This window comes from Mauremys reevesii, linkage group 13 (assembly GCF_016161935.1).
Source record: "Mauremys reevesii isolate NIE-2019 linkage group 13, ASM1616193v1, whole genome shotgun sequence".
Lineage (NCBI taxonomy): Eukaryota > Metazoa > Chordata > Testudines > Geoemydidae > Mauremys > Mauremys reevesii.
In genome coordinates, this window is record NC_052635.1 from 15,895,041 (window position 1) to 15,951,703 (window position 56,663).

Sequence of the window (56,663 nt, forward strand, 5' to 3'; positions counted from 1 at the left end):
CTGGGCCTATGGGGATTCCTCCTTTTTCAGCTTGTATGGGAGATGACTAAGGGGAGATATGATAGGAGTCTATAAAATCATGACTAGTGTAGAGAAAGTGAATAAAGAAGTGTTATTTACTCCTTCTCTTAACAATGGAATACGGGTTAACCAAATGAAATTAATAGGCAGCAGATTTAGAACAAACAAAAGAAAGTATTTTTTCACACAACGCACAGTCAGTCTGTGGACCTCTTTGCCAGAGGATGTTGTGAAAGCCAGGACTCTAACAGGGTTCAAAAAATAACTAGATAAGTTCATGGAGGATAGGTCCATCAATGGCTGTTAGCCAGGATGGGCAGAGATGGTGTCCCTAGCTTCTGTTTGCCATAAACTGGGAATAGGTGATTTGCTGATTACTTGTTCTGTTCATTCCCCCTGGGGCACCTTGCATTGCCCACTGTCAGAAGACAGGATATGGGGCTAGGTGGACCTTTGGTCTGACACAGTGTGTTCTTATGTACCCGTGCGCTGTTTCCATGGGGGCCCCACTGATTACTCCTCAGACGGGTCTTTAAATCGAGATTTATGAGCTGCCTGCTCACATGGATAGAATTTTGCAGAGGGGGAATATAGGGGGAAATTACTGGCCACAGCATCAGTGATTGTGAGCAGTTAACATCAGTGGATGCTGCCCTGCGCACTAGTGCAGGAGACTCACATGTTTCCTCCAGGGCAAGCAGGAACTGCTGACATTTGGATGGATAGATTTTCGGAGCAAAAACTGACTGCTACTCTTTTTGTACAGCACCTATCAGGGCAGAGCTCCCATCATGGTTGGTGCCTAGGCACTGATTAATAACAATCAAATAATAAATAATAGGCAGGGACTTTTTTTTTAATTCTGTGTTTGTGCAGTGTTTAGCAAAATGCAGTCCTAGGCCTTTACTAGGGCGAGAGAAACCTAGTGGGAATGACGATAGGACCCATGGTTTGGGCACTCACCGGGCATGTGGGAAACCTAGGTCCTGCTCCAATGACTAGTTAATTGGTGGAAAAGCTTCAAGGGAAGAGATTGTGAAAGTCAAACCCTCAAACATAGCCTGCTGGTCAGGAACCTCTTCTGGGATATGGAAGACTCAGGTCCAGTCCCTTGTTCCAAACCAGGAAGAGCAGGGATTTTAAAACAAGTCTCCCATGTGCCAGATGAGTGCTCTACCCAGTGGCCTATAAGCCAATGGAAGGGTCTTTCTCTTTCAGTTTTTTTCCTGAGAAAGAGCTGATATAATATGAATAGGTTACCTACCTCCATGAAAGGGCTGCCAGCTGCACATTCTGAATGGAGTTAGGTGACCAACTCCCTTGGACCACAACGGCTTAGACTATAGTCCATTCCTCGGCATTTCCTATTGGCTAGTTTTACAGCTCCTCACTCCATGCGCTAGACTCTGAGAGTCCCATTTTTAGGTGCCTAACACTCCACATGCCTAGCTGAGGGTTCCCCATTGGGTGGCAGGGCACCTAAAACATGGGCATTGAAATTCTCAGTGTTTCCATGACTAAGGGCCAGAGTTTTAATGGTATTTAGGTGCCTAGTGGGATTTTCCAAAGCTTCTAGGTGCCCAACCCCAATTGTGGGGGTAGCCCAATGTGCCCATGGTGCTATATCCCTGGTGCTATCAGTGCTGAAGTTTGATCAGTGTTGCATGGCATCTCATGACAGTGGCAAGCACTGTCCCACCATCTCAAAGAAGGGCGAGACTGGCACCATTGCTTGGTTCAAACCCAAGGAGACTCTCCATCTTTTCAGGTCTAAACCCAACTGATCGAAGATGATCAAACCCACCCCCCAAGGCAGACAGAGCCCAGTGTGATTTTGGAAGGTTGAGTTCTTCATCTCTTGTTGCTAATGGCTGTTCACGTTGCCTGGCAACACAACAGTAGAAATTATTTAGGTATATAATAGACTGCCCTGTAGCACATTGGCAACTGTGCTAAGATGATGGCAGATAATTTCTTGGCAGGTAAGTTAGACAGTTGTTAGTATTGGTGGCATTAAAAAAAAAGAAAAGAATTATCTCTTTGTTTCTTGCATGCATAACTCGACATCTAGGCTTGTATGGATTAGCATTTTATTGGTAAATGTTGATTGCACCGAACACATACAAGACAACAAAAAAAATTTCCATTGATAATAATCAGAATTTACACATAGACAAAGTAAGGAAAATGCTACTTGACAACTTATTAGAGTTTCATTTAAGGATATTTACATTGTATATTTTGACATGTCATGTTGACAATTTGTGTTTGAACAATTATAAAACTTTAACTTTTTATATCTCAGTGTCTACTGTCATTATATAATTATTGTCTGACCCTCTCTGTTGCCCACCCATAATTTCCTGCAACTGTGAAAATTTAAATAGATAAAAATTGAAAAAAAAAAAGCTTAAGACCCATAATTTTGCATAATTGTGAAAAATTAAATTGATAAATGTTGAAAAAATGCTTCAAAATAAACACTAATATTTCTGACAAAATTATATATAAAAATCTAATTCTGCCAAGCCTACATATGAAGGTTTATATTTTCAAAGATGCTAAAGAGGTCTGTGCACCAAATTTTCATTAATTTGGAAATTTCATCCAAATTGTAACATTAACATCTGAATTTCTTTCAAATCCTTTCATTATCAATGCTTTGAACTTGATAAAAGCCAATGAATCTTCTGTTTTCTGTGTGCAGTAGATTTATGTTTATATATGTCCATGTATTTCCATAAGTGGGCCAGATCCTCAGCTGGTGTAAATCAGTGTAACTTGTTTGGCTTTAGCTCCAGTTTGCATTAGCTAAGCTTCTGGCCCAGAATATTAATTGGTGTTTTATTTTGTATATGCATAGAAGTGTGTATGTGTGTTTCCATATATAATTATTATTAGAGTCAGTCAAATATTTTCTACTGAAATATTTTTTCAACACAAAATGGATCTTGGCCAAAAATGGAAATTTGTATTGGTTCCATAAATATGCAGGCTCTGTGTGCAAATCTTGATCATACAAATACACACAAGAGTCTCATATAACTATGGACATACAAATATAGTAACACACGTTAACATCTGGCCATGCAACTCACAGTCCCATTATAAAAAATAATGATTCATGTGGGTGAGGAAATTATTTTCTCCCTGTCAGAAATTCCAATATATTTTTTTTTCATTTTCATATAACTTTTTTATTTTTGTTTTAATTAAAAACTGATGTCTTTTTAAAAAAATGAAAAAAATGTTAATTTTCAGGTGCCAAAACCCCCCAAATAAAATGAAATTTAAAAAAATGGTTGCAAGTTTTCTGTTGTTTGGCAAAACCCTAAAAGCTTTCAATTATAACTATGTCTTATGTTTCAAAGTGACTCAGGGCAGGATTTCCAAAGGTATTTAGGCACCTAAAGATACAAATAGTTGCCTAGTGGGATTTTCCAAAGCAACTTTCTTTGAAATAAGTGGGAGTTAGGTGCCTAAATACCTTTAAAAAGTTGCCCTAAATCCCTGTTGAAAATGAGTCTTAAGCGCTTAAATCACTTAGGTGTTTTCACACTGAGCAGTGTAATGTTTACATACTTTTACAATTCTTGGTGTGAGAGATTAGGTGACTAGGATAGCCACTGGCACATCCCAAGAATATCAAAGTTTTCTGTACTTCCAGAACAGCATAAGCCCGCCCCCTCTGGTGTCACCTCACATGCATGTTGGCAGGGGTGGAGCAGTGCGCTCTGCAAAATGGCACCTACCTTGATGATACTGGACAAAATCATGTCTGGCACCAGACCAAGATAAAACCCTTCCCAAGACAGGACTGTCTGGCATAAACAGAACAAATGGCCTGCTGATAAGTGAGTGACATATCCAAAGTAACACAGTGACTGGTAGGCCCAGAACTAGAGGCCAGACATTTACGAGTGAGGTATTGACACTGTATATTAATCCTAGTTCTTATATTGTAAATTATATTGCTGAGTTTGTTCAATTTTCCTAGATACAACACATAAAAAAACCTGAATGGGAGAAAATCAAACATCCATTGCGGAATTCATCCTCCTGGGATTTGGGGATCTCCCTCAACTGAAGACCCTTCTCTTCCTGCTGTTTCTAATTATCTACATTGTGACAATGGCTGGGAACATCCTTATTGTTGTGCTAATTGTGACTGATCAGCATCTTCATACCCCCATGTACTTCTTCCTGGGGAACTTGTCCTGCTTGGAGACCTGCTACACCTCCACCATCCTTCCCAGGGTGCTGGCCAGTCTCCTGACTGGGGACAGAACCATTTCTGTTAGAGATTGCATTGTACAATTTTATATTTTTGGTTCTCTGGCAGCCACAGAATGTTGTCTCTTATCTGTGATGTCCTATGATCGGTATTTAGCAATATGCAAACCACTGCATTATGCAGCCCTTACAAACGGCAGGTTCTGCACCAAACTAGTGGCTGGGTCTTGGATAGGTGGATTTATGTCTGTGGCCATCATAATATTTATGATTTCACAATTAACATTCTGTGGTCCCAATGAAATTGACCATTTCTTTTGTGATTTAAGCCCAATAATAAAGCTGTCCTGCAGTGACATCTGCGTGTTGGAAGTTACAGCTGTCATTTTTTCCTCAATGTTCACGCTGCCACCATTTGCGTTAACCCTGGCATCCTACGTTCACATCATCTCCACAATCCTGCAAATCCCATCCACCATGGGGAGGCAAAAGGCCTTTTCCACCTGCTCCTCCCACCTCATTGTGGTGACAATTTTCTATGGAACTCTAGTCATCGTCTACATGCTACCAAAAAACAAGACGCTGAGAAGCCTCAACAAGATGTTCTCTGTCTTCTACACAGTGCTGACTCCAATCGTTAATCCCCTCATCTACAGTCTGAGGAACAAAGAGGTGAAGGAGGCCCTGAGGAAAGCTCACAGTAAATTGCTGTCTTCACCACAAGTATTTACAAAATCGAAGGTGATGTTTCTAGGTTAAAATGGAGTGAGGGAGGCGGATGTGTATGAGAACTGCACATAGCAACAAGGGCACCAGGGGCTGGTACTTTCAGAATCAGAAAGCAAAGTCTGTGTTGCCTTTCGGTATGACTAGCGCTGGTCAGAACATTTCCAAGGAATTTTGTGTGTGTCTCATGGTTATGAAAATTACTTGAGTAGGGGGATGCCCAGGGCCCAGTCCCTGTTCCGTCAGATTCTGAGTAATCTGGGATGAAAAATTCTGCTTTGGATCAGACAGAGCAGGGACATTAACCTATATCTTCCAGGCCAATGTCCACAGACAGTCCTGAGATGGGTAGATCACCCTCAGTAGACACTCAGATCACTGTGTTTCTGTCTCCGTGAAATCAGCTGAGTGGCAGGGGCTCACTGAATGACCAATATCCCTTAGTGGGATTAGTCATGTCAGTAAAATTGTGATGCCACGCCACCACACTATGTGTTCTGGCTGTGTCAGATAAGGGTCCTTTAAAAATACCAGGCTGTGTATCTGCCACACGTGTTTAGATAGATAGATAGATAGATAGATAGATAGATAGATAGATAGATAGATAGATAGATAGATAGATAGATGTGTGTCTATGGAGAGAGAGAGAGAGATAAGGTCCCTTCCATGGATAGCAGTGTGTCCTCCAGTGAAACTGGGAGATTTCTATCCTGCTCAAAGTGCCAGGAGACTGGATTTTATTCTCAACTCTGCCTCTGATCTGCTGTTCCATGTCTGTTTCCCCTCCCTCGCTTTGTCTGTCTTTTCCATTTAGACTGTAAACTTTGTGGACTGTCTTTCACTCTCTGTTATCATTATTGTCACCCCTCCATGGTGCTAGATGGGGAAAACACAACCACATTGGGTCAATGAGGTCACAGTCTCAGCTGGGGAGCTCTATGTGCTCACGCAACAAAAACAATAAATAATAGTAACCACCATCAAACTGTCATGGGTGCGCAATGGAACATTGCCCAGTGTTATTCTGGTGGAGTGGAGAAATGGTGTATGAAGGGTGAAATAAAGTAACTGTTCTCTGTCAGGTTGACTCTGGAAGGAACTTTTTTCAAATATTTGAAAATTAAGGGAGGAAATGGGTAGAGTGCAGGTGACTGGGCAGAGTGCAGGTGATGTGGTCAAACATTCTCTTTTCCCATGGTTTTGCAATTTGTATGTCAATATCATTTACACAAATGTGCACACATGCAAGCCAATGCATCTCCTCTCTCTACTGTCGTTTTACCTTCTTTACCGTGCCCTGCCTGAAATTCATTGTAACCACTATGGAGCAGGGATCTTTGCAGCTGTACTGCAAGGCAGCTAGCACATCATGAAACCCTGTAAAACAAGTAAAACAAATACAATAATAATTATTATTATGAATAGATACATATTATGGTCAGTGGCAAAACAATATTCTTTCTGCTGCCCAGTGAGTAAGAGTCAATCCCAACCTAGATAAATGAGAAGACAAGCTCTGAGTGACTATACTCATCCATGATTTGCCTTGAGACTGTCAAAAGAGATGCTAAGTACCTTGTGTAGTATCAGTAGGATGATTGAAATTCATTAGTTAAGTATATAGCAGTATGGATAGCCTGACTCATTTTCTGTAAACTCAGGTCTACACTCAAAACTTCACATGGTCTAGTAATGTTGCTAAGGAGTGTGATTATCTAGGACACATCTATGCTGACAAAAATACATGATTATATTGACATATCAGCTTCTGCTGATCCAGTTTATTTCATTTGGGGGAACAAAGCACATTTTGGTTGGTGTAAGCTGTCTCTACACTATTCTGGCAAAGCTATCCTGGCAAATCATTTCCAAAGGGATCTAAGCTCCCTTTATTCTGCTCTGAATGTGTAAAGTGAGTATAATCATAGTTGCATTCAGTGCCAAAGAGTTGTAAAGTGGCCTTAATGTAAATGAAAATCAGGCCCTAAATATTTACCTGTTGCATGTTAATGTTTTTATATGTGGATACATTGCATTTTTATCCTAACTTTGTGTGTCTCCATTAAAAACCTCAGCCATTATTTTTTTTATATTGTCAGTGCTCCATTGTGCTAGATTCTGTGCAAACTCAAAAGTAGCTTGTATGTTTAAAAGTGATTTTTCCCCTAACCCCTCCCATATTTCTCTAGGCCACACCTCCCTCTTTTCTCATTGGCAAACTTTTGTTGGCCTTTTCCTCTACCTATATAGTTTGTTTCCTGTGTTGTGAGGCGGCAAGATAGGCCAGGCTACGGAGGAGTCCATGATGTGTATTAGAGGCATGTTTCATTATGTATCTACACTCTTGAGTACAGCCAGTCAGAAAACTGTTTCTTTATGTACAATTTCAATAAAAATGAAAATAAAAAGTAGTTGTCAAAACTTTTGGTTGAATGTTTGAAAAATGAAAATGTTCAAGTGTTCAATAAAACTTCTGGAAATCAAAAGTTTAATCTGAAATATGCTAAAATCTGATTTTTAATTTTATTTCCTGTTGACATTTTATTTTTTCAAGAATACAGACACTTTGCATGAAAATATTTTAGTCAAAAATAAATTCCATCCACAAAGAATTTGTATGGAATTTTTTTGACAAGCCCTTCTCTTGAGTACACAGGTGCCAGCTTTCCAATGTGCTGGGGGGTGCTCACTGCTCAACCCCTGGCTCTGCCACAGACATTGACTTCTAGAAGGATTTGGGGGCTGCCATCTGTGGCTGTCAGGGAGAGCACAGGTTGAGAAGCTGTTTCCAGGTGATGGCTGAATGGAGGCGGAGTAGTGTGTGGCTGGTAAAGAGGAGCAATCCTGTTATTGAGTGTGATACACAGGGAAGGACAAGGGGTGCTGAAGAAACAATAGAACTGCAACCAGATCCCACCCAGGGATCATGCTTTTCCTGCCTACCAGAGTGTACAGAGCGGTTCAAACTATTCATGCACTGTGGATGGCCGATCGTAGCACAGGAAGGGCTGGGAGATGAAGGCAGAAAGAAGACAGCATTCAGGAGGAGGAAGAGAGAGAGGAAAAATCTGCCTCCTCTCCCACATGCAGGAAGACTGAGGGAGAGCCTGAAATGTTGAAGAAAAGAAGTAATAGATAAGAGGCAATGATGGACTAACTCCATCAAAGCCATTGGAGATACAGCAGGAATGATAGTCTCCCTAGAGTGAAATGAGGCTGATGGAGGGTCACCTATAACCATGATCCCCCAGGCTGGTTGCCCTTTGACAACATCTGGATTCTGATGCTGTATCAGCATGTATACATCACGTAGCAGCTACACAGCTCCATTCTACAGCACAGTCACTGCAAAGCACAATCATGTGCCTCTCTGCTGCTTTCTTGGATGACCAGTTGATTCCTCCTCATCTCTTCCAGGTCCACAGATTGAAGCTCTCTGTTCTAAATCCCATCCCTGTATCAAATGGAGCAGAAAATGTTGCGTCGTTCTGGAAGATTGACCTCTCTGCCATTTATTACTTGGTTGCCAGGCAACATCAGAGCAGAGTCTATTTGGGGACAATTCCCACATGGTCAACAAAATATATAAAGGTGATTGCAACACAGCACACAGGGAATCATATTGTGAAAGTGATACTCTGTGCCAGTGCAGGTACATCACATTGAAATATTGAGGAAGAAGAGACCTCTTTTTGGTGTCATCCTCCTCTCATTTAGCCCGGTTTTATAGCTGTCCATGTCTATTGACTTCAGTTCAGTTATTCCTGATTTATACTGGGCTAAGTGAAAGCAGAATTGCTTCCTAATTGACTCCTTAAAATGCTTAAATCTTCATTTTATTTTAAAGGTTAACTAACCTACTGTAATGCACTTTTAAATGTGCACATATTTCATTTATTTATTTTTATTGGTTCCTCCCCTCAAAACAAACTAATAGAATAATAATAATAATAATAAAAAAACAGAAACCACAGAAACCACAGAAAAGTAAAGGAATTGGATGTGAAGGGAAAGAAAGGAGGAAGGGGAGAGGGAAGGAAAAGGAGAGTAACATCTAGTTTCTATTTACTAGGGATTAATAAAAGTTTTTTTTTGCAAGTTAGAGCTAATCGTTTCAAATGTGTCTTATGCCTTTCCTTTTCTAAACATTACCTGCTCTAGGTGCAGTCACATGAGTGTAATTTGTACACTCGTGTGTTAAAAAGCCCCCAAGTGACTGAGAAGTTAAGAACTGGGAAGTAGCTGACGAATGTCAATGATAACTGAATCTGGTGCTATTCTAAATAGAAAGAGCTATCACCTATTCTTGGAACAGTTTCCATCATTTCATATGGACTCAGTAGACATTCTGGGCTTCAGATCATGTCTGTGGTTATTGTGCATGCTGGTTGAGTTGTTTGAGTGCTTGTTGTTGATTTGTATGTGGGTTGTGTAGTAAGTGTTGATTTGAGCGGGTGGAATATGAGGGGTCTGTGCTGCAGTGAGGATTCTATGTGTGTTCGGGTTTATTGTGTGTGCTTATTGCACTGTTTTGTGAATGGTTGTGTTGATTTGTGTGGTGGTTGTGTTGTGCTGGGAGATTTGGGTTGATTTGTGTGGGTGTTGGCTGTGGAGAAGGGCAATGCGTGCTCATGGCTATTCTGTGTTGTGGTTCTGTTGTTGTGTGGGTAGTTGTGTTAATTTGTTAGCCTTCTCAATTTCATCTGTGATTAACTCTTTTTCCATGATAAATGAGGGACCTACGCTTTCCTTCATCTTTCTTTTCTCCTAATGTACTTCTAATTCATTGTCATCTTGCCTCTTATATCTCTTGCTAGTGAAACTCATTTTGTCCCGCAGCCTTCCGATTCTGTGGTGTTCTTTTGTACTCATTCTTTGCTATTTGTCCATGTTTCCACCTTTTGTAGGGCTCTTTTTTTTTCTTGATTTTCAGGCTAAATACACTTCAGGATGACAGATAGAGTCACAATCCTGAAATCTTATGATATAGTCTGCAATTTCAACCAAGCCAGTCATGACCAACATTTGGAATCTCAACCTACCTGCCCTACTTTTGCCACTGAAAAAAATCTTTCTCTTTGACAATTAGATGAATAAGTCCCATTGAAACACTTTCAGCATTTCAAAAATATCAACTCCTTCATTCTGGATAAAGTCAAAATTCCAAGCAGTGTAAATTTCCTTCTAGGTGGTTCCATTTCTTGCATTTCAGCTTCCCACTGTCTGTGAGTCATTCTCCTGCACACACTGGGAAATTACTAGATTCCCCTGACTAGAGCATCCACACCTGAATAAGAATGTGAAGATGTGTGTAACCATTCCTAAATGTTTATTTGAAAGTTGAAATGTTGGTTTCTAGTTGTGTGTGTGATTTTGTAGGAGCTGAGTTCATGAATAGGAGATGAGCACTAATGGTTTGCCAGATTACATCTGTACTTACATTGAATAGATGAAGAACAACTTTCCACATTTTCACATATATTAGGTTATTACATCATGTTACCAAATTTCAACCCTATCTGTGCTTTCTGGTATCAGTAATGGAGTTTCAAAAAAAGTGAGAGTGAAATAACAAACCCATGACAGTTGTGCTTGTAGCAGCAAATCTTTCATGGTCATCAGAAGCCTTGTGTCTAACAGGTGACTTTAGAAATCAGCAAGCCCTTTCTATGCTTTGGAATATTGACTATCCCTACGGGTTTCTTTATTGGGGTAATTCCAAATCTAAATCATGGTGAAAAGCTACACACAACTGTAACATCCGGGCCTGTTTCCCCTCTCTGAAAGGACATAAGAAAGTAGTCATTGGATCCATTCTCTGAATCCTATGTGCTGCTGAGCCCTCTAGATCTGGATAGTGACTCGTCACTGTTCCTACAGGTGGAGCTCTCAATACTCATATTGCTCACCAGAGATGAACCATTCAGTTTCTCTGTTTTCTGGGCATAGATTACCCATGACCTCTGGCATGTTTTCTGCTACAAAAGAGATAATCTCTTCCAGAAAGATGGTTACAATTAGAAATAACATTCATAAAACCAAATGGAATTAACTGGACAAAAATGTATTTCCCCAACTGGTGAAGAGGCCTATCTAGCTATGCATGGCTGATAAATGCAAAGTAATGGACATTGGAAAACATAATTCCAACTATACATATAAAATGATGGGGTAGAAATTATCTGTTACCACTCAAGAAAGATACCTTGGGTTAATTGTGGATAATTCCTTGACAACATACACTCAATGTGCAGTGGCAATCAAAAAAACAAACATAATGTTGGGAATTATTAAGAAAGGGATAGATAATAAGTCAGAAAAATATTATATTGCCTCTATATAATCCCATGGGATGCCCACAGCTTGAATACTGCAAGCAGATGTGGTCAGGGCCAGCGCTTCCACTAGGTGAACCTAGGTAGTCAGCTAGGGCAGCAGAATTTGGGGGGTGGCATTTTGCCACTCTCAGCGGAAATTCGGCAGCAGGGGGTCCTTCCGCTCCGGATCTTCAGTGGAAATTCGGTGGCGGGTCCTGGAGTGAGTGAAGAACCCGCTGCCAAAGTTCCCCAAAGACACGAGCGGAAGGACCCCCACCGCTGAATGCTCAAGAGGAGGAGCGCTGCCGCCTAGAGCGGCAAAAACACTGGCGCTGCTACTGCATGTGGTCGCCCCATCTCAGAAAAGATATATTGGAATTGGAAAAGGGTCAGAAAAAGGCAACAAAAATGATTAGGGGTATGGAACAGCTTCCTTATGAGGAGATATTAATAAGACTGGAACTTTTCAGCTTGGAAAAGAGACGGCTAAGGGGGGATATGACTGAGGTCTGTAAAATCATGAATGGTGTGGAGAAAGTAAATAAGGAAGTGTAATTTACTCCTCATAACAGAAGAACAAGGGGTCCCCAAATGAAATTAATAGGCAGCAGATTTAAAATAAACAAAAGGAATTATTTATTTCACACATCACAGTCAACCTGTGGAACTCTGTAACAGGGGATGTTGTGAAGGACAACATCCCTATCACAGGGTTAAAAAAAGAGCTAGATACATTCATGTAGGACAGATCCATCAATGGCTATTAGCCAGGATGGGCAGGGATGGTGTCCCTAGCCTCTGTTTGTCAGAAACTGGGAATGGACAGCAGGGGATGGATCACTTGATGATTACCTGTTCTGTTCATTCTCTCTGGGGCACCTGGCATTGGCCCCTGTTGGAAGACAGGATACTGGGTTAGAGGGACCTTTGGTCTGACCCAGTATGGCCGTTCTTACATTCTTATGTTCTTATGGTATGTTCTTTAATATGGTATTTCAAGGGCAGATTTTCAAAGGCACTGAAGGCCCTATCTGCAGGTTTGGATGCATAGATAGTTTTCAAAATTTGGCCTTGGGCATATTTGAAATTTTTATCCATAAGTGATAGGCACTGAACAGATCTCAAAAAGGATTGTGTGTATCCTTGCAGAGAAATAAACATGCTATCTGATTACCTTTAGGAGAGATTTGGGAGATATATCTCTGTAATATGAATGAGAAAAGAAAATGTCTAAAATATGTATTGGTAACAAATGATTGATGTCATTTCTGCAAAAACTGAGCAGCAAATAGCAATGTTTGATGTGACTGTGATCTGTGTTTGGTTTCTCTTCGAAGATTGCATTGGTCTCATTACAGTATGATAATACTTAAAAAGTTATACAGTACTTATTAACATAGATATTAAAGAACGTTGCCAAGTGCATTAAGTATTTTTGTTTCAATTTTACACAAGAGCATGTGAGCATATGCAGAGACTACTTGTTTCCTAAATCTCAAGTCACATTAAGAAAATGGAAAGTGGTGTTACACTGAAGGAAACAGAAGCACAGAGTCAGAAAGTGACAAACCCAGGGGCAGTGAGTGGAGAGGCTGGAATGAAACCCAGGTCTATTCCACTACTGCACTCTGTAGTGGAAACATGGGTAAATGAGGTATGAGCCCAGCAACAATGCTTCTTCTAGAATTTTCTTATGAAGTTAATGGAATGATATTTAATTCCCTTAGTCTCCAATGATAATCTCAGACACTGTGGCTAAAGTAATACACAAGCATGTTCAAGAAGCAAAAGGTGAGATGTGTTCTACCATAGAGATTCCAGACATTAGCAATGTTTCCCATATGAATTAACATAGGTTCTTTTAAAAAAATTTACCTAGAATGCATCCTCCATACAGAGTTTTGAGTCAACCATTGGGATGGCAATCAGCAGGGGGAAGCTGAAATTAAAATGTTGATTGTTTTGAAATGGAATTTAGATGATCAATTGCAGAATTTGTTTTATTTCCCCTAGATGAAACCCACAGAAAACAAATTTCATGGAAATCAAACAACCATTGCAGAATTCATCCTTCTGGGATTTGGAGTTCTCCCTGGACTGTATGGTATTCTCTTCCTGATGTTCTTAGTGATCTACCTTGCAATGGTGGCTGGGAATATTCTCATCATTGTGATAGTTGTGACTGATCAGCTCCTTCTCACCCCCATGTACTTCTTCCTAGGGAACTTGGCCTGCTTGGAGATCTGCTACACTTCAGCCATCCTGCCCATCATGCTGGACAGTCTCTTGACTGGGGGCAGAACCATTTTTGTTTCCATCTGCATTACACAATTATAAAAGTGAATTATAAAAGACAGTATGGTCTCGCATATCTCTGATGTCCTATGATCGTTATTTAGGATATGCAAACCTCTGCATTATGCAGCACTAATGAATGGCAAGTTCTGCTTCCAGTTAATTGTTGGGTCATGGATAGGTGGTTTTATATCTGTTGCCATCTTAATATTTATGTAGTCAAATTTAACATGCTGTGGCCCCAATGAAATTGATCATTTCTTTTGTAATTTAAGCTCAATAATGAAAATGTCCTGCAGTGACACTCATTGGCTGGAGATTTCAGCTGTCATACATGCATCCATATTCACATTTCCTCCATTTATATTGACTCTGGTATCTTATGTTCACATCGTCGAACGCCATCCTGAGAATCTCGTCCAGCGCTGGCAGACAAAAGGCCTTTTCCACCTGCTCCTCTCATCTCATAGTGGTGACAATTTCCTATGCAACCCTCATCATTGTGTATCTGCTATCAGATTCTGTCCAGGGACCTGGACAAAGTGTGCTCTGTTTTCTATGGAGTCTATGGAGTCCTGACCCCTTTGTAAAAGCAGCAAAGAGTCCTGTGGCACCTTATAGACTAACAGACATATTGGAGCATGAGCTTTTGTGGATGAATACCCACTTCGTCGGATGCGAAAGCTCATGTTCCAATACGTCTGGGTTTTTTTTGTCATTTACAGGAATACCTGCATTTCAAGCTACTAATATATATTTCATGGACAATCATAGATATATGAACCTGCAAACTCTGGCTCATGTGTGTAGCCCTAATTCATGTTACTGTGCCAGTGGAACTCAAGACTAGCAGGATCAGGGCTTCCTGTGTCCAAGGGCAGATCCTGGCAGTTTTCTACTTTGGCTATGTGATATATGTTGGAAAAACATTAGTATACGAAATCTTAAGACATGCATTGCACCTCCATTCCCACTCCCATCTCTGAAGCATACAGTGTATCCTCCTTGAACGTATAGTACTTATTCTTGGTGGTCACTTGGTGTCCAGACTCCAGCATGCCATTAAAAATCCTGCCCAGCCTCGCCCGCTCTCCTCTGCCCTCCCTGTGGGAGCAGGGAGCAGAAGCATAGCCGTGCACATGGGGTGGGCAAATGGCCCCACTCTCCGGGCACGGCAAGCCGCGGGGTCCGTGCTTCGGGGCTGGAGCGGCGGCCGAGCGCAGCAAGCTGCCGGCCCCTCCCCTGGAGTCCTGCCGCCGCATGCAGCGCTCTGAGGGGTCGGGGCTGCGCGCTCCCGCGGGGCAGCGTTTGGCTCTGCAGGGAAGCAGACACGCTCCCTGCTCAACTGGAGCCATGTCGCCACCGCGCACAGCGCTCTGAGGGCCGGGGCTGTGCTCTCCGGCGGGGCACCGTGTCTGGCTCTGGGTGGAGCCTCAAGGTAAAGGGCCCAAGTCTGGGGTTGGATAAGGGTGGGGGCAGTCAGGGGACAGGGAGCAGGGTGGGTTGGAGTGGGGGGGGGATCCCAGGGGGGGTTAGGGGCGGGGGTCTCTGGAGGGGGCAGTCAGGGAGCAGGGGGGGTTGGATAGGGCATGGGAGTCCTGGGGTTTGTGAGGGGACAGGGGGTGGATAGGGGTCAGGGCAGTCAGGGGACCAGAAGCAAGGAGGGTCATGGGGGGGCAGTTAGGGTGGGGGTCTCTGGAGGGGTGGTAAGGGGACAAGGAGCTGGGGTTTGTATGAGTTAGGAGTTCTGGGGGTCCTGTCAGGAGGCAGGAGTGTGGAGAGGGGTTGGCGCAGGCAGGGAGTCAGGGGGGTTTGATGGGTCGGGAGTTCTAGGGGTCCTGTCAGGGGGCAGGGAGTGGTTGGATAGGCATGGGAGTCCCGGGGATCTGGCTCGGGGCGGGGGTGTGGATAAGGGTTGGGGCAGTCAGGGGACAGGTAGGGGGTAGGGTCCAGTCAGGGGACAAGGAACAGGGAGGCTTAGATAGGGGGTGGGGTCCTGGGGGGCAGTTGGGGGCAGGGGTCCCAGGACAGGGTAGTCAGGGGACAAGGAGCAGCGGGGTTGGGAGTTCTTAGGGGGGCAGTCACCCAGCCCTCTCCCCTGAGCCCTGACCCCCACGCATACAGCACACTCTCTGCTCTGAGCCCGGCACGCCCCTCAGGCCCCTGCCCTGAGCCCTGTACTTCCGTCATACACACCCAGCCCTCTGCTTCACTCCTTCATCCCCCCCCAACCCTAGCCCTGACACTGGCACCCCCACCCTTACCCAGCCTCCAGCCCTCTGGGTCCCGGCCCCACACAGCCTGCTGCTGGTCTTGGGTTCTGGTTGACGGACCCTTGCCAGCTGGGGTCCCGGCCACAGGTCTCGCTCAGCCCGCTGCCGGCCTAGGTGAACAGAACCCCCAGACCAGCAGTGGGCTGAGCGGGCTGGCAGCGTAAGATCAACATTTAAATTTCATTTTAAATGAAGCTTCTTAAACATTTTGAAAACCTTGTTTATTTTACAATAAAACACTAGTTTAGTTATATAATGTATAGACTTATAGAGAGACACCTTCTAAAAAACATTAAAATGTATTACCGGCACCCACAACCATAAATTAGAGTGAATAAATGAAGACTCGGCACACTGCTTCTGAAAGGTTGCTGACCCCTGGGTTAGGGCATGGAATCAAAATTCAATTGTCTGTGAATCCTTGGGCCTCATTGTGACTCATCCTTGGGCCTCATTGTGACTCAGTTGCTCAATTAACTTCACCAGAAGTTTGCCCTAGTAAGAATTCAGTGAGTCCCTCTTTATGTGGCATGTGCCTTTCCAAGGATTCAGGGGTTGCCATATGTGGCTGTCATGAAGAGCTCATATTAGAGAGATTCTTTCCAGGCTGTGGTAACATTAAGGAAGAGTGATGGAGTGATGGATTGATGGTAAAGAAAAACAATCCCTGTTATTGAATGTGATAGATGGGAAAGTTCAGGGAGTGCTGAAGAAACACAACAGCTCCACCCAGATCCCACCCAGGATCTTGTTCTTCCACATGGCCACAGTGCACAAAATGGTTTAAATTCATTCATTTGTTATGGTAGGGGCATTGCCTGGAAGGACTTGGAGATGAAGAGGGAAAGAGGATACTCAGCATTTAGAAGGAAGAAGAGAGAGAAGAAACATCTGCCTTCTCTTCCACATGCAGGAAGGGTGAGGGAGAGCCTGAAATGTTGAAGGAAAGAAATAATAGGAAAGAAGAAATGAAGGTCTAAATCCATCCAAGACATTGGAGATACAGGAGGAATGAGTGTGCTCCCAAAAGGGAAATAAGAATGATGGAGGGTCTCATAATCATGATGCCCTAGGCTGACTTCCCTTTGTCAACATTTGCACTCTGATGCTGCATTGCCATGTCCACATCACATTACAGCACAGTCACTGCAATGTAATGCCTTAGGAGCCACAATCATATCAGCCTTCTCTGCTGCTTTGTCTGATAACCAGTCAGCTTGGTCTCAGCTTTTCCAGCCCCCACAGATTGAAGCTGTCCATTCTAAACCCATCGCTCTATCGGACGTAGGAGAAAAACTTGTGTTCTTCAGGAAGGCTGACCTCTTCGCTCTTTGTTAATAAGGGTGGCTCAGGTTGCCTGGCAACACCACAGTAGATTATCTTTGGGAAAAATTCCCTTGTGGCCACCAAAGTATGTAAAGGTGATTGCAACATGGCACATGGGGAATGGTGCTGTGAAAGTGATAATCTGTGTCTGTGCAGGAGCATTAGGCAGGAATTTATATAGGGACATTAAACAACAGAAGAAGAAGACGACGACGACACCTCTCTTTTGGTATCATTCTCCTCTCACTTACCCCAGTTTTCTAGCAGTGCATCTCTCTTCAGTGCAGTTATTCCTGATTCCAGAGGTAAGTGAGAGAGCAATTGTTTCCCAATTAACTCCTTAAAATGCTTAAATCTTCATTTTATTTTTCATGTTAACCCAGTTATTTTGATGAACTTTTAAGTGAGCACATTTTTCTATATTTATTGATTTATTTATATTTTATTTATTTCCAACACAAAATAAAGTTACTGGGAAAATGGAAAGAAGAGAAAAAAGAACAAAAAACTAAAGGATTTGGATGGGAGGGAAAAAGAGGGAGGCAGGCGGACACGGAAGGGAAAGGAGAGTGACAGGTCAGTTTCCAACCATTAGTGATTTAAAAGTTAGAGCTATTTCTTCCAAATTTGTCTAAGGACATTCTTCTTCCAAATTTACCTGCTCTTTAGTTGCACTCTCAGCCAGGTCACTGTGCCAGGCTTCTATCCCTGGAAGCAATCGGCTTAGCCTTTCCCTAGAAGCTTAAAACCTCTGCTGTCACATAAGAGTAATTTGGAATCTGATGTTTGTTAAAAAATCCCCAAATCGCCGAGAACTTAAAAACTGTCCAACAATAGACTGTGAATCCCAGGGATCATGGAACCTGAGGACTTGTTAAACAGACAGAGCTCTCAACCATTCTTGCAGCTATTTCCATCATGAGATACAGACTCAATAGACAGTATAATGTTCAGGGCAATGTTTGGGGTTATTGTGTGTAATGGTTCAGTTTTGTATTTGGTTGTGTTGATTTCTGTATTGATTGTGTTGTACTGGGACATTTGGGCTGGTTTTTTGTGTGATAAATAAGGGATTATGTATGATTGGGTATGCTGGTTGAGTTGCAGTGTGAGTGGTTGTGATGATTTCTGTGGGGGTTCTGTTGTGCTGGAAGATTTTAGTTGATCTGGGTGGGTGTGTGCTGCAGTGAGAGGCTGTGTGTGTTTGTGGTTATTGTGTGACATAGTTGTTTTATTGTGAGAGTTGTTGTGTTGATTTGTCAGCCTTCTTGATGTCATCTACTTTCCACCTTCCCAGCTAATGTACTTATATTTACTCTTATGGGTTTTATGCCTATTGCTAAATGTAGCTCATTTTGTGCCTTAGTCTTTCTGATTTTCTTCCTATGTGCTTGTGGTTTTCTTCAGTAGTCGTCTTCAGCTATTTGTCCATGTTTCCACCATTTACAGGAATCCTTTGGTTTCTCTGGCTTAATATGCTTCAGAATGACACAGAGTCACCATCCTGGAATCTTATTATTGAGATTTTCACCAAGTCAGTCACGGGCAATGTTTGGAATTTCAACCAAACTGCCTCATTTTCCTCATTGAAATTTATCTCTGTGGCTATATGATGAATATGGCCCATTGAAATACCTTTCAGCATTTCAGAATCTTCAGCTTCTGCATTCTGCATTCGGTCAAAATTCTGAGATTGGTTTATTATCTTCTTGGTGGTCCCAGGTTCTGCATTTCATATTCCCACTGTATGTGAGTCATGCTCTGGCACCCACCTTTGAAAATAATACCAATAAATGTTAGTTATTGGACAGCTCTCAAAAAGAGAGTTGTGGATGCTTGTGAGAAATGAACATGCTATCTGATTACCCTTTAGTGAAGATCTGGAGAACTGGGAGAAGGGTCAGAATTTGGGGGGGGAGCATGGGCTGTTATAGCAGGGATAAGGGAGAGACAGGACAGAACTGGGTTGGGGGATCAAATCAGTATCTTAGATAACTGTATACTAATGCAAGAAGTAGGGGGAATAAGCAGGAATAACACAAAATGCTAGTAAATAAATACAACTATGATATAGTTGGCATCACAGAGACTTGGTGGAATAATACGCATGACTGGAATACTGGTATAAAAGGGTAGAGCTTGCTCAGGATGGGTAGGCAGGGCAAAAAAGGGAGGACATGTTTCCTTATATATTAGAATGTATACACTTGGACTGAGGTTGAGATGGACATAGGAGACAGACTAGTCAAAAGTCTCTGCATAAGGATAAAAAAGGGTAACAAGCAAGTGTGATGCCACGGTAGGGGTTTACTACAGATAACCTAATCAGAAAGACGAGGTGCATGAGGCTTTTTTTAAACAGCTAACAAAATCATCCAACGCACAGGACTTAGTGGTGATGGGGGACTTCAACTACTCAGACATCTGTTGGGAAAATAACACAGCAGGGTCCAGATTATCCAACAAGCTCTCGGAATGTATTGGAGGAACGGGTTGAGAATTTGAAAGTGGAAGGCAGCTTGGGTGAAAGTGATCATGAAATGGTAGAATTCATGATTCTAAGGACTGGTAGAGGGAGAGCAGCAAAATAAAGACAATGGATTTCAAGAAGGCAGACTTTAGCAAACTCAAAGAGTTGGTCGGTAAGAGCCCGTGGAAAGTCTAAGGGGAAAAAACAAATGAAGACAGCAGTTTTTCAAAGAAACATCATTAAGTGTACAAAAGCAAACTATCCCTCTGCGTAGGAAAGATACCACCCTGGCTTAACAAGGAGATCTTCAATGATCTAAACATTAAAAAGAGTCCAACAAAAAGTGGAAACTAGGTCAAAATACAAAGGATGAATATAAACAAATAATACAAGTAGGGACAAAATTAGAACGGCCAAGGCACTTAACAAGATCAAACTAGCTAGAGACATAAAGGGTAACAAGAAAACATTCTACAAATACATAAGAAGCAAGAGAAAGGTGAAGGACAAGGTTGGCCCTTTAATTAATGGGGGGGGGACAATAATAGAAAATGTGGAAATGGCAGAGGTGTTTAATGACTTTTTTGCGTACATTGATGACATCTTCATCATCTGGACCCATGGGAAGGAGTCTCTGAAAAAATTCCACCATGATTTCAACAGCTTCCACCCCTCCATCAACCTCAGCCTGGACCTATCTACACAGGAGGTCCACTTCCTAGACACCACGGTGCAAATAAGTGGTGGTTACATTAACACCACCCTATACCGAAATCCTACCGACCGCTATGCCTACCTTCATGCCTCCAGCTTCCATCCCGGGCACACCACAAGATCCATTGTCTACAGCCAAGCACTGGGGTACAACCGTATCTGCTCTAACCCCGCAGACAGAGACCAACACCTAGAAAATCTCCACCAAGCATTCTCAAGACTACAGTACCCACACGAGGAAATAAGGAAACAGATCAACAGAGCCAGATGTGTACCCAGAAGCCTCCTACTGCAAGACAAACCCAAGAAAGAAACCAACAGGACTCCACTGGCCATCACATACAGTCCCCAGCTCAAACCCCTCCAACGCATCATCAGGGATCTACAACCCATCCTGGACAATGATCCCACACTTTCACAGGCCTTGGGTTGCAGGCCAGTCCTCGCCCACAGACAACCTGCCAACCTGAAGCATATTCTCACCAGCAACTGCACACCGCACCATAGTAACTCTAGCTCAGGAACCAACCCATGCAACAAACCTCGATGCCAACTCTGCCCACATATCTACACCAGCAACACCATCACAGGACCTAACCAGATCAGCCACACCATCACCGGTTCATTCACCTGCACGTCCACCAATGTAATATATGCCATCATATGCCCGCAATGACCCTCTGCTATGTACATCGGCCAAACTGGACAGTCTCTAAGGAAAAGGATAAATGGACACAAATCAGACATTAGGAATGGCAATATACAAAAACCTGTAGGAGAACACTTCAACCTCCCTGGCCACACAATAGCAGATTTTAAGGTGGACATCCTACAGCAAAAAAACTTTAGGACCAGACTTCAAAGAGAAACTGCTGAGCTCCAGTTCATCTGCAAATTTAACACCATCAGCTCAGGACTAAACAAAGACTGTGAATGGCTTGCCAATTACAGAACCAGTTTCTCCTCCCTTGGTTTTCACACCTCAGCTGCTGGAACAGGGCCTCATCCTCCCTGATTGATCTAACCTCGTTATCTCTAGCTTGCTTCTTGCTTGCTTATATATACACCTGCCCCTGGAAATTTCCACTGCTTGCATCCGAAGAAGTGGGTATTCACCCACGAAAGCTCATGCTGCAAAACGTCTGTTAGTCTATAAGGTGCCACAGGATTCTTTGCTGCTTCTACAGAACCAGACTAACACGGCTACCCCTCTGATACTAGAATACTCAAGGAGTTCATGGGGGAGATATCTGAGCCATTAGCGATTACCTTTGAAAAGTCATGGAAGACGGGAGAGATGACAATGGCAAATATAGTGCCAATGTATGAAAAGGGAAATAAGGACAAGCTGGGGAATGACAGAGCAGTCAGTTTCATTTCTGTACTGGGAAAGATAATGGAGCAAATAATTAACTAATCTATTTGCAAACATCTAGAAGATAATAAGATAAGTAACAGTAGCATGCATTTGTCAAGAACAAATTGTGTCAAACCAACTTGCAAGTTTTCTTTGACAGGATAACAAGCCTTTTGGATGTGGGTCAGCAGCAGATGTGGTATATCTTGACTTTAGTAAGGCTTTTGATACTGTCTCGCATGACCTTCTCATAAACAACCTAGGGAAATGCTATCTAGATGAAGCTACTATAAGGTGGGTGCATAACTGGTTGGAAAACCATTCCCATAGAGTAGTTATCAGTGGTTCACAGTCATGCTGAAGGGCATAATGATTGGGATCCCACAGGGTTCAGTTCTGGGTCCAGATCTGATCAATATCTTCATCAATGATTTAGATAATGGCATAGAGAGGACACTTATAAAGTTTGTGAACAATACCAAGTGAGAGGGGTTGCAAGTGCTTTGGAGGATAGGATTATAATTCCAAATGATGTAGACAAACTGGAGAAATGGTCTGAAGTCAATAGGATTAAATACAACAAGGACAAATGCAAAGTACTCCACTTAGGAAGGAACAATCAGTTGCACACGTACTAAATGGGAAATGACTCCCTAGAAAAAAGTACTACAGAAAGGGTTATAAAATTATTGTGGACAACAAGCTAAATATGAGTTAACAGTGTAACACTGTTGCAAAAAAAGCGAACATAATTCTTGGCTGTATTACCAGGAGTGTTGTAAACAAGACATGAGAAGGAATTCTTCCTCTCCACTCCATGCTGATTAGCGCTCAACTGGAGTATTGTGTCCAGTTCTGGGTTACACATTTCAGGAAAGATTGGACAAATTGGAGAAAGTCCAGAGAAAAGCAACAAAAATGATTAAAGGTCTAGAAAATGTGATGTATCAGGCAAGACTGAAAAAAAGGTGTAGTCTGGAAAAGGGAAGACAGAGAGGTAACATGATAACAGTTTTCAAGTACATAAAAGGTTATTACAAGGAGGAGGGAAAAAATTAGTTCTTCTTAGCCTCTGAGGATAGGACAGGAAGCAATGGGCTTAAATTGCAGCAAGGGAGGTTTAGGTTGGACATTAGAAAAAACTTCCTGTCTGGGTAGTTAAGCACTGGAATAAATTGCCTAGGGAGGTTGTGGAATCTCCATCTTTGGAGATTTTTAAGAGCAAGTTAGAAAAACACCTGTCAGTGATGGTCTAGATAATGCTTAGTTCTGCCGTGAGTGCAGGGGACTGGACTAGATGACCTCTTTAGGTCCCTTTCAGTCTATGATTCTATGATTTGACACAGAGAGATCTCTAAATTTCAACAATAAGAAAATGGTAAGTGATACCATCATCAACTAATGAACAGTGCCACAGAGAAAGGAAGTGTAAGCCCAAGGTCAGGGAAAGAAAGAGCCAGGAATAAAACCAGGTTTCTGCAATCAAATTTGACTCTACACTCCACTGGAATCTGGTGGACTCTGCAGTTGAAATATGGGTAAAACAGGGATGAGAGCAGCAACAGTATTTATCTGAGGTTTTTAGATGAAGAGAATGGAATCACATAGAATTCCTTCAATCTACAATGATAATCTCAGCGACGGTGGCTAACGTAACACAGACATGTTCAGGAAGTGAAGGTGAGATGTGTTAAACCAGGCCTGCACAACTCGTAAAGCGGCGAGGGCCACATTCCTCCAAAGAAAACAGCTGAGGGCCGAAACCTCCCGGCCCCGCGGAAACACCCGCCCCAGGGCCGCCCAGCCCTGTGGAAACAAACCCTCCTTCCCCAGCGCCGCCCCACCAAAACAGCTGTGGGCCAAAAAGGAAGGTTGGGGGTGGGGAGATGATACTTGATTTTGAATCAACCAGGGGCTCCCAGCTGAAGAGGTGGCTGGGAGCCCTCAGGGGCAAATTAAAGGGCCCAGGGCTCCGGCGGCTGGGGGAACCCGGCAGGGTCGGCTCTAGGTTTTTTGCTGCCCCAAGCAAAAAAAATTTGGCTGCCCCCCCTTCCCAGCCCTGGGCTCCCCCCTGTACCCTCCTGCTGCCCCAGTCCTGGGCTCTCCCCCCACCCACACACACCCCCTGCCACCCCAGCAATGAGCTTCCCCCTTTCCTCCCCACCAGTGTCCTCCCTCCACCCTGCTGCTGCCCCAGCCCTGGACTCCCCCACAACCAGTGGCCCCACCACCACCTGCTGCTGCCCCAGCCCTGGGTCACTGGTAACTCGCTCCCAGGGCAGGTCATTCAGCAGGAATTTTGGATGTGCACAAAACACAGACAGGACTGGTTCCCATATGGTTACAGAGCTGTAGTAAAGTGGAACAATTTTCAGCTTGTGTGATTGGAGGATATCTGGATGCATATTATAAGACTGTTCTCCATAAATGAGGAAAAGTTGAGGTGCCTTTATTATTCTTTTGTTCCACTGTTTCTTTCTATGGGGAATTTGCTAATGCAATATCACTGTCTTCCTTTCAAACAAACAAAAAGGTAATGGCTGTTGAAAATAGCAATTCCAGTCCTAATAAGCATTTCTTGCTCAATTTTATCCTACTTTTTCTACAGCAAGTTACAGTGGATCAGTATATTCGATTTGGGAGAAATGAAGTAAAAGCTGCCCAAACTGAGCTTGAGCACTCCTGAATTTTGAGGTGTTCAAATCTGGAAGGCAGGTGCTGGGGAGGGAGCTGTGGGCTCCAGGGAGGAGCATGGCAGCAACTGTCTGGAGCTGCACGGAGCCAGACATGCTGGTCTGAGTGGCACGGTAAGTGGGCTGGGGGTTGGAGAAGGGGTAAGAGGTTCCGGGGGACAGTCAAGGGACAGAGAGCAGGGGTGGTTGGATGGGGCAGAGGTTCAGGGGGGCAGTCAGGGGAAAGGCAGCAATTAGATAGGCATGGGAGTCCCAGGGGTTTATCAGGGGACAGGTAGGGGTGGGGTCCTGGGGAGGAAGTTGGGGGGGTCTCAGGAGGGGGCAGTTGGGGACAAGGAGAAAGGAGGCTTAGATAGGGGCTGGGGTCCCAAGGGGCAGTTAGGGGCAGGGGTCTCAGGAAGGGGTAATCGGGGGACAAGGAGCAGCGGCAGTTAGATCGGGGGGGTGGTCCTGGGGGGCAGTTAGGGGCAGGTGTCCCGGAAAGGGGAAATCAGGGGACAAGGACCATTGGTGCTTAGATAGGGGGTGGAGGTCCTGGGGGGCAGTTGGGGCAGGGGTCCGGGGAGGGGGCAATCAGCGGCTGTGGGCTGGGATTCAAAGGGCTCTGGGCTGCCGGCAGTCACAGGGATCCCTGAGCCCTTTAAATCCCAGCCGCGGCTGGGAATCTCTGCGGGCAGCCCAGAGCCCTCTGATTCCCAGCCGCGGCTGAGATTTAAAGGGCTCTGGGCTCCCTGGCCCTGCGGGCAGCCCAGAGCCCTTTGATTCCCTGCTGTGGCAGGGATTCAAAGGGCTCTGGGCTGCCCGCAGAGCGCCGTGTGCGGGGGATTTAGAATCCCCCGGCGGGCCGCACAGTGAGGCTCCGCAGGCCGCATGTTGTGCAGGCCTGTGTTAAACTATAGAGATACTAGACAGCAGAAACATTTCCAATGACAATTAACATAAGCCCTTTTGAAATTTTACCCAGCATGCCTCCGCTATCTGGAGTCTTGACTCAACCACTCGGATGGCAACCAGCAGAGAGAAGCCATAATGGAAATGTGACTGTTTTGCAATGGAAACTAGACTTTGAATGGCAGAATTTGTTTTCTTTCCCCTAGATGGAACCCACAGAAAACAAACAGGGAAATCAAACAACTGTGACAGAATTCATCCTCCTGGGATTCGGGGATCTTCCTCAACTGCAGATTTTTCTCTTCCTGCTGTTCCTAGTGATCTACATCGCGACTATGGCCGGGAACATCCTCATCGTTGTGCTAGTTGTGGCTGAACAACACCTGCACACCCCCATGTACTTCTTCCTGGGGAACTTGTCCTGCTTGGAGACCAGCTACACCTCCACGATGCTGCCCAGGGTGCTTGCCGGGCTCCTGACTGGGGACAGAACCATTTCTGTTACTGGCTGTATCGTACAATTATATTTCTTTTGTTCTCTGGCAGGCACAGAATGTTGTCTCTTATCTGTGATGTCTTATGATCGGTATTTAGCGATATGCAAACCACTGCATTATACAGCACTAATGAATGGCAGGTTATGCCTCCAGCTTGCGGTCGGGTCATGGATAGGTGGATTTGCGTCTGTTGCCTTCTTAATATCTATGTCACAAATAACATTTTGTGGCCCCAACGAAATTGACCATTTCTTTTGTGATTTTAATCCAATAATAAAACTGTCCTGCAGTGATACTCACTGGTTGGAGGTTTCGGCTGTCATACATTCCTGCATATTCACATTTCCTCCATTTCTGTTGACCCTGGCATCTTATGTTCACATCATCACCACCATTATAAGAAACCCATCCCCCACTGGCAGGCAAAAGGCCTTTTCCACCTGCTCCTCCCACCTCATTGTGGTGACAATTTTCTATGTAACTCTCATCATTGTGTATCTGCTATCGGACTCTGATGCACTGAGAGACTTGAACAAAGTGTGCTCTGTTTTCTATGGAGTCCTGACCCCTTTGGTTAACCCCCTCATCTACAGCCTGAGAAACAAGGAGGTAAACAAAGCCTTGAGAAAAGCTCTCCTTAGATTTTTTGTCTTTTAAATGAATACAGGGATTCAGACATGATAGATAGGTAGCTAGACGGATAGATAGTATCTATCTACCTAATATACATCTACCTTATATGTTAAGTGTTATGAAATTTGCAGGTGACACCAGAATGAAAACATTTGAGTGCACCTAGGAAGGCAGCTTTACAACTCTGAGTGATTGGAGCTTGTCCCCTTGTTAATCTGGGCCACTTTCAACTAGCTACTTAATGACTCTTCATTGGTCCCTCCCTCAAAACAAACTAATAGAAGAATTAAAAAAAACACCCAGAAACCACAGAAAAGTAACAGAATTGGATCGGGAGGGAAAGAAGAGAGGAAGAGGGACAGGGAAGGAAAAGGAGAGTAACATCTCGTTTCTATCCACTAGGGATTAATCAAAGTTTTTTGCAAGTTTCAGCTAATCATTTCAAATTTGTCTAATGCCCTTCCTTTTCTAAATGTTACCTGCCCTTTAGCTGCCCTGTCAGCCAGGTCGCTTCTTTCCCTGGAGGCAACCTGCTGACTTCTTGCCTAGTTGCTGTCACACAAGTGTAATTTGTAAACTTGTGTGTTAAAAAGCCCCCAAATTACTGATAAGTTAAGAACTGGGCAATTGCTGACTGTGAATGTCAATGATAATTGAATCTGGCGCTATTCTAAATAGAAAGAGCTATCAGCTATTCCTGGAACTGTTTCCATCATTTTGTGTGGACTCAGTAGACCTTCTGGGCTTCTGAACCAAGTTTGCAGTTATTGTGCATGCTGGTTGAGTTGTCTGAGTGCTTGTTGTTGATTTGTGTGTGGGTTGTGTTGTACTGGAACATATGTGTTGATTTGTGTGTATGGCATATGAGGGTTTTGTGCTGCAGAGAGTATTCTATGTGTGTTTAGGTTTATTGTGTGTGCTCTTTGCACTGTTTTGCCGTTGTGTTGATTTATGTGGTGGTTCTGTTGTTCTGGGAGATTTGGGTTGATTTGTGTGGGTGTTGGCTGTGGAGAAGGGCTATGCGCACTTGTGGCTATTGTGTGTGGTGGTTCTGTTGTTGTGTGGCTAGTTGTGTTAATTTGTCAGCCTTCTTGATTTCTTCTTGCCTCTGATATCTCTTGCTAGTGAAACTCATTTTGTCCTATAGTCTTTCTGATTTTGTTCTGACATGCTTGTGTTGTTCTTTTGTACGCATCCTTAGCTATTTGTCCATGTTTCCACCTTTTGTAGGACTCCTCTTTTTTTTTTTTTTCAGGCTGAACACACTTCTGGAATCTTACAGTCTGCAATTTCAACCAAGTCAGTCATGACCAACCTACCTGCCCTACTTTTGCCATTGAGAAAAATCCGTCTCTTTGACAATTAGGTGAATAAATCCCATTGAAACACTTTCAGCATTTCAAAAACATCAACTCCTTCATTCTGGATGAAATCAAAATTCCAAACAGTCTAAATTTCCTTCTAGGTGGCCCCATTTCTTGCATTTCAGGTTCCCACTGTCTGTGAGTCATTCTCCTGCACCCACTGGGAAATTACTAGCTTCCCCTGACTAGAGCATCCACACCTCAATAAGAGTGTGTCTGTCTGTGAAGATGTGTGTGACCATTCCCAAATATTTATTTGAAAGTTGAAATGTTGGGTTCTAGTTGTGTGTGAGATTTTGTAGGAGCTGAGTTCAGGAATAGGGCATGAATACATCTGTACATTGAATAGATGAAGAACATCTTTCCACATTTTCACATATATTAGGTTATTACATCATGTTACCAAATTTCAACCCTATCTGTGCTTTCTGGTATCAGTAATGGAGTTTCAAAAAAGTGAGGATGAAATAACAAACCATGACAGTTGTGCTTGTAGCAGCTAATCTCTCATCAGAAGCCTTGTGTCTAATAGGTGACTTTAGAAATCAGCAAGCCCTTTCTATGCTTTGGAATATTGAATATCCTTATGGGATTCTTTACTGGCGTAATTCCAAATATTAATCATGGTGGAAATCTACACACAACTGTAACACCCTGGTCTGTTTCCCCTCTCTGAAAGGACACTAAACAGTAGTCATTGGATCCATTCTCTGAATCGTATGTGCTGCTGAGCCCTCTAGATGTGTATAGTATCAGAGGGGTAGCCATGTTAGTCTGAGTCCTGTGGCAATTTATAGACTAACAGATGTTTTGGAGCATAAGCTTTTGTGGGTGAATACTCACTTCATCAGATGCATGTCATAGATCTGGATAGTGACTGGTCATTGTTCCTAGAGGTGGAGCTCTCAGTCAAATTGCTCACCAGAGATGAGCCATTCAGTGCCTCTGCTTTCTGGGCATAGATTTCCCATGACCTCTGGCATATTTCCTGCTACAAAAGAGAATCTCTTCCAAAAAGATGGTTACAATTAGAAATAACATTCATAAAACCAAATGGAATTAACAACTGGACAACAATGTATTTCCCAAACTGCTGAAGAAGGCCTCTTTGTAGTTATCCATGATTGATAACTGCTATCAGTGTTGATAAATGCAAAGTAATGTACGTTTTAAAACATACTCCTAATTATACATATAAAATAATGGGGTCTAAATTAGCTATTACCACTCAAGAAAGAGATCTTGGAGTCATTGTGGATAATTCTCTGAAAACATCCACTCAATATGCAGCGGCAGTCAAAAAAGCTAACAAAAGGTTGGTAATCATTAAGAAAGGGATAAATAATAAGCAGAACATATCATATTGCCACTATATAAATCCATGGTATGCCGACATCTTGAATACTGCGAGCAGATGTGGGTTCCCTACATTAAAAATGTATATTAGAAATGGAAAAGATTCAGAAAAGGGCCCCAAAATGGTTTGGTTTATGGAATAGCTTCTTTATGAGGAGAGATTAATAAGACTGGGACTTTTCAGCTTAGAAAAGAGAAGACTAAGTGAGGCTTTGATTGAGGTCTATAAAATCATGATAGGTGTGGAGAAAGTTAATGAGGAAATGTTACTTACTCCTTCCCATAACACAAGAATTAAGGGTCACCAAATTAAATTAATAGGCAGCAGGTTTAAAATAAACAAAATGAAGTATTTCTTCACACATCACACAGTCAACCTGTGGAACTCTTTGCCGGAGAATGTTGAGACTATCACAGGGTTCAAAAAAGAACATAAAATTCATGGAGGGTAGGTCCATCAATGGCTATTAGCCAGGATAGGCAGGGATGGTGTCCCTAGCCCCTGTTTGCTAGAAACTTGGAACAAGCAAACAAGGGATGGATCACTTGATGATTACCTGTTAGGTTCACTCCCTCTGGGACACCTGGTATTGGCCACTGTTGGAAGACAGGATACTGGGTTAGAGGGACCTTTGGTCTGACCCAGTATGGATGTTTTTATTTTCTTATGGTATGTTCTTTAATATGGTATCTGAAGGGCAGATTTTCAAACGCACCGAGGGCCCTATCTGCAGGTTTAGATGCATGGATAATTTTCAAAATTTGGCTTTGGGCATATTTCAATATATTATCCTTAAGTGTTAGGCACTGAACACATCTCAAAAGGAGTTGTGTGTATCCTTGCAGAGAAATAAACATGCTATCTGATTACCTTTAGGAGAGATTTGGGAGATATATCTCTGTAATATGAATGAGAAAAGAAAATATCTAAAATATATATTGGTAAACAAACGACTGATGCTATTTCTGCAGAAACTGAGCAGGAAATAGAAAAGTTTGATGTGACTGGGATCTATGTTTGGTTTCTCTTCGAAGATTGCATTGGTCTCATTACAGTATGATAATACTTAAAAAGTTATATAGCAGTTATTAACATAGATATTAAAGAACTTTGCCAAGTGGATTCAGTATTATTGTCTCCATTTTACACAAGAGAACATGAGCATATGCAGAGACTACTTGTTTCCTAAACCTCAAATCACATTAAGAAAATGGAAAGCAGTGTTACACTAAAAGAAACATAAGCACAGAGACAGAAAGTGACAAGCCCAGGGGCAGGGAGTGGAGAGCCAGGAATGAAACCCAGGTTTCTGGAATCAAAATCTAGGGTCCACTCCAACTGATTCTGCTGCGCTCTGTAATGAAAACACGGGCAAATGAGGTGTGAGCCCAGCAACTACGTTTCTTCTAGCATTTTCTTATGAAGTTAATGGAATGGTATTTCATTCCCTTAGTCTCCAGTGATAATCACAGACATTGTGGCTAAAGTAATACACAAGCATGTTCAGAAAGCAAAAGGTGAGATGTGTTCAGCCATAGAGATTCCAGACAGTAGCAATGTTTCTGATATGAATTAAGATAGGGTCTTTTCAAAAATTGTACCTAGAATGCATCCACCATACAGAGTTTTGAGTCAACCATTTGGATGGCAATCAGCAGGGGGAAGCCAAAATTGAAATGTTGTTTGTTTTGAAATGGAAGTTAGATGGTCACTGGCTGGAGGTTTCAGCCATCATACATTCCAGCATATTCACATTTCCTCCATTTCTGTTTACCCTGGCATCTTATGAATAACACTGATGGGGGCTGAGATATCAGTGAGAACTCTTGCCACAGCTGTCTATTTACCATCCCTTATTCAGTCATTTCATGTAACAGAACTGAAATATTTAAATTAGCAGGATATGAAGACCGGGGATTGGTTGATTTACCTCTGATATCACCAGGGTCTTAGTATAAAATGACCTGAGCTACTGACCTGGCCATGAGTAAAATTTATTCTTAATCTGGTGATTTGACAGAATTCTGCTTAACATAGAGCTTCATTACAACCTAATATCTTCAAATGTAATTTACACCAATATTTTAAATGAGTTAACATTAAGGAAAGTGTGAAGAATATGTTTTATTCCAGTTTTAAGATCATTCAGGACAAAGCTAGTGATGACAAATGTTACATTTCTGAAGGATCTCATTTTACTTATTTTATTCTCATGAACTAATTAAAATATTTACTTTCAAATTCATCTACTCTCAGAGGAGAGTAATCCAAATTCAGGGAGGATGGAAAGGTTTCTTCAGACATGAGTGTGGGAGTGAGGGTTCACTGAATGTCAAAGGATATGGCTCGGTGTCCTAATTTTCTTCCAAAATGAGTCAGATGGTCACAGGTAGGCAACACTCAGACTGGACACTTGGATTCAGGAAGTGCTGATTCTGTTAAGTATGGATCTATCTATCTATCTATCTATCTATCTATCTATCTATCTATCTATCTTAAATAGTGTATGGCACCACATTCACAAAACTGTCTGAAGTCTCACTGATCCACGAAAGGGGAGAGATGGGAGCCAGCCTGGCTGCAGCATGCATGGACATTCCAATTGCCCTAAGCCATGGGACAATTTTCAAGAGATGAAGGATGTCAAACCGTTGATATAAATGATTTTACATTAAGTAAGAACATAGGCTCAAAATTCAATCATCTGTGAATCCTTGGGCCTCATTGTGACTCAGGTGTCTTCCTCAATTAACTTCACTGGATGTTTGCCTCAGTAAGAATTCAGTCAGTTCCTCAATGTGTGGCACTGACTTTTCTAAGGATTTGGGGATTGTCACATGTGGCTGTCATGGAGAGAACGTATTGGAGATGCTCTTTTCAGGCTGTGGTAGAATGAAGGAAGAGTGATGGATGGATGGGTGGCAAAGAGGAGCAATCCCTATTATCGAATGTGATAGATGGGAAAGTTCAGGGTGTGTTGAAGAAAAAGAACAGCTCCACCCAGATCCTGCCCAGGGCCCTATTTGTCCTGATGGCCACAGTGTGCAACACTGTTTGAAATATTCATGCATTGAGGTAGAAGGATTCCATCTCAGTAAGGCATGGGAAATGAAGAGAGAACAAAGACACTCATTTAGGGGGAGGAAGAGAGAGAGGAAAAAATTCTCTTTTATCCTGCAGGCAGGAAGAGTGAGGGAGAGGCTGAAACGTTGAAGGAAAGAAGGAATAGGAAAGAGGTAATGAAGGTCTAACTCCATCAAAGACATGGAAGATACAGGAGGAATGATTGTGCTCCCACAGGTGAAATTAAGGTGATGATTTATGTGGGTGGTAAATAAGGGATTTGTGTTCCAGTTAGGGGCTATGTATGGTTGTGTTTATTGGGTGTACTGTTTGAACAGTGTGAGTGGTTGTAATGATTTGTGTGAAGGTTGTGATGTTTTGGCAGGTTTCGTCTGATCTGTGTGGGTGAGTGCTGCAGTGAGAGATTGTGTTTGTGGTTATTGTGAGATATAGTTGTTTTATTGTGAGGGTCCCAACTATGGGAGAGTTTCTCTCTGCTCCACTTTGGTGTTCTCTTTCCCCAAGACTTTTGTCCTCCTCAACTGTAGAGCAGCTATTAGACTGGGAGTGGAATGGCTCTACTGTGCCCAGAAGAGTCTTATTTATGTACCTATCTATCTCCCTTAGTTCCTGCAGTTCAGCCACTCTGATCTCCAGAACCCATACTTGGTCTCTGAGAGTCATAAGCTCCTTATACCTGTAAGAGTGTTGGGACTCACCACCACAGTGCCTCCTGCTGGTCATCCTTGGGAATTAGCTCAGTCTAGTGGAGCCCCCTCTCTTGGTGGTGTCCCGCCTGTTGTTTTGCCCTTGGTTGGCATCTGAGCCCGCGTCGCTTCCCACTCAGCGCCCTCTTCGAGTCACTGCCCTCTGGCAGTGCCCCTTAGTCCATCCTCACCTCCTTGGGGGTGGGGTCAATCAGCTGTCTCTGCACCCTGGCCAATGTGGCCAGCTGCACCCCCCAAGTCAAACCCCTCTTGGCAGGGGTTGGTGCAGCTCTAGACAGCCGCTCCCATCAACCAGGTGTAAGGCAAGGGAGGGGGACCCAGGCCCGCCCACTACTCTGGGTGCCAACCCAGGGACTTTCTAGTGGCAGCCATCCTGCTCTCCTTCTCTCCTTCTGTCTGTCCCCATCTCTGAGCCACTTCCCCTTCAGCCCCTCACACTGGCTAGGTCCTTCTCCTCAGGGCCTGCAGCCTGGCAGACACCGGGCTGGAGTTCCCTTCTGCTCCCCGGGGTCTGCCCAGCACTGCGCTGTCCCAGGTGGTAGTCTCCCAGATCTGGAGACAGATCTTCCCCTCTCACAAGCCTGGGACAGACTGCCTGCTCCCTTCCTGGGCAGCCTTTTTATAAGGCTGATCCTGGCCCTGATATAATCAGAACAAACTGAGAAACTCACAGACAACAAACTCACCACTTTAGATTAACAAATGTCTCTGTGGGTTTCTTTGTTGGTCCAGTTTCAAATATTGGTCAAACCTATTTTCAAACATAACATCCTGGACCAGTTCCCTTCTCAAAACAGATACTGGATTGTTATGATTGGATCGCACCTCTAAATCCCTCCTGCTGATGAGGCACTTGGATATGGGTAATGGACAGTCAATGTTCCTAGACATGGATATCTCCACACTCCCACTGTTTCGCTGGTGTGAGACATTCAGTCTTGATGACTCCTGATAGCATTTTCACTGCTATTGAGGCAAGGCTTCTGCAGGACCCATTCCATATTTCCTACTACAAAAGAGTTGATCCCATCTGGAATGACGGTTCCAATTAGAAATGACATTTATAAAATCAAAATGGAAATATAAAACAGACAAAGACATGTTCCCCAAACTATCACAGCAACCTTAGCCCAGGAAGGAATGGCAGACCTCCTGAATCTGATTATCAATCCTATCATCTTTCACACGGTATCTCAGAGCCAAATGTTCAAAGGGACTGAAGGTTCTTTCTGCAGATGTAGATGCATGGAATTTTTTTTTTAAAAGTTGGCCTTGGGTACTTTGGAAAATATTACCCATAAAGGTTAGGCATTGAATAGCTCTCAGAAAGAAGATTCCAAATCCTTGCCAATAAAGAAACCTAATCTCTGATTCCCATTAGGAGACATTCAAGAAATATCTCTCTGTAATATGGAGTGGAGGGAAAGGAAATGTCTAAAAAAAGAGTTGTGTGTAGTTAAACAAAAAATTGATGCCATTTCTGCTGAGATTCAGGTGGAAATATGACATTAGGGCATGTTTACACTTCATAGAGTGTATTGAAATTTATCCAGAGTCTCATAACAGTATGTTAACACTAAGAACTTATATGACACTCATTTACATAAATATTAAATGCTGTACAGTGTCTTCACAATCATATCTCTGTTTTACACAAGAGCATGTGAGCACATATAGACAGTTCTTGTTTCCTAAATTTCAAGTCTCATTAAGAAAACAGGAAGTGGTATGATCATCATTGATTACATGAGGGAGGGAAGAGAGGCACAGTGAGAGGAAGTGATAAACCCAAGATCAGGGAGAGGATGAGCCGGGTATAAAACCTACCTCTCTGGAATCAAATTCTAGCATCCACTCCATTAGAATATGGTGGACTCTGCCATGTAAATATGGTTTTAAAAATGTATCAGCCCAGCAGTAGGATTTTTCTGAGTTTTCCTTATGAAACCAATGGACATTTTTTAAAACATTTACCCCAAAGGCCTCCACCATCTGGAGTCTTGACTCTATCATTGGGATGGCTGCCAGCAGGGAGAAGCCAGTATTGAAGATATGACTGTTTTATAATGCACATTAGATTCTCAATTGCATAATTTCTTTTGTTTTCCTTAGATGAAGCTGATGACAAACATACACAAGGGAAATCAAATTACCATCACAGAATTCATCCTTCTGGGATTTGGGGATCTCGCTCAACTTCCTATTCTTCTCTTCCTGCTGTTTCTCATGATCGCGACCATGACCAGGAACATCCTAATTCTTGCGCTAGTTGTGACTGATCAGTTCCTTCACACCCCTGTGTATTTCTTCCTGGGGAACTTGTCCTGCCTGGAGACCTGCTACACCTCCACCATCCTACCCAAGATGCTGGCCAGTCTCCTGAATGGAGACAGAACCATTTCTATCACTGGATGAATCACTCAATTATATGTCTTTGGTTCTCTGGCAGGCACAGAATGTTTTCTCCTATCAGCAATGTCTTATGAAAGGTATTTAGTGATATGCAAACCTCTGCATTACGCAGCACTTAAGAATGGCAGGTTGTGCCTCCAGCTAGTGGCTGGGTTGTGGACAGGTGGATTTATGTCTGTTTCCATCTTTATATTTATGTTGTCACAATTAATGTTCCGTCAGCCCAATGAAATTGACCATTTCTATTGTGATTTTCATCCTGTAATAAAACTCTCCTGCTCTGACATCCACATGGTAGAAGTTGCTGATTTCATATCTTTCTCCATATTCACCCCGCCTCCATTTCTATAGACATTGACATTCTATGTTTGTATCATCTCCACCATCGTGAGAATCCCATCCACCACTGGGAGACAAAAGGCTTTTTCCACCTGCTCCTCTCACCTCATTGTGGTGACAATTTTCTGTGGGACATTGATCCTGGTGTATCTGCTATTGGACTCTGATGCACTGAGGGACCTGAAAAAAGTGTTCTCTGTCTTTTATGGCCTGACCCATTTGTCGACCCCCGTCATCTGCAGCCTGAGAAACAAGGAGGTAAAGGAAGATTTGAGAAAACCTCTCCTTAGATCTTTTGTGTTTTACAAGAATTGAAATTTTAAGCTTATATATATGAGACAATCATGGGGACATGATCTTGCAAATTCTGACTCACATGAGTAGCCCATACTCACCTTTGTGTGCCTGCTGAACTCGTGACTGTCAGAATCAGAACTTCCTTTATCCAAGTGTCAAGTCTGTGTGTTGCTTACCTGTGGGCATCTGACTTATTTTGGAGGAAAATTAGAAGAGTGAGCTGTACACTTAGACTTTTACTGCACCCTCACACCCACACTCAAGTCTGAAGAACACTGTACATCCTCCTTGAATTGGGATTATTCTCCTTTGAGTGTGAATGAATTTGCAAGTAAATATTTTAATGAGTTCATGAGAATAAAATAATTAAGAAATTTAGCATTTGTCATCTATAGTTTTGTCCCAAGTGATCTTAAAACTGGACTAAAACATACTCTTCACACTTTCTTTAATGTTAGAACTCATTTAAAATATTTGTGTAGGTTACATTTGAAAACATTATGTGGTAATGAAACTCTAGGTTAAGAAGAATGTTGTCAAATAACCAGATTAGGAATACATTTTACTCATGGTCAGGTTAGTAGTTCAGGTTACTTTCTACTGGGACCCTGGTGACATCAGGCGTAAATCAACCAATCTCCAGTTGTCATCTCCTGCTCATTTGAATGTTTCAATTCTATTACGTGAAATGACTGCACAAAGAAGGTAGATAAACCGATGTGCCAAGAGTTCTCATTGATATCGCCGCACCCATCAGTGTTATTTAATTTTCCATGGCCACAAGCTACCTTCATCACAGGGTTGGTGAGACTCTGCTACTCTATTTCAGGATCAGCCAAGGAAAAGATTTCTGAGTCAGAAAGAAGCAGTTTCCTCCTCTGGGCTCTCCCTTGCTCCCTGGCAGGAGTTATTTTCTTCTGGCAGGTCATGGCACTGGAAACTAAAATTGTACTGCCAAAATTGTCTATTTCTGTCTTTTCAGTTTGGTGTCATCTCCAAATTTTTTAACAATGATTATATAAGATGCATGTGTATGGTCCAAGAAAGATATTATATGAAATATAAGTATTATATTAATTCCATAATAACCAGTAACAAAAACTCTGGCCGATAAACTGACTTATAGCGTCTGTACATGTAAATTAGGGCAGGCTGCTATACATACTTGGTCCAGATCAAGAGATGGAGAAATGATTTTCTGTATGTAAATGGTGTATATTTACACCATGGAAACACATTCACAAAGCTGTCTGATGTCTTACTAATCCCCCAAAGAGGAGAGATGAAAGCCAGCATGCTTGGAGCATGCATGAAAATTCCAATTGTCCTCTGCTACGAGAAAAGTTTCTAGAGCTGAGGGATGTCAAACCTGTGCTATAAATCTTTTTATATTGAGTTTGAGGAAGTGTGGGTTAGGACATAGGATTAAAATTTAATTGTCTGTGTATTCTTGGACCTCCTTGTGACTCGTGTGTGTTGTTCAATTAACTTCACCAGATGTTTGCCTCAGTAAGAATTCAGTGAGTCCCTCAATGTGTGGCACTGACTTTTCCAAGGATTTGGGGGTTGCCACATGGCTGCCATGGAGAGCATGTATTACAGAGGCTTTTTCCAGGCTGTGATAGAAATAAGGAGTGATGACTGATAGGCGCAATCCCTATCATTGGATGTGATAGATGGAAAAGTTCAGGGTGTGCTGAAGAAACAGAACAGCTCTACCCATATCCCATGCAGGGTCCTGTTCTTCTTGATGGCCACAATGTACCACATGCTTTGAACTATTCATGCATTTTGGTAGGAGGATCACACTCCAGGAAGGGCTCAGAGATGAAGAGGGAATGAAGATACTCAGCATTCAGAAGGAGGAACAGAGAGAGTAAACAGTTGCCTTCTCTCCTGCCTGGAGAAAGAGTGAGGGAGATACTGAAATGTTGAAAGGAAAGAAGGAATAGGAAAGAGGTAATGAAGATCTAACTCCGTCAAAGACACTGGAGATACAGAAGGAATGAATGTGCTCCCAAAGATGAAATAAGACTGATGGAGGGTCACCTATAACTATGATGCCCAGGCTGGCTCCCCTTTTACAACATCTGCACTCTGATGCTTCATCAGCATGTCCACATCAGATTACTGCACTAGGGCACCACTCTACAGCACAGTAACTGCAAAGCAATGCCTTAGGAACCACTGTGATGGGTTGGATCACAGAACCCCCCCTTGGGAATGGCCAACTACTGTGCCAAGACTACTTCTGACCCTGCTTTCTCTGCCAGCTTGGGACTCCAGCACCCTGTCTTGCTGAGTCAGACAAGCCCGTCTGCTCCAGCACAGACCCAGGGTCTGAACCACATGCCCCCAAAGCTTCAGACTTAACCTGAAAGCAGCTTACAGAAGTGTTCTTGTTTTTAACACACAGATGCCCAACTCCCAGTGGGGTCTAAACCTCAAATAAATCTGTTTTACCATGTATAAAGCTTATACAGGGTAAATTTATAAATTATTCGCTCTCTATAGCACTGATTGAGAGATATGCACAGCTGTTTGCTCCCTCCCCCAGGTATTAATACATACTCTGGGTTAATTAATAAGTAAAAAGTGATTTTATTAAACACATAAAGTGGGATTTAAGTGGTTCCAAGTAGTAACAGACAGAACAAAGTGAATTACCAAGTAAAATAAAATAAAACATGCAAAACTAAGTCTAATACTGTAATGAAACCGAATACTGATAAAATCACACCCTCAGAGATATTTCAATAAGTTTCTTTCACAGACTGGATGCCTTCCTAGTCTGGGCACAATCCTTTCCCCTGGTACAGCCCTTGTTCTAGGTCAGGTGGTAGCTAGGGGATTCGTCATGATGGATCTTCTTCCCTCTTTGTTCCGTTCCACCCACTTATATAACTTTTGCATAAGGCGGGAATCCTTTGTCCCTCCCTGGGATCCCACCCCTCCTTCTAAATGGAAAAACAGCAGGTTAAAGATGGATTCTAGTTCATGATCACATGTCACTGTAAGACTTCACTACCCCTTGCCAGCATACACATAAACAGGAAGACTTACCAGTAAAACAGAGCCATCTACAGACAAGTCTCCTGACTAATAGGAGCCATCAACATTCCAAACCAGCATTAATGGCCCACACTTTGCATAACTACAATAGGCCCATAGAGTTAGGTTTCATGTTTCTAGTTTCAGATACAAGAGTGGTACATTTATACAAATAGAATGATCACACTCAGTAGATTATAAGCTTTGTAATGATACTTTACAAGAGACCTTTTGCATGAAGCATATTCCATTTACATTATATTCACACTCATTAGCATATTTTAATAAAATCGTATAGAATGTGTCACAGCCACTATCATATTGGGGCTCTCTGCTGTTTTGTCTGATAACCAGTCAACTCAGTCTCAGCTTTTCTAACCTCCACAGATTGAAGCTGTCCATTCTAAACCCATCCCTCTATTGGATGGAGGAGAAAACTCTGTATTGTTCCAGAAGACTGACCTCTTCACAGTTTGTTACTAAAGGTGTATCAGGTTGCCTGGCAACACCACTCTAGATTCTCTTTGGGAACAATTCCCATGTGGTCTCCAAAACACATAAACACAGGAAATGGTGCTGTGAAAGTGATAATTTGTATCTCTGCAGGTGCATTATGCAGGAATTTATATAAGGACATTAAACAACAGAAGAAGAAGAAGAAGAAGACACCTCTTTTTTGGTGTCATTCTCTTCTCACTTACCCCAGTTTTCGAGCAGTGCATCTCTCTTGGATTAAGTTCAGTTATTCCTGATTTATACTGGGGTGAGTGAGAGACGAATTATTTCTCAATTAATTCCTTAAAATGCTTAAATCTTCATTTTATTTTCCATGTTAACTAAGTTATTGTAATTCACTTTTAATTGTGCACATTTCTCTATTTATATTTTATTGATGTTCCCCTCAAAACAAAAGTTTAGGGGAAATAGAAAGATGAAAAAAAAGAAGAGAAGAAAGGTAAAGGATCTGGATGGGAGAGAAGCAGAGGGGGGAAAGTGGGCAAGGATGGGAATGGAAAGTGTCATCTCAGTTTCCATCCATTACTGATTAATCAAAGACTTTATTAAGTTAGAGCTAATTGTTCAAAATTGGTGTGAGATCTTTCTTCTTCTAAATGTTACCTGCTCTTTAGATGCCCTGTCAGCCAGGTTGCTCTGGCAGGGTTCTATCTCTAGAGGCAATCGGTTTAGTCCTTCACTAGAAACTGAAAAGCTCTGCTGTGAGACAAGGGTAATTTGTGCATATGGGTGTGTGCGCCTCTGTGTGTGCATGTGTCACTATTCCAAAGTCTTTGTCTGAATTCTGAAATGTTGGGTTCTAGCTCTATGCTTGATTTTTTTATGGTGCTGGGTTCATGAATAGGAGCTGGGCATTAACTGTGTGCCACATTATGTCTGTACTCATGTTGAATCAATGAAGAACATTTCCACCTATACTAAGTTTTTACATCATGTTACCAAATTTCACCCCTGTCTGTGCTTTCTGGCATCAGCAAGGTGGTTACAAAAATGGTGAGGTTCACATAACAAACCACGACAGCTGTACTCTTAGCAGTAAATCTCTCCTGGTTATCAGAAGGGTTGTGTCTTGTAGGTGATTTTAGAAATCAGCAGATCTTTTGATGGGTCTGTTCTCATCCTTAAGAACATTACAATGGCCATACTGTATCAGACCAATGGTCTATCTAGTCAAGTGACCTTTTTTCCAACAGTGGCAAGTGGCAGAACTTTCAGAGGAAATGAACAGAAAAGAGAAATCAACAAATGATCCACCCACTGTTGCCCATTTCCAGCTTCTGGCAAACAGAGGCTAGGGACACCATCCCTTCCCATCCTGGCAAATAGCCATTGATGGAGCTCCATTAAAATATCTAATTCTTTTTTGAACCCTGTTATTATAGAATCATAGAATCATAGAAGATTAGTGCTGGAAAAGACCTCAGGAGGTCATCTAGTCCAACCCCCTGCTCAAAGCAGGACCAAAACCAACTAAATCATCCCAGCCAGGGCTTTGTCAAGCTGGGCCTTAAAAACCTCTAAGTGCCTGAGGGGCGTTAGAGACTCTTGCCAGTGTCCCTCCCATCGCTAATTCCCTAGTGACAGACGGCATGACCTAGGACTGCCAGTGAGGCAGTAGCTCCCCACCGCCCCCTAGCAGCTCGGTGGGCCAACTGACACAGGTCACAGGGGGATAGAAAGCTGGCTACATCAGCGGGCTCAATGGGTAATGATCAATGGCTCCATGTTTAGCTGGCAGCCGGTATCAAGCGGAGTGCCCCAAGCGTTGGTCCTTGGGCCGGTTTTGTTCAATATATTCATTAATGATAAAGAGGATCGTGTGGACTGCACGCTCAGCAAGTTTGCAGATGACACTAAACTGGGAGGAGTGGTAGATATGCATGAGTCAACAGTGTGCCCTTGTTGCCATGAAGGCTAGCGGCATCTTGGACTGTATAAATAGGGATACTGCCAGCAGATTGAGGGACAAGATTATTCCCCTCTATTCGGCATTGGTGAGGCCTCATCTGGAGTACTGTGTCCAGTTTTGGGCCTCACACTTCAAGAAAGATGTGGAAAAATTGGAACTAGTCCAGTGGAGGGCAACAAAAATGATTAGGGGGCTGGAGCACATGACTTATGAGGAGAGGCTGAGGGAACTGGGATTATTTAGTCTGCAGAAGAGATGGATGAGGAGGGATTTGATAGCTGCTTTCAACTACCTGAAAGGGGGTTCCAAAGAGGTTGGATCTAGACTGTTCTCAGTGGTAGCAGATGACAGAACAAGGAGTAATGGTCTCAAGTTGCAATGGGGGAGGTTTAGGCTGGATATTAGGAAAAACTTTTTCACTAGGAGGGTGGTGAAGCACTGGAAAGGGTTACTTAGGCAGGTGAGGTCCCTTCCAACCCTGATATTCTATGACTCTATGATGCCTGTTAATTTCCATGAGTAACTCCTGGTTCTTATGTTAAGTGAAAGAATATATAAGACTTCCTTATTTACTTTCTCCACACCATTCATGATTTTTCTAGACCTCTATCATATCCTCCCTTAGTGCTCTCTTTTCAAGCTGAAAAGTCCTTTTTAATCTCTCCTTATATGGAAACTATTTCTAATCATTTTGGTTTCCCTTCACTTTTTCTTTCCCAATTCTAAAATATCTTTTTTGAAATGGGGTGAGCAGAATTGCATTCAGTATTCAAGATATGGCATGCCATGGATTTATATAGAGGCAATATCGTATTTTCTGTCTTAGTATCCACCCCTTTCTTAATGATTCCAAACATTCTTTACTCTTTTTTGATTGCAGCTGCACATTGAGTGGATGTTTTCAGAGAACTATCCACAATGACTCCAAGATCTCTTTCTTGAGTGGTAACATGTAATTTAGTCCCCATCATTGGTATGTATAGTTGGGATTATATTTTCCAGTGTGTATTGTTTTGCATTTATCAACATTCAATTTCATATGCCCTTTTGGTGCCCAGTCACCCAGTTTTGTGAGGTCCTTTTGTAACTCTTCGCAGTCTGCTTTGGACCTATCTTGAATAATTTTGTATCATCTGCAAATTTTGCCACCTTAATTTTTACCCCTTTTTCCAGATCATTTATGAGTATGTTAAACAGCCCTGGCCCCAGTAGAGACCCCAGGGGACATCACTATTTACCTCTCTCCATTCTGAAAACTGACCATTTATTCTTACCTTTTTTTCCCTATCTTTTAACCAGTTAGTGATGTATGAGAGGACCTTCCTGTTTGTCCCAGGGCTGCTTACTTTGCTTAAGATCCTTTGGTGAGAGAACTTGTCAAAGGCTTTCTGAAAGTCTAAGTACACTAAATCCACCGGATCACCCTTGTTCACATGCTTGTTGACCTCCACAAAGAATTCTAATAGATCGGTGAGACATGATGTCCCTTTAAAAAAGCCATATTGACTCTTCCCCAACAAATCATGTTCATATATATGTCTGACAATTCTCTTTACCATAATTTCAACCTATTTCCCTGGTTCTGAAGTTTGGTTTACCAGCCTGTAATTGCCAGTATCTCTTCTGGAGCCTTTTTTTTTTTAAATAAGTGTCAGATTATCTATTCTCAGTCATCTGGTGCAGGAGCTGATTTAAATGATACCACACAGAGTCATTTTGTAATATCATATTGGAATTCCTTCCAAACTCTTGGATTAATATAATCTGGTCCTGTTGATTTACTAGTGTTTAATGTATCAATATCCAAAACCTCCCCTATTGACACCCCAATCTGTGACAGTTCCTCAGATTTCTCACCTAAAAAGAATGGCTTATGCATGAGGAATCTCCCTCACATTCTCTACAGTGAAGACTGAAGAAAACAATTCATTTAATGTCTCCACAATGGCCATATTTTTCTTGAATGCTCCTTTAGCACCTCCATCATCCAGTGGCCCAACTGACTGTTTAGTAAGCTTCCTGATTCTTAGGCATTTAAACATATTTTTGCTCTTATATTTTGACTAATTTGCTCTTTAGATTCTTTTTCTTTTCTTTTCTTTTCTTTTTGGGGGAGGGGATGAGGGAGGCTTCCTAATTATATTTTTACACTTGTCTTGCTAGAGTTAGTGCTCTTTTCTATTTTCCTCAGTAGGATTTAACTTCCAATTTTAATAGGATTTCTTCTTGTCTCTAACAATATGTTTTACTTTTTTGTTTAGCCATGGTGGCATGTTTTGATCCTGTCACTATTTTTGTTTAATTTGGGCTAAATATTTAATTTAAGCCTTTATTCTGATGTTTTTTAAAAAGTTTCCATGAAGTTTTCAGGCATTTCACTTTGGGGACTGTTCCTTTTAATTTTCAATTAACTAGCTTCCTCATTTCTGTGCATTCCCCTTTTCTAAACTTAAATGCTACTGTGATGGGCTTCTTTGATTTTTGTCACCACACAAGGCTGTTAAATTTATTAATTTAGGTCGCTATTACCAAGCAGTTCAGCTACAGTTACCTCTTGGACCAGATCCTGTGCTCCACTTAGGAGTGAATCAGAATTGCCTCTCCTCTTGTGGGTTCCAGGACTAGCAGCTCCAAGAAGCAGTCATTTACGGTGTCAAGAAATTTTATCACTTCATCCTGTCCTTAGGTGACATGTACCCAGTCAATATGGGGATAGTTGAACTACCCCATTATTATTATTGAGGGTTTTATTTATTTTTTTAATTTTAATCTCCCTGAGCATTTCACAATCACCATCACTATTATCATCCTTGTCAGGCGGTCAGTAATATATCCCTACTGCTATATTCTTATTATTAGAGCATGAAACTACTATCCATAGATACTCTATGGTACAGTTTGGTTCCTTTAAGATTTTTACTTTATTTGATTCTAGACTTTCTTTCACATATAGTGCCACTCCCACAACAGCATGCCCTACTCTGTTGTTCTTATATATTTTGTATCCTGGTATTATAGTGTCCCATTGATTATCATCATTCCACCAAGTTTCTGTGATGTACCTGTTGGCTTTCCCAAACCCTTAGTTTAAAAACTCCTCTACAACCTTTTAAAATTTTAAATGCCAGCAATCTAGTTCCATTTCTGTTTAGGTGGTGCCCGTCCTTCTGTAAAGGCGCCTCCTTCCACAAAATATTCCCCAGTTCCTAATAAAACTAATCCCCTCCTTTCTGTACTATTGTTTAATCCATGCAAAGAGATCCTGCAGTTCCATTGTGCAAATAGCCCTGAATGTGTAACTGGAAGCATATCAAAGAATGCTCTCATGAAGGTCCCTGACTTTAATCTCTTACTTAGCTGTCTAAATTTGGTCTCCAGGACCGCTCTCTTATCTTTTCCTATGTCACTGGTACCTACATGTACCATGACCGCTAGCTCCTCCCCAGCACTACACATAAGTCTATCTAGAGGTCTTCAGAGACCTGCAACCTTCGCACCTAGCAAGCAATTCACCATGCGGTTCTCCCAGTCATCTCAAACTGTGCTATCTATATTTTTAACCAAATAATTCCCCATTACTGTTACCTGGCTCTTTCTAGTAACTGTGGATCCTTCCCTAGGACAGGTTTTCTCAGTGCAAGAGGATACTACCATGACATCATCTGGAGAGAAGGTCTCAACTATGGAACAGTTTCTTTCTGTTCCACTTTGGTGTTCCCCTTCCCTGGGACTTTCATCCTCCTCAACAGCACAGAGGCTGTCAGACCAGGGGTTGGGACTGTTCTATTGTGCCCTGGAAAGTCTTCTCTGTGTCCCTTTTCTGTCTTCCTTAGCTCCTCCAGCTCAGACACTCTGGTCTCCAGAGCCTGTTCTCGGTCTCTGAGGGCCAGGAAGTCCTTGCACAAAATGTGCAAATATACCACCTGCCCACAAGGCAGGTAATCAAACATGCTGCATTATATGGAATTAACTGGATAGCTCCTATTCTGCTGTTGGACCTCTGCCTACATTCTCTTTTTCCTCTTTCAGCTTTTTTTGTTAGATATTGTTTCTTTGTGGTTTTTTTGGAAGGAAGGAGGCAGGGGAGGTTTATTGCCCTATGTTTAAAGAATGTTAATCAGGTGTATCTAGCTCTTCCACTCCCTCTCTAAACTCCCTCAGAAAACTCCCATTAGCTAATTCTGGTCATGAATTCCTCCAATCACTTAGGCGCTGGCTTTCTAAACCCCTGTTCTCCTGAGTAGCCCTGCCCCCTGCTTACGGCTTAATGGGTGCTAAAGGGCTTAGGGATCAAAGCCTCATTAAAGAGCTCTCAGCCTTGGGTTTGGGAATGGCCACTAGGCTCAGCACATGGCTTCCCCAAAAAGACCACACTATAACTTCAGTCAAGCAACAATCACACAACAAACAAACAGACAAACTCACCACTTTGGATTAATGAATGTCCCTATAGGTTTATTTGTTGGGACAATTTCAATTATTAGTCAAGAGGAAAACCCAACTTCAAACAGAACATCCTGGACCAGTTCCCTTCTCAAAACAGACACCGGATTGTTATGATTGGATCGAACTTCTAATCCCTTGTGCTGCTGGGCACTTGGATATGGGTAATGGATGGTCAATGTTCTTAGATATGGATCTCGACGGTCCCAGCGTTCCACGACATTCAGTGTTGATGGCCCTTGATAGCATTGTCACTGCAACCGAGGTATGGCTTCCCCATGACCCATTCCATATTTCCTTTTCCGAAAGAGTTGATCTGATCCAGAATGATAATTTCAATTATAAATGAAATGTATAAAAATATTAAACAGACAAAGACATGTTCCCCAAAATATCACAGCAACCTTAGCCAAGGAAGCAATGGCAGACCTCCTTAATCTAATGATCCATCCTACGTTCTTTCACATGGTAGCTCAGGGCCAGATGTTCAAAAGGGACAGAGAGTCCAATCTGCAGTTGTAGGTGCATAGAAAAATTTAAAAAACTGGCCTTGGGCACTTTGGAAAATATTACCCATAAATCTTAGGCGCTGAATAGCTCTCAAAAAGAAGGTGGCAAATACTTGCAAAGAAAGAAATCTGCTATCTGATTACCTTGAGAACAGATTTGGGAGAGATCTCTCTGTCATGTGGGGCTGGGGGAAAGGAAATGTCTAAAAACTTTGTGTTTTTAAACAAAAAATTGATGCCAAATCTGCGGAGATTGAGGTGGAAAGATGACATTGAGACATGTTTAGTTTCTCTTCGAAGAATGTATTGAAAGTTATACATGTTTTCACAGCAGTTTTCTAACACTGAGAAATTATAAGGCAAACTCACTGATGTAACTATTAAACTTTGTACAGTGTCTTCAGAATCATATTTCAGTTTTACACAAGAGCCTGTAGGCATATGTAGACTGCTCTTGTTGACTAAATTTCAGGTCACATTATGAAAACAGTAAGTGGTAACATCAATTATTACATAAGAGAGGGAAGAGAGGCACTGTGAGAGGAGGTGATGAACTGATGGTCAAGGAGTGGTGGAGTCAGTTATAAAACCCATGTCTCTGGAGTCAAACTATTTTGTTCACTCCATTGGAATATGGTGGACTATGCAGTGTAAATATGGGTAAATGAAGTATCAGTCCAGCAATAGGATTTTTCTAAGGTTTCCATATGAAACCAATGGAGTGACATTTAATTCCCCATAATTTACAATGATAATCTCAGACACTGTGCCTATAGAAATAAACAAACATGGTCAGGCAGCTGAAGGTGAGATGTGTTCAACCACAGAGATACCAGGAAGTAGTTACATTTCCAATACCAATTAACTTTGGCATTTTTTTCAAATTTGTACCCCAGCTGCCTTCACTCTCTGGAATCTTGACTCAACTGTTGGGATGGCTACCAGCAGGGAGAAAATGGAATAGAAAATATGACTGTTTTGTAATGGAAGTTAGATTCTCAATTGCATAATTTCTTTTATCTCCCCTAGATGAAGCTGACGACAAATATACACGAGGGGAATCAAACGACCATCACAGAATTCATCCTCCTGGGATTTGGGGATCTCTCTCAACTTCATATTCTTCTCTTCCTGGTGTTCCTAGTGATTTATATTGTGACCATGGCTGGGAACATCCTCATCATTGTACTAGTTGTGACTGATCAGCACCTGCACACCCCCATGTACTTCTTCCTGGGGAACTTGTCCTGCTTGGAGACCTGCTGCACCTCTACCATACTGCCCAGGGTGCTGGCAAGTCTCCTGACTGGGGACAGGTCTATTTCTGTTATGGGCTGCATCACTCAATTTTATTTCTTTGGTTCTCTGGCAGGGACAGAGTGTTTGCTTTTATCTGTGATGTCCTATGATCGGTATTTAGCAATATGCAAACCTCTGCATTATGCAACACGTATGAATGGCAGGTTGTGCCTCCAGCTAGTGGTTGGGTTGTGGATAGGTGGATTTATGTCTGTTTTCATCTTTATATTTATGTTGCCACAATTAACATTCTGTGGCCCCAATGAAATTGACCATTTCTTTTGTGATTTTCATCCAATAACAAAACTCTCCTGCACTGACACCCACGTAGTAGAAGTTGCTGGTTTAATATCTTGCGCTATGTTCACATTGCCTCCATTTGTATTGACGGTGGCATCCTATGTTTGTATCATCTCCAACATCATGAGAATCCCTTCCACCACTGGGAGGCAAAAGGCTTTTTCCACCTGCTCCTCTCACCTCATTGTGGTGACAATTTACTATGGGACATTGATCCTAGTGTATCTGCTATCGGACTCTGATGCACTGAGGGACCTGAACAAAGTGTTCTCTGTCTTCTACGGAGTCCTGACCCCTTTGGTCAACCCCCTTATATACAGCCTGAGAAACAAGGAGGTAAAGAAAACCTTGAGAAAAGCTCTCCTTAGATCTTTTGTCTTTTTCAGGAATTCATATTTTTAAGCTAATATATATGTGATATTGCATTCCATATGATTTTATGAAAATATTCTAATGTGTGAATATATTGTACCTTGAATATGCTTTGTGCAAAAGGTCTCTTTTAAGATATAATTACAAAGTTTATAATCCACTGAGTGTGCTCATTCTATTTGTATGAATGCATCATTCTTGTATCTGAAACTAGAAATATGAAATATAACACTGAGGGCCTATTGTAATTATGCAAAGTGTGGGCCATTAATGGTGGTTTGGAATCTTGATGTCCCATCAACTGACAATTGTTTGTAAATGTCTCTGTTTACATGCAAACCTTCCTGTGAGTCAGGCCAGGAAAAATGGAGGCATGGGGTCTGATAGGACATGTGACTATGTCACCTGGTACTGGAATTCATCTTAATCCTGGTGCTTTTCCATTTAGAAGGAGGGGTGAGGACCTAGAGAGACAAAAGATTCCTGCCTTGTGTCAAAGCTATATAAGGGAGTGGAACAGAACAAAGGAGAGTCCAGTCATGAGAAATCCCCTAGTTACTACCTGAGCTGGAGCTAACAAGAACTGTACAAGGGGAAAGGATTGGTCTGAGACTAGGAAGGAGTTCAGTCTGTGAAAGAGGCATATTGGAACATCTCTGAGGGTGGAATTTTATCTGTAATCAGTATCTTAATATATTGGGCTTAGACTTGCGTGTTTTGTTTTATTTTGCTCGGTAACTTACTTTGTTCAGTCTGTTATTACTTGGAACCACTTAAATCCTACATTTTATTCTTATTAAACTCACTTTTGCTTATTAATTAATCCAGAGTAAGTAATTAATACCTGGGGGAGCAAACAACTGTGCATATCTCTCTGTCAGTGTTATAGAGGGTGGACAATTTTTGTATAAGCTTTATACAGAGTAAAACAGATTTATTTGGGTTTGAGGTCCCATTGGGATCTGGGTGTATGGATACTAGACACAAGAGCACATCTTAAGCTGTTTTCAGTTAAGTCTGCAGCTTTTCGGTGCGTGGTTCAGACACTGGGTCTGTGTTGGAGCAGAGTGGTGTGTCTGGCTCAACAAGGCAGGGTTCTGGAGGCCCAAACTCGCAGGGAAAATAGGCTCTTCCAAGACTGAACATGTCACAATATACATAAGCCAGTCATGGGTTATGATCTTCCACAATCTGACTCATGTAAACTAGGGGTTACAGTGGACGAGAAGCTGGATATGAATCAACAGTGTGCCCTTGTGGCCAAGAAGGCAAATGGCATTTTGGGCTGTATCAGAATGAGCATTGCTAGCAGATCGATGGGTGTGATCATTCCCCTCTATTCGGCATTGGTGAGGCCTCATCTGGAGTCCTTTGTCCAGTTTTGGGCCTCACACTACAAGAAGGATGTGGAAAAATTGCAAAGAGTCCAGTGGAGGGAAACAAAAATTATTAGGTGGATAGAGCACATGACTTATGAGTAGAGGCTGAGGGAACTGGGATTGTTTAGTCTGCAAAAGAAAAGAATGATGGGGGATTTGATAGCTGCTTTCAACTACTTGAAAGGCAGTAACAAAGAGGATGGAGCTCGGCTGTTCTCAGTGGTACCAGATGATAGAATAAGGAGTAATGGTCTCAAGTTGCAGTGGGAGAGGTTTAGGTTGGATATTAGGAAAACAAATGTCACTAGGACAGTGGTGAAGCACTGGAATGGGTTACCTAGGGAAGTGGTGGAATCTCCCTCCTTAGAGGTTTTTTAAATCAGGCTTGACAAAGCCCTGTTTGGGATGATTTATTTGGCTTTGTCCTGCTTTGAGCAGGGGGTTGGACTAGGTGACCTCCAGAGGGCCCTTCCAACCCTGATACACTATGATTCTATGATTCTACGTCAGTAGCCCATACATATTTTTGTGTGACTGCTGAACTCATTTCTGTCAGAATCAGAACTTCCTGTATCCAAGTGTTAGAATAATAGAATCATAGAATATCGGGACTGGAAGGGACCTCAAGAGGCCAACCCCCTGCTCAAAGCAGGACCAATTCCCATCTAAATCATCCCAGCCAGGGCTCTGTCAAGCCTGACCATAAAAACTTCTAGGAAGGAGATTCCACCACCTCCCTAGGTAACCCATTCCAGTGCTTCACCACCCTACTAGAGAAAAAAGTTTTTCTAATATCCAACCTAAATCTCCCCCACTGCAACTTGAGACCATTACTCCTTGTTCTGCCATCAGGTACCACTGAGAACAGTCTAGATCCATCCTCTTCAGGTAGTTGAAAGCAGCTATCAAATCCCCCCTCATTCTTCTCTTCTGTAGACTAAACAATTTCAGTTCTCTCAGCCTCTCCTGCCAAGTCGTGCTCCAGACCCCTAATCATTTTTGTTGCCCTCCCCTGGACTTAAAGGAATAATATCTGTACATGTAAATTAGTATCAGGCTGCTATATATGCTTGGTCCAGACTCTAGAGGGAGACAGGATTTCATGTACACCAGTGGGGTATATTTACCCTATGGCACCACATTCACAAAGCTGTCTGATGTCTTATTGATCCACCAAAAGAGGAGAGATGGGAGCCAGCATGGCTGCAGCATGCACAGACATTCCAATTGCCCTCAGCCATGGGACAAGTTTCTATAGCTGAGGGATGTCAAACCTCTGCTATACATCTTTACATGTTAAGTTTCAGGGAGACTGGATTAAGGCATAGAGTCAAATTTCAATCGTCTGTTAGTCCTCGGGCCTCATTGTGACTCATGTAAGTTGCTCAAATATCTTTCCTGGAAGTTTGCCTCAGTAAGAATTCAGTGAGTCCCTCAATGTGTGGCATTGGCTTTTCCAAGGATTTGGGGGTTGCCGTCATGGAGAGCACGTATCGGAGACACTCTTTCCAGGCTGTGGTAGAATGAAAGAAGAGTGATGGATGGATGGCAAAGAGGAGCAATCACTATTATTGAATGTGACAGTGGGAAAGTTCAGGGTGTGCTAGAGAAACAGAAAAGCTCCACCCAGATCCCACCCACAACCCTGTTCTTCCTGATGGCCACAGTGCACAACACACTTTGAATTATTCATGCATTGTGGTAGGAGGATCACACCCCAGGTAGGAGGATCTTGGAGATTAATCCTGGGGATTTGTCCTGCTTTAAGCAAGGAGTTGGACTAGATGATCTCCTGAGGTCCCTTCCAACCCTGATTTTCTATGATTCTATGAAGAGGAAATGAAGATACTCAGCATTCAGGAGGAGGAAGAGAGAGAGGTGACATTTGCCTTCTCTCTTGCATGCAGAAAGGGTAAGGGACAGCCTGAAATGTTGAAGGAAAGAAGGAATAGGAGAGGTAATGAAGGTCTAACTTCATCAGAGACATGGGAGATATAGGAGGAATGAATGTGCTTCCAAGGGAGAAATGGGGCTGATGGAGGGTCACATATTACCAGGGTTCCCCGGGCTGGCTGACCTTTTACAACATCTGCATTCTACATAAGAACGTAAGAACGGCCATACTGGATGAGACCAAAGGTCCCTCTAGCCAGTGTCCTGTCTCTGACAGTAGCCAATGCCAGGTGCTCCAGCAGGAATGAACAGAACAGGAAATCATCAAGTGATACATCCCCTGTCATCCAGTCCCAGCTTCTGGCAAAGAGAGGTTAGGGACAGTTCTGAGCATGGTTTTGCATCCCTATCAACCTGGCTAATAGCCATTGATGGACCTATCCTCCATTAATATATCTAGCTCTTTTTTGAACCCTGTTATAGTCTTGACCTTCACAAAATCCTCTGACAGAGTTGCACAGGTTGACTATGTATTGTGTGAACAAATACTTCCTTTAATTTTGTTTTAAACCTGCAGTCTATTAATTTCATTTGGTGATCCCTAGTTCTTGTGTTATGGGAAGTACTAAATAAACTTCCAAAAGAAATTCCAGAAGACTGGAAAAGGGCAAATATAGTGCCCATCTATAAAAAGGGAAATAAAAACAATCCAGGAAACTACAGACCAATTAGTTTAACTTCTGTGCCAGGGAAGATAATGGAGCAAGTAATTAAGGAAATCATCTGCAAACACTTGGAAGGTGATAAGGTGATAGGGAATAGCCAGCATGGATTTGTGAAGACCAAATCATGTCAAACCAATCTGATAGCTTTCTTTGGTAGCATAACAAGTCTTGAGGATAAGGGAGAAGCAATGGATGTGGTATACCTAGACTTTAGTAAGGCACATGATATTCTTATCAATAAACTAGGCAAATACAATTTAGATGAGGCTACTATAAGGTGGGTGCATAACTGACTGGATAACCGTACTCAGAGAGTAGTTATTAATGTTTCCCAATCCTGCTGGAAAGGTAATACAAGTAGGGTTCCCTAGGGGTCTGTGTTGGTACTGGCTCTGTTAAATATCTTCATCAACGACTTAGATATTGGCATAGAAAGTATGCTTATTAAGTTTGCAGATGATACCAAACTGGGAGGGATTGCAACTGCTTTGAAGGAAAGGGTCATAATTCAAAATGATCTGGACAAATTGGAGAAATGGTCTGAGGTAAACAGGATGAAGTTTAACAAAGACAAATGCAAAGTGCTCCACTTAGGAAGGAACAATCAGTTTCACACATACAGAATGGGAAGAGACTGTCTAGGAAGGAGTACTGCAGAAAGGGATCTAGGAGTTATAGTGTACCACAAGTTAAATATGAGTCAACAGTGTGATGCTGTTGCAAAAAAAAGCAAACATGATTCTGGGATGCATTAACAGGTGTGTTGTGAGCAAGACACAAGAAGTCATTCTTCCGCTCTACTCTGCGCTGGTTAGGCCTCAGCTGGAGTATGGTGTCCAGTTCTGGGCACCGAATTTCAAGAAAGATGTGGAGAAATTGGAGAGGGTCCAGAGAAAGAGCAACAAGAATGATTAAAGGTCTTGAGAACATGACCTATGAAGGAAGGCTGAAAGAATTGGGTCTGTTTAGTTTGGAAAAGAGAAGACTGAGAGGGGACATGATAGCAGTTTTCAGGTATCTAAAAGGGTGTCATAAGAAGGAGGGAGAAAACTTGTTCATCTTAGCCTCTAAGGATAGAACAAGAAGCAATGGGCTTAAACTGCAGCAAGGGAGGTTTAGGCTGGACATTAGGAAAAATTTCCTAACTGTCAGGGTGGTTAAACACTGGAATAAATTGCCTAGGGAGGTTGTGGAATCTCCATCTCTGGAGATATTTAAGAGTAGGTTAGATAAATGTCCATCAGGGATGGTCTGGACAATATTTGGTTCTGCTATGAGGGCAGGGGACTGAACTCGATGACCTCTAGAGGTCCCTTCCAGTCCTAGAATCTATTAATCTATTTACTTTCTCCACACTAGTCATAATTTTATAGACCTCTATCCCACTTAGTCATCTCTTTTCCAAGCTGAAAAGTCCCAATTTGATTAAGCTCTCCTCATTCTGATGCTCTATTAGCATGTCCTCATCACATAACAGCACCATGGCACCACTCTACATCTCAGTCACTGCAAAGCAGTGCCTTGGCAACCATTTTTGTATCAGGACTCTCTGCTGCTTTGTCTCATGACCAGTCAGCTCAGCCTCAGCTTTTCCAGACACCACAGACTGAAGCTGTCCATTTAAAACCCATCCCTCTATTGGACGCAGCAGAAACCCTTGTGTTGTTCTGGAAGGCTGACCTTTTATCCATTTGTTACCAAGGTGGCTCAGGTTGCCTGGCAATGCCACAGTAGATTTTATTTGGGAATAATTCCTATGTGGGCACCAAAGCATATAGACGTGATTGCATCACGGCACATGGGGAACGGTGCTTTGAAAGTGATAATCTGTGTCTGTGCAGCTACATTAGGTAGGACTTTATATAGGGACATTATACAACAGAAGAAGAAGAAGAAGAAGAAGAAGAAGAAGAAGAAGACACCTTTCCTTTGGTATTATTCTCCTCTCACTTTTCCCAGTTTTCAAGCAGTGCATCTCTCTTGGCTTCAGTACAGCCATTCCTGATTTATACTAGGGTAAGTGGGAGAGGAATTGTTTTCCTATCAACTCCTTAAAATGCTTAAATCTTAATTCATTTTCCATGTTAACCCAGTCATTGTAATACACTTTTAAGTGTGCACATTTCTCTATTTATATTTTATTGATGTTCCCCACGAAACAAAAGTATAGGCAAAATAGAAAGAAGAAGAAAAGAAAAGAAAGATAAAGGATCTGGATTGGAGGGAAGCAGAGGGGGGAAGGCAGACAGAGAGGGGAATGGAGAGTGTCTGCCTTCCCTCCTCTGGATTAATCACTAATTCCATCTATTAGTGATTAATCAAAGCCTTTATTAAGTTAAGGCTAATTGTTAGTGTGAGATCCTTCTTCTAAATGTTACCTGCTCTTTAGCTGCCCTCTCAGCCAGGTTGCTCTGGCAGGGTTCTATCCCTGGAAGGGATAGATATTTATTTTCCATGTTAACTCAGTCATAGATAGATAGATGACAGTGGATAGATATTTATTTTCCATGTTAACTCAGTCATTGTAAAAAGAACAGGAGTACTTGTGGCACCTCAGAGACTATCAAATGTATTTCAGGATAAGCTTTTGTGGGCTACAGCTCACTTCTTTGGATGCATAGAATGGAACACATAGACAGAAGATATTTATACATAAAGAGAACATGAAAAGGTGGAAGTACGCATACCAATTGGAAGAGGCCAATCAATTGAGATGAGCTGTCATCAGCAGGAGGAAAGGAAAAAAACAACAACTTTGAAGTGATAATCGAGATGGTGTGAGGAGAACTTAACATAGGGAAATAGATTCAATTAGTGTAATGACCCAACCATTCCCAGTCTCTGTTTAAACCTAAGTTAATTATAGCTAATTTGCATATTAATTCAAGTTCAGCAGTCTCTCTTTGGAGTCTGTTTTGAAGTTTTTTTGTTGCAAAATTGCCACCTTCAAGTCTGTCACTGAGTGGTTAGAGAGGCTGAAGTGTTCTCCCACTGGTTTTTGAATGTTATGATTCCTGATGTCAGATTTGTGTCCATTTATTCTTTGCATAGAGACTGTCTGGTTTGGCCAATGTACATGGCAGAGGGGCATTGCTGGCACATGATGGCATATATCATGTTGGTAGATGTGCAGGTGAACGAGCCCCAGATGGCATGGCTGATGTGATTAGGTCCTATGATGGTGTCACTTGAATAGATATGTGGACAGAGCTGGCATCAGGCTTTGTTGCAAGGATAGGTTCCTGGGTTAGTGTTTATGTTGTATGGTGTTCGCTTGATTGGACTCTTAGAGTTGGTATGGGTATTTCCACCTTTTCATGTTCTCTGTATGTATAAATATCTTCTGTCCATGTGTTCCATTCTATGCATCCGAAGAAGTGAGCTGTAGCCCACGAAAGCTTATGCTGAAATAAATTTGTTAGTCTCTAAGGTGCCACAAGTACTCCTGTTCTTTTTGCGGATACAGACTTACACGGTAGCTACTCTGAAATCAGTCATTGTAATGTACTTCTAAATGAGCACATTTCTTTATATTTATTGATTTGTTTATAATGTATTGACTTCCCCTACAAAACAAAACCAGAATAGAAAGAAGACAAAAAAACCCAGAAAGTTAAAGTATTTGGATGGGAGGCAAAAAGAGGGAGGTAGGCTGGCACGGAGGGGAAAGGATGCTGATATCTCAGTTTTAATCTATTAGTGATTAATCAAAGGCTTTTAAAAGTTAGAGCTATTTCTTCCAAATTTGTCTGAGGACCTTCTTCTTCCAAATGTTACCTGCTCTTTAGCTGCCCTGTCAGCCAGGTCACTGTGGCAGGCTTCTATCCCTGGAGGCAGTTGGCTAAGTACTTCGCTAGAAGCAGAAAGCCTGTGCTGTCACACCAGGGTAATTTGGATGAGAACTTAAAAACTAGCCAACAAGAGACTGTGAATCCCACTGATAATGGAACCTGAAGATATGCTGAAGGGAAAGAGTTCTGAACCATTCTTGTAGCTCTTTGCATCATGTGATAGAGACTCAATAGACAGTCTGGTGTTCAGACTGATGTTTGGGGTTATTGTGTGTGCTGCTGAAGCTGTGTATTTGTTTGTGTTTATTTATTTGTAGAATGTGTTGTCCTGGAACATTTGTGGTAAAGAAGGGATTTGCGTTTTGGTAGTGGGCTATGTGTGATTACATTTATCTTGTATTCTGGTTGAGTTGCAGTGTGAGTGGTTGTGATGATTTGTGTGCGGGTTCTGTTATGCCTGCAGATTTGGG

The 56,663-nt window shown here is 42.3% G+C and overlaps 2 protein-coding genes across 2 annotated transcripts; both read left to right on the forward strand.

Annotated features, from left to right (window-relative positions):
• Nucleotides 1–1,983: 1,983 nt before the first annotated feature.
• LOC120380342 (olfactory receptor 11A1-like) lies at nucleotides 1,984–5,188 on the forward strand. Its single transcript, XM_039497978.1, has 2 exons — nucleotides 1,984–2,003; nucleotides 4,019–5,188. Exon 2 carries the CDS (start codon nucleotides 4,042–4,044, stop codon nucleotides 5,011–5,013), a length of 972 nt encoding a protein of 323 aa, XP_039353912.1. The 5' UTR covers nucleotides 1,984–2,003; nucleotides 4,019–4,041; the 3' UTR covers nucleotides 5,014–5,188.
• An 11,214-nt stretch (nucleotides 5,189–16,402) lies between these two features.
• On the forward strand, nucleotides 16,403–48,435 carry LOC120380127 (olfactory receptor 11A1-like). Its single transcript, XM_039497622.1, has 2 exons — nucleotides 16,403–17,496; nucleotides 47,464–48,435. The coding sequence occupies exons 1-2, from the start codon at nucleotides 17,305–17,307 to the stop codon at nucleotides 48,433–48,435; spliced, it is 1,164 nt and encodes a 387-aa protein (XP_039353556.1). The 5' UTR covers nucleotides 16,403–17,304.
• The last annotated feature ends 8,228 nt before the right edge of the window (nucleotides 48,436–56,663 follow it).

What these genes read in the sequence shown, in the direction of transcription:
- LOC120380127 (XM_039497622.1), top strand. Translation starts at nt 17,305, where the DNA reads ATGGGGAATGGTGCTGTGAAAGTGATAATCTGTGTCTGTGCAGGAGCA. An exon ending in AGTTATTCCTGATTCCAGAG is followed by an intron (nt 17,497 to 47,463) that starts GTAAGTGAGAGA and finishes TATCTCCCCTAG; the next exon opens with ATGAAGCTGACGACAAATAT.
- LOC120380342 (XM_039497978.1), top strand. Translation starts at nt 4,042, where the DNA reads ATGGGAGAAAATCAAACATCCATTGCGGAATTCATCCTCCTGGGATTT.